Source organism: Chiloscyllium plagiosum, unplaced genomic scaffold, assembly GCF_037043375.1.
Source record: "Chiloscyllium plagiosum isolate Xiang-an unplaced genomic scaffold, Cpla_swu_hap1 HiC_scaffold_15, whole genome shotgun sequence".
Lineage (NCBI taxonomy): Eukaryota > Metazoa > Chordata > Chondrichthyes > Orectolobiformes > Hemiscylliidae > Chiloscyllium > Chiloscyllium plagiosum.
In genome coordinates, this window is record NW_028270153.1 from 73,013,350 (window position 1) to 73,085,438 (window position 72,089).

At 44.6% G+C, this 72,089-nt stretch overlaps 2 pseudogenes; both read right to left on the reverse strand.

The window, feature by feature from the left end:
* Positions 1–1,468: 1,468 nt before the first annotated feature.
* LOC148147688 (NACHT, LRR and PYD domains-containing protein 3-like) lies at positions 1,469–30,098 on the reverse strand (annotated as a pseudogene).
* Positions 30,099–49,804: 19,706 nt separating this feature from the next.
* On the reverse strand, positions 49,805–60,481 carry LOC148147689 (NACHT, LRR and PYD domains-containing protein 12-like; annotated as a pseudogene).
* Between the last annotated feature and the right edge of the window lie 11,608 nt (positions 60,482–72,089).

The following is a 72,089-nucleotide window of genomic DNA, read 5'->3' on the forward strand; positions in this document are numbered from 1 at the left end:
AAGCCCTCCAGTACAGGCAGCATCCTGGGTAAACCTCCTCTGAACCCTCTCCAAAGCATCCATATCTTTCCTATATTAGGGCGACCAGAACTGGACGCAGTATTCCAAGTGCGGTCTAACCAAAGTTTTATAGAGCTGCAACAAGATCTGATTAGATTAGATTATATTAGATTAGATTAGATTACTTACAGTGTAGAAACAGGCCCTTCGACCCAACAAGTCCACACCGACCCGCCGAAGCAAAACCCACCCATACCCCTACATTTACCCCTTACCTAACACTACGGGCAATTTAGCATGGCCAATTCACCTGACCTGCACATCTTTGGACTGTGGGAGGAAACCGGAGCACCCAGAGGAAACCCACGCAGACACGGGGAGAACGTGCAAACTCCACACAGTCAGTCGCCTGAGTCGGGAATTGAACCCAGGTCTCTAGCGCTGTGAGGCACTGTGCCACCGTGCCGCCCACAAACTCACAACTCTTAAACTCAATATCCCTGTTAATGAAAGCCAAGACACCATATTCTTAACAACCCACACTTGAGTGGCCATTTTAAGGGATCTGTTACCTGCACCCCAAGATCCCTCTGTTCCTCCACACTGCCAAGAATCCTATCCTTAATCCTATACTCAGCTTTCAAATTCGACTTTACAAAATGCATCACCTCGCATTTAGCCAGGTTGAACTCCATCTGCATCTCTCAGCCCATCTCTGCATCCTGTCAATGTCCCGCTGCAGCCTACAACAGCCCTCTATACTGTCAACGACACCTCCAAACTTTTTGTCATCTGCAAACTTGCTGACCCATCCTTCAATCCCCTCATCCAAGTCATTAATAAAAATTACAAACAATAGAAACCCAAGGACAGAGCCCTGTGGAACACCACTCACCACAGACTTCCAGGCAGAATATTTTCCTTCTACTACCACTCGCTGTCTTCTGTAGGCCAGCCAATTCTGTATCCAGACAGCTATGTTCCCCTGAATCCCATTCCTCCTGACCTTCTGAATGAGCGTACCATGGGGAACCTTATCAAATGCCTTGCTGAAGTCCATATACACCACATCCACAACTCGACCCTCATCAACTTTTCTAGTCACATCCTCAAAGAACTCAATAAGGTTTGTGAGGCATGACCTGCCCCTCACAAAGCCGTGTTGACTGCATTTAATCAAGCCATGCTCTTCCAGATGGTCATAAATCCTATCCCTCAGAATCATTTCTAACACCTTGCAGACGACAGACGTGAGACTTATGGTCTGTAATTGCCGGGGATATCCCTATTTCCTTTCTTGAAGAGAGGAATTACATTTGCCTCATTCCAGTACTCAGGTACGACTCCAGTGGAGAGTGAGGTTGAAAAGATCTTCGCAAGTGGCGAAGCAATTACATTTCTCATTTCCCAAAACAGTCGAGGACAAATCTGGACCGGGCCTGGCGACTTGTCAATCTTAGCTCACTTATCATTGCACAGTCCTCAATCCATTAAGCTTAAAGACTTTTAGAAATCTCAATGTGGACCCAGTTAGTGCTTTGATCTGAGGCTCAAACAGATTTTGCCATGTTCTCGGGAGATTATCAATTTCACTTGCTGTATTTCTAATTTGTTCTTTAACCTTCTCCTTCACCCAATCACTTTGCAGGCTGTTTGATGAAGAAATTGACTCTGAAACTCCTCCAAGGGCTGAGTTGTCAGTGTGGAGGAGACACAAGCAACAAAATGGAGAAATCTCTCAAACTGCCCATCTTCCTTGCGATGGGCTTCACTGAGGAGCCTTGGGTTGTCCCTGGGTTCTGGGGTCAGGAACTGTACCAGAGCAGCTACAAACACTTGGATGGTGAGATGTGGGAATGTGGAAACTGCACTGCAGACAGAATCATCTCCCTCCAAAACTTCCATCATGAATCCAGACAGGAACTGGGAGGGTTGTTGGATGTACTGGATCAAATCTCCATTCCTAAACACAATCTTCTTCTCAGAGGCTCCTGTGAAGGCCATCTCACCAAGCTTCAGTCACACATCACGGGGATCTTCAATCTCTCGGCTATGGTTTTGCAGATGTTATAAATATAGTAGGAGTAGAGCTGGGTGATGTTCCTGGGAACTTGCTGTTGTTTCCTGTCTTTTTCTGTGAAAAATTGACCCAGTGACAGACCGAGGATCCAGCAGTACGAAGGGTTGTAGCACATGGTGTACAGGATCTCGTTCTCCTCCATGTGCCTGAAAACAGCTGCTGCCACCGTCTGTTCCTCAAAAAACCTGTTAAAATATTCCTTCCGCTCATCCCCAACAAATCCCAGGATTTCATCCCAGACACTGATCCCAGCCTTTTCCAACAAATGGGATGCAGTCGGACAGCTGGTCACTAACACTGAACATCCTGGGAGCAGCTTGTGCTGGATTAAACTGTACACAACTGTACACACGTCACACCAGCTTTCAGGGTCTGTGCACATGAACTGAGGTTCTGTATTTCTCTGACTGTCAGAAAAATCGATGCTGTCTTTGAACTAATTCAAACCATCGAATGTAAACAGCAAACCCTCTGGGTTCTTCCAGAGCTCTCCCAAAACATTCCCAAATTAAGGATACTGATCCAGTATCAGGTTCCTCAGGTTTATACGACAGTTAATCGTGTTCAAATCCCAAAATTTAAAACTGAAAACAAATGTAAATTCTGGCTATATTTTCCCAGTTGCTCAGTCGTAAACAACCTTTTGTACCATTATTGTCTTTCCAATCCCTGGGTCACAATCACTGTTACCATACTTGCATTGACCTAAGTAGGAAAGATGTATTGGGTAGGCTAGAGGTTATTAAGGTAGACAAATCCCTAGGACTGGATGAGATCTATCCCAGGTTGCTGAGGGAGGTGAGAGAGGAAATAGCTGGGGCCCTGACATATATCTTTAGAGCATCCTTAAACAAAGGTGAAGTGCCGGACGACTGGAGATTTGCAAACGTTATTCCCCTTGATCAAGAAGGGTAGTAGGGATATTCCATACCAGTGAGCCTGGCCTCAGTGGTGGGAAAGTTGCTGGAGAAGGTACTGAAGAATAAAATCGATTTATTTTTGGAAAAGAATGGGCTTATCAGTGATAAGCAACATGGTTTTGTGCGGGGGAAATTGTGCCTTCTTAACGTAATGGAGTTCTTTGAGGAAGTGACCAAGTTGGTAGATGAGGAAAGGGCTGTGGATGTTACATACATGGACTTTAGAAAGGAATTTGATAAAGTTCCCCATGGTAAACTCATGGAGAAAGTGAAGTCACATTGTGTGCAGAGTGTTCTAGCTAGGTGGATAAAGAACTGGTTGAGCAACGGGGACAGAGAGTAGTAGTTGAAGGGAATTTCTTGAAATGGAGAAAGGTGACCAGTGGTGTCGCACAGGGATCATTGCTGGAGCCACTGTTGTTTGTGATATACATAAATGGTCTGGAAGAGGGCACTGTTGGTATGATCAGCAAGTTTGCAGATGACACGAAGATTGGTGAGTAGCAGAAAGCATAGGGGACTGCCAAAGAATACAGGAGAATATAGATAGACTGGAGAGTTGGGCGGAGAAGTGGCAGATGGAGTTCAATCCAGACAATTGCGAGCTGATGTATTTTGGAAAGCCTACAGTGAACTATACTGTAAACAGAAGAGCCTTGGGAAAATTTGATAAGCAGAGAGATCTGGGAGTTCAGGTCCATTGTACCCTGAAGGTTGCTGCACAGGTGGATAGAGTGGTCAAGAAGGCATATAGTATGCTTGCCTTCATCAGAAGGGGTATTGAGTATAAGAGCTGCAAGGTGACATTAAAATTGTACAAGACTTTGGTTCGGCCGCATTTAGAATACTGTGTACAGTTCTGGTCGCCACATTACCAAAAGGATGTGGACGCTTTGGAGAGGGTACATAGAAGGTTTACGAGGATGTTGCCTCATATGAAAGGGGCTAGCTATGAAGAGAGGTTGAGTAGGTTAGGATTGTTTTCATTAGAAATAAGGAGATTGAGGTCTACAAAATCATGAAGGTTATAGACAAGGTGGATAGAGATAAGATTTTTCCCAGGGTGAAGGATTCAGTAATGAGAAGTCATGCTTTCAAGGTGAGAGGTGAAAAGTTTAAGGGGAATACACTTGGCAAGTACTTTACACAGAGGGTAGTAGGTGCCTGGAATTTGTTGCCAGCAGAGGTAGTAGAGGCAGACATGGGGTAGATTCATTTAAGATGTGTCTCAACATGAGTAGGTGGGGAGAAGAGGGATACAGATGCTTAGGAATTGGGCAGTAGGTTGAGAGAGTGGATATGGATTGGCTCATGCTTGGAGGGCCAAAGGGCCTGTTTCTCAGGTGTAGATTTTCTTTGTTCTTTGTTCTTTGTAGTCCCAGGTATGTAATTTATCTGGGGGATAAAAACTGCTCTGGAACAACTGATGAGATTGTATTTTTTCCATGTCTCTCCAGAGATGTTTGTCTCTCTACACCTCATGATCTTGGCCTCTTATCAGCAGCTCATCTTCCATTAATGTCCGATCTCGTATGTTAGCGATCAGCAGTAACTCAGTGTATTAATCCACCAGCTCGAAACTGTTCATCTCCTCATTTACTGGGACAGTGTTCACTCAGATTTTTAGTTTGTATCTGGAGCATCACCTCGTGTTTCGACTGAACACCTTCAATCTGGAACAGAAAGAAAGTGGTTCACAATGTTAGCTGTACTGTCATTACAACAATTTCTCAATACCATTTCATGATGTAATATCTACTATTGAATAAATTGCTGTCGATTTTATTTACAGCTTCAATCAACCTATGTGCAGCAATCGAACCAGTTTTTGGAAAACCCTTGAAATTGGGCAATGGTCCAGAAATGTTTCAATCATCAACTGATTTTAATCTGTACTCAACATGAAGATTTCCCTCAGATCATTAATATAACCACCCATCCAGTACTCCAGGCATTTCATTGCAAATCAACACATGGTTCTGGGAATGCCCAGTATAAACGGACAAGGAGTTATTTGGTCCCTCAAGCTGTTTCGTAAGGTCATGTCCTAGTCAAGTTAGGTTGTCAAGCTGTTACCAGAAGGATTAGTGCTTGGGCCCCTGCAGTTCACAATGATTTGAATGGGGGGGCCATTTATAATATTTTCAAATTTGCAAATGACAAAAACGCTTATTGGGATTGCATTGAGTGGGGCACACACACACTCAGACCCTCTCTCATGCACTCACACATATACCCCCACACACGCCCTCTCACAGAATTAAACCCATTTACACTCACACTCAACACATACACACACCCTCTCACAGACACTCAAAGTCCCACCCGCCCCCTCCCTCCCCCACCCACACACACACACCCACATATACACATATACATATAAGTTTGTGGGGTGAATTTGTACTTGCAGAATTACATTTTACTTTGTTCAAATACTGCATGACTCCCTTGTGAGATTTTGTAAATCCATTTTTTAGATTAGAATCAGTCTGCCCATTGTGGCACAGACAGTCTCACACAGGGCAGCTCACACCTTCAATACACTACCTGGGTACAGATAGCCTTTACACGGAGCTAACACCTACAACACCTTATCTGGGTTGACATGACACCAATTGTTAAAGTGCACTTGAGAATGTAACTTTTAAAAAAGGGTTTGTGATTTACATATGAAGGAACTGAAACCAACATGGTCATTCTAAAAGATGAGAGATTTAACAAACTATCCAGGTCTTTTTCAATATATAATGTCAGTTACATCACACTGTAAACTTTTGCTATAAATTCTGTATCTTAAAATGTTTTTCTCCACAATCATCTGATGAAAGAGCAGCGTTCCAAAAGCTAATGCTTCCAAATAAACCTGTTGGACTATAACCTGTTGTTCTGTGACTTTTAACTTTATACAGCCCAGTCCAACAACGGCATCTCCTAATCTTAAAAGAGATAGACAGAGTAGATGCAAGGCACAAGTCAGGAATGTGATGACATAATCTCCAATTTGCCTGAATGAGCAACACTTGAAAAGCTTGACATGGTGGGTGGAGAGAGTCAGCAGGAGAGTCAGTGACTCACTGACAGCCACAAGGTGTGTGGCTTCTTCAGCGCACTCAAAGCCATCTCCAGCCCGAGTACCCAAGGAGTGACCCCACTAAGAGCCAATCACAGAGAGTCCCTCATCAAAGACCGAGAGGCAGTCAGCACTCACTGGAGAGAGCATTTTGAGGGCCACCTCCACCAATACACAGCCTTCAGCACAAGTATTCCTGACACCATTCTACAACACACTACACACACCATCTCAGCAACCCTCCAACTCACCCTGAGGGCAAAAACACCTCCAACAACAGAACAACAACAAGCACAGATGGAATCCCCAGTGAAGGACTAAAATATGGTGGAGAATCATTCTTGACATGAATCCACCTCACCATCCTTATCTGAAATGAAGAGAGCATGCTAGGAGATTTCAGAGACACTTTTATTGTGACCAACTTCAAGAAAGAAGACAGGTCCGACCATACAGAGAGATTTCCCACTGTCTGTCATGGGTAAGGTCATCATGAGAATCCTCCTCCTCAGTAGTGTCCTCCAAGGGGCTGAAGAGCTCTTCCCGAGTCTCAATGTAGCTTCAGCTCATCAAGAGGCTGAATGGCCAGGATTGTCAGTGTGTGATAAATCTAAGCAGAGTGCAGGGAATAGCAGCAACCTCTGTACATGGCCTTCTTCAATCTTCGAGATTTTGACTCTGTGGATCGTGAGGGATTATGGGATACCTTCCTCAAATGTGGGTGCCCACAGAATTCTATCACCATTCTCCGCCTGCTTCACAATGACTTCCAAGCTGTGTTCTTCACCAACACATTCACCACATGCATGAGCAGGATGTGACAGACAGAACTAAGGAATTCTGCAATCAACATATTAGATCTAAGCCCTGCAGTCCTGTCACTTCCCATCATGAATGATAGTGAACAAATGAATGACTCATTGCAGGAGAACGAGGATCCACATATATCTGCAATAATCAACAATGGGTGAGCCCAGTCAATCAATGCAAAGATAAGGCTAAACCCATTCACTATGCTGATGGGTATGCCAACTTGGCCTACACTAGTGGGTAAAGGCTGGGGCCTTGACAACATCCCAGCAATGGGACAGATGACATGTGCTCCAGAACATGCTGTACCCCTGGGCAAGCAGTTCCTGCTCAGCTACAGCACTGACATCTACCTGAGAGAGTGGAAATGTGCTCAAGTATGTGCTGTGCATAAATAACTGGACAATGCCAAACTGGCAAACTGGCAGCACCACCTGCTGACTGAGTTGGGACATTCCAAAGGCATTGTCACCAAACTGCCTGCCACACATTTTATCGATACTGCATCATGTGGTGTGGCACTATCTCGATGTGAAATGGAGTTCAATGAGCTATCTGCAGCATCAGAATTATACCTTGCATTGATAATCTGAATGGAGGGTTTGAGTTATAGGGAGAAGTTGGATAGCCTGGGACATTTTTTACTCTGGGGCATCAGAGGCTGAAACATGAATTTATAGAGATTCATAAAATCATGAGGGGCATGGAGAGGGTAAATGGCCAAGGTCTTCCCCAGGGTACCAGAGTCCAAAACTAGAAGGCAGAGGTTTAAAGTGAGAGGGCAAAGATTTCAAAGCGACCTGAGAGGCAAGTCCTTCATGCAGAGGGTGATGGATGTATGGATGGATGCATGAATAGGAAGGGTTTGGAGGGATATTGGTCAGTAGCAGGAGGGTGGAACTAGTTTAGTTTGGGGATTATGTTCAGCTTGGACTGTTTGCATCGAAGGGTCTCTTTCCATGCTGCATGACCCTGTGGCTCTATGGTGGAAGCTGGTACAATTGCAACATTGAAAAGACATCTGGGTGAGTATATGAGTAGGAAGTCTTCAGACTGGTTCCATGAAGAGTACAACAGGACATACAAACAGCAGCGCTGAAAACCAATATATGAGGTTCCAACCTGATGAAACTACACAACTACACAACAAGTAACGGACAGAGCTAAGTGATCACACAACCAATGAGACTCTGCTTTCTCCCCACTGATGCTGCCAGACCTGCTGGATTCCACCAGTAATTTTTGGTTTTGCATCACATCTAAGTTCTGCTGATCCACAAGATGTTGGACAATTAAACCACTGGGTGAGAAGGCTGCTCTCCAACAACTAAACCCTCAGTTAGGGGGGAGTCCAGGATATCAGTGCAAAAGATAAAGCTGAAGCATTTGCAACAATCTTCAAGCAAAAATACCAAGACGTTGATCCATTTCAGCCTCCACCTGAGGTCCCCATGTTCACAAATCCCAGTCTGCAGCCAATTCAACTCATTCTCCCTGATGTTCTGTGTCTAACTTCATTTAATAGCTGAACAGTTCCACAAAAAGGCCTGTACTGCGCTGTAATGTTCTATGTTGCATTAGTCTAATGTCCGTTATTAGCCGAGCGGTTCCATTAAGGGCCAGTACTATGCTGCAATTTTCTGTGTTGTCGAGGTCTAACTTCCTTTATTAGCGATTCCATAAAGCAACTGTGTTGCACTGTAATGTAATGTTTCCCATGAGTCTAACATTCGTTATTAGCCGAGCAGTTCTATAAAGGGCCTGTACTGCGCTGTCATGGTCTATATTGCATTAGTCTAACTTTCTTTATTAGACAAGCGGTTCCATAAAGGGCTTGTCTTTCGCTACAGTTTTCTATGTTGTGTTAGACTAATGCCCTTTATTAGCCGAGCGGTTCCATAAAAGGACTGTGTGGTGCTATAATGTTCTATGGTCTATGAGTCTAACATTCTGTATTCACCAACCAGTTCATTCAACCACATCGCCCAGTGGCTCAACATTTCAACTCCCCCTCCCACTCTGCCGAGGATATGGAGGTGCTGGGCCTCCTCCACCGCCGCTCCCTCACCACCAGACGCCTGGAGGAAGAACGCCTCATCTTCCGCCTCGGAACACTTCAACCCCAGGGCATCAATGTGGATTTCAACAGTTTCCTCATTTCCCCTTCCCCCACCTCATCCTAGCTTCTAACCTCCAGAAACTCGATCCCCTGACCTGTCCGGACTTGTCCGACCTGCCCAGCTCCTTTTCCACCTATCCACTCCACCCTCTCCTCCGTGACCTATCACCTTCATCTCCTTCCCCACTGACCTATTGTACTCTATGCCACTCTCTCCCCACCCCCACCCTCCTCTAGCTTATCTCTCCACGCTTCAGGCTCTCTGCCTTTATTCCTGATGAAGGGCTTTTGCCAGAAACGTCGATTTTGCCTGTCCTCGGATGCTGCCTGAATTGCTGTGCTCTTCCAGCACCACTGATCCAGAATCATTAAAGGCCTGTACTGCACTGTCATGGTCTATGTTGCATTAGTCTAACTTCCTTTATTAGACGAGTGTTTCCATAAAGGGCCTTTTCTGTGCTGTAATGTTCTATGCTCTATGAGTCTAACATTCTTTAGTAGATGAGCGGTTCCATAAAGGGCCTGTGCTGCACTGTCATGTTCTCTGTTTTGAGTGTAAATTTCTTTATTAGCCGAGCGGTTCCATAAAGGGCCTGTACTGTGCTGTCATGTTCTATGTTGTATTAGTCCAACTTCCTTTATTTGCCGAGTGGTTCCATAAAGGGGCTGTACTGCGCTGTAATGTTCTATGCTGTATTTGTCTAACTTCCTGAATCAGACGAGTGGTTCCACGCAGCGCCTGTACTGCCCTGCAATGCACTGTGTGCTATGAGTCAATCTTCCTTTATTCACCGAGCGGTTCCATAAAGGGCCTGTACTGTGCTGTAATGTTTTATGTTGTATTAGTCTAACTTCCTTTATTAGCCGAGTGGTTCCAGAAAGGGCCTGTACTGCGCTGTCATGTTCTATGTTGTAGTGGTCTAACTGGTTTATTAGCCGAGCAGTTCCATAAAGGAACTGTGTTGCACTCTAATGTAATGGTTCCCATGAGTCTAACATTCTTTTTTAGCCAAGCAGTTCTATAGAGGGCCTGCACTGCGCTGTCATGGTCGATGTTGCATTAGTCTAGCTTTCTTTATTAGATGAGCGGTTCCATAAAGGGCTTGTACTGCGCTACAATTTTCTATGCTGTGTTCGACGAATGCCCTTTGTTAGCCGAACAGTTCCATAAAAGGCCTGTACTGTGTTGTAATTTTTTTAGATTACTTACAGTGTGGAAACAGGCCCTTCGGCCCAACAAGTCCACACCGCCCCGCCGAAGCGCAACCCACCCATACCCCTACATTTACCCCTTACCTAACACTACGGGCAACTTTAGCATGGCCAATTCACCTGACCTGCACATCTTTGGTCTGTGGGGGGAAACCGGAGCACCCGGAGGAAACCCACGCAGACACGGGGAGAACGTGCAAACTCCACACAGTCAGTCGCCTGAGGCGGGAATTGAACCCGGGTCGCTGGCGCTGTGAGGCAGCAGTGCTAACCACTGTGCCACCGTGCCGCCCATGTTCTATGTTGCATTAGTCTAACTTCCTTTATTTGACGAGTGGTTCCATAAAGGGCCTGTATTGCGCTGTAACGTTTTATGTTCTATGTGTGGACCTCTCATTATTAGCTGAGCGGTTCTATATAGGGCGTGTACTGTGCTGTAATAGTCTACTTTGTATTAGTCTAATGTCCTTTATGAGCCTAGCAGTTCCATAAAGGGCCTGCACTGCGCTACAATGTGCAACGTTGTATTAGTCTAACTTTTATTGTTAGTGGAGCGGTTCCATAAAGGGCCTGTACTGCACTGTCATGTGATATGTTGTAGTGGTCTAACTTTGTTTATTAGCCGAGCAGTTCCATAAAGGGACTGTGTTGCACTATAATGTAATGTTTCCTACGAGTCTAACATTCTTTATCAGCCGAGCAGTTCTATAAAGGGCCTGTACTGCGCTGCCATGGTCTATGTTCTATGAGTCTAAATTCTTTTATTAGCTGAGCTGTTTCATAAAGCTCTGTACTGCGCTGGATTGTTCTATGATGTATTATTCTAATGTCCACTATTAGCCGAGTGGTTCCATAAAGGGCCGATACTGCGCAGTAATGCTGTTTGTATGATGAGTCTAACTCCGCTATTAGCTGAGCGATTCCATAAAGATTAAATTACTTACATTGTGGAAACAGGCCCTTCAGCCCAACAAGTCCACACCAACCTGCCAAAGCGCAATCCACCCAGACCCATTCCCCTAACACTACAGGCAATTTAGCATGGCCAATTCACCTAGCCTGCACATTTTTGGACTGTGGGAGGAAACCGGAGCACCCAGAGGAAATCCACGCAGACACGGGGAGAATGAGCAAACTCCACACAGTCAGTCACCTGAGGCAGGAATTGAACCCGGGTCTCTGGAGCTGTGAGTCAGCAGTGCTAACCACTGTGCCACTGTACTGCGCTGTAATGTGCTGTGTTCTATGAGTCAAACTTCATTTATTAGTCAAACAATTCCATGAAGTGATGTTACGTTATATGTTGTATTAGTCTAACTTCATTTATTAGCTGAGGAGTTCCATAAAGGGCCTGTACTGCGCTGTAAGGCTCTACATTCTTTGAGTCTGACTTCCGTTATTAGCCAAGTGGTTGTATAAAGGGCCTGTACTGCGCTGTGATGTTCTATGTTCTATTACTCTAACTTCCTTTGTTAGCCGAGCGGTTCCATAAAGGGCTTGTACTGCACTGTCATGTTCTATGTTGTATTAGAGCTGAAAATGTGTTGCTGGAAAAGCGCAGCAGGTCAGGCAGCATCCAAGGAACAGGAGAATCGACGTTTCGGGCATAAGCCCTTCTTCAGGAATGAGATTTCTGAAGAAGAGCTTATGCCCGAAACATCGATTCTCCTGTTCCTTGGATGCTGCCTGACCTGCTGCGCTTTTCCAGCAACACATTTTCTGCTCTGATATCCAGCATCTGCAATCCTCAGTTTCTCCTCTATGTTGTATTGGTCTAACTTCTTTAATTAGCTGAACAGTTCCATAAAGGGCCTATACTGTGCTGTAATATTCTACATTCTATGAGACTAACTTCCTTTATTAGGTAAAAACAATAACTGCAGATCCTGGAAACCGGATTCGGGATTAATGGTGCTGGAAGAGCACAGTAGTTCAGGCAGCATCCCAGGCGCAGTAAAATCGACGTTTCGGGCAAAAACCCTTCATCAGGAATACAGGCAGAGAGCCTGAAGGGTGGAGAGATAAGTAATGGGAGGGTGGGGGTGGGGAGAAAGTAGCATAGAGTACAATAGGTGAGTGGGGGAGGGGATGAAGGTGATAGGTCGGGGTCGGGGGGTTGGTGGAGTGGATAGGTGGAAAAGAAGATAGGCAGGTAGGACAAGTCATGGGGACAGTGCTGAGCTGGAAGTTTGAAACTAGGGTGATGTGGGGGAAGGGGAAATGAAGAAACTGTTGAAGTCCACATTGATGCCCAGGGCTTGAAGTGTTCCAAGGCGGAAGATGAGGCGTTCTTCCTCCAGGCATCTGGTGGTGAGGGAGCGGTGGTGAAGGAGGCCCAGGATCTCCATGTCCTTGGCAGAGTGGGAGAGGGAGTTGAAATGTTGGGCCACGGGGCAGTGTGGTTGATTGGTGCGGGTGTTCCGGAGATGTTCCCTAAAGCGCTCTGCTAGGAGGCGTCCACTCTCCCCAATGTAGAGGAGACCGCATCGGGAGCAATGGATACAATAAATGATATTAGTGGATGTGCAGGTAAAACTTTGATGGATGTGGAAGGCTCCTTTAGGGCCTTGGATGGAGGTGAGGGAGGAGGTGTGGGCGCAGGTTTTGCAATTTCTGCAGTGGCAGGGGAAGGTGCCAGGATGGGAGGCTGGGTTGAAGGAGGGCGTGGATCTGACCAGGTAGTCACAGAGGGAACGGTCTTTGCGGAAGGTGGAAAGGGGTGGGGAGGGAAATATATCCCTGGTGGTGGGGTCTGTTTGGAGGTGGCGGAAATGTCGGTGGATGATTTGGTTTATGTGAAGGTTGGTAGGGGTGGAAGGTGAGCACCAGGGGCGTTCTGTCCTTGTTACGTTTGGAGGGGTGGGGTCTGAGGGCGGAGGTACGGGATGTGGACGAGATGCGTTGGAGTGCATCTTTAACCACGTGGGAAGGGAAATTGCGGTCTCTAAAGAAGGAGGCCATCTGGTGTGTTCTGTGGTGGAACTGGTCCTCCTGGGAGCAGATACGGCGGAGGCTGAGGAATTGGGAATACGGGATGGCATTTTTGCAGGAGGTAGGGTGGGAAGAGGTGTAATCCAGGTAGCTGTGGGAGTCGGTGGGTTTGTAAAAAATGTCGGTATCAAGTCGGTCTAGGAAGGGGAGGGAGGTGTCAGAGATGGTCCAGGTAAATTTAAGGTCAGGGTGGAATGTGTCGGTGAAGTTGATGAATTGCTCAACCTCCTCGCGAGAGCACAAGGTGGCGCCAATGCAGTCATCAATGTAGCGGAGGAAGAGGTGGGGAGTGATGTCGGTGTAATTACGGAAGATCGACTCTTCTACGTAGCCAACAAAGAGACAGGCATAGCTGGGGCCCATACGTGTGCCCATGGCTACCCCTTTGGTCAGGTGGAAGTGGGAGGATTCGAAGGAGAAACTGTTATGGGTGAGGACCAGTTTGGCCAAACGAATGAGAGTGTCGGTGGAAGGGTACTGTTTGGACGTTAGGAGAGGAAGAAATGGAGGGCTTGGAGGCCCTGGTCATGGTGGATGGAGGTGTAGAGGGATTGGATATCCATGGGGTAAGTTGAAGCGTTGGGGGCCGGAGAAACGGGAATCTTGGAGGAGGTGGAGGGCGTGGCTGGTGTCTTGAACGTATGTGGGGAGTTCCTGGACTAGGGGGGATAGGACAGTGTCGAGGTAGGTAGAAATGAGTTCAGTGGGGCAGGAGCATGCTGAGACAATGGGTCGGCCAGGGTGGTCAGGCTTGTGGAGCTTGGGAAGTAGGTAGAACCGGACAGTGCGGGGTTCCCGGGCTATGAGATTGGAAGCTGTGGGTGGAAGATCTCCTGAGGTGATGAGGTGTGTATGGTCTGGGAGATGATGGTTTGGTGATGGGGGGGTGGGGTCATGGTCGAGGGTCTGGTCGGAAGAGGTGTCCTCGAGTTGGCGTTTGGCTTCAGCAGATTAGAGGCCAGTGCACCAGATTACCACTGCGCCCCCTTTTTCTGCTGGCTTGATGGTGAGGTCGGGATTGGAGCAGAGGGATTGGAGGGCTGCGTGTTGTGAGGGTGAGAGGTTGGAGTGGTTGGGGGGGTAGACAGGTTGAGGTGGTTAATATCCTGACGGCAGTTGGAAATGAGGAGGTCAAGAGCGGGTAATAGGCCAGCGCGGGGTGTCCAGGTGGATGCAATGTGTTGGAGGCGGGCGAAGGGGTCCTCGGAAGGTGGGTGGGTGTCCTGATTGTGAAAGTAAGCTCGGAGGCGGAGGCAGTGGAAGAAGTGTTCGACGTCATGGCATGTATTAAATTCATTGATGCGTGGACGGAGGGGGATGAAGGTGAGTCCTTTGCTGAGAACTGATTGTTCATCTGGAGGGATGGTGAAAACTCGGCAGGGCTGGGAGCTAGGATGTGGTGTGGGTGTGGAGCTGGGAGTGGGGGTGGAGCCTGTAACTGGAGTGGGTCTGGTGGTGGGGGAATGGGGGTGGAGTCATGAGCAGGGGTGGTGTTCCCCTCAAGGTTCTGGGGGGATGGGGATGATGACAGTGGGGTCTGTGGGAGGCGTGTCAGCAGAATGCAGGTGAGTGACATTGGTGGGGGCAGAAGTGGTGGCAAACACAGCAGTGGGGGGCGGATGTCACTGAGCGTGTGACATCAGCGATGATGTGAGGGGCGGAAGTGATGTCACGTGTGGTGCATGAGGAATTGTGAGGGGTGAAAGTGGCCATGATGGGGGCGGAAGTGACATCATCAATCAGCATGGGGGTGGCAGCTGCACCAACCACATGGCTAATGGCATCCGAGCAGTTCCAGGGGCCAGGGGAATCTACTGGAATGTTTGAGGAGTGCTGGTTATGGAGGTGGGTAGATAAAAGTTTGTTGTACTTACAGTTTTTGATGTTTGAGATGGAGTTGAAATACTGTTTGTTGAGAATATGAATTCTCCTGAGGATGTAGTACAGAAGGGGTCCTCTGCAGTTCTGAGAGAGTGTGACCCTCAGCTGAGGCAGGGCTGACTGTAGAGAGGTTAGGTGCTGACGCATTGCTGCGAGTGTGGAGCGGAGGATCTGGAAGGAGAACTGTTGCTCGTGTTTTTGAATCTGTAGTCTGTACAGTTCGGGTCCGAACTCTGCTGGTTTAAAGGTGGTCCGGAGTCCGTGTGGGATGAGTTGGTTACGGAGGTAGGCACTAAGGAAGCAAATGTGGCTGTGGTAGCGAGTTTTATTAGCCAATTGGCCTGTAATGGCCTGTATTGCACTGCCAAGTTCTATGTTGTATTAGTCAAACTTACTTTATGAGCTGAGCAGTTCCAGCAGTTCCGTACTGATCTGTAATGTTCCATGTCCTGAATCTAACTTCCTTTATTTAGTTGAGCAGTTCCCCAAAATTGTCTGTACTGCGCTGTAATGTTCTGGGTTGCATTAGTCTCACCTCCGTTATTAGCCAAGCGGTTCCATTAAGGGCCTGTCCTGCGCTGTATTAGTCCAACTTTCTTTATTAGCCGAAAGATTCCATAAAGGGTTGTACTGCGCTGTAATGTGCTAAGTTCTATGAGTCAAACTTCCTTTATTAGCCTAGAGGTTCCATAACGGGCCTATATCGCGCTGTAACATTATATGTTGCATTTGTCTGACATCCTTTACTGGCCGAGGGATTCCATAAAATGCCTGTACTGTTCTGTAAAGTCTATGTTCTGTAACTCTCATTATTAGACGAGTGGTTTCATGAAGGGCCCCTTTAAGGAAACACTCTTCTAATAAAGTAAGTTAGACTCAGAGAACATAGGGCCTGTACTGCGCTGTAATGTTCTTTATGAAACCCCTCAGTTAATAAAGGAAGCTAGACAAATACAGTATAGAATATGACAGCACAGTACAGGCCCTTTATGGAACCGGTCGGCTAATACAGGAAGCTTGACTCATAGAACATAGAACATGACAGCACAATACAGGCCCTTTACGGAGCCACTCAACTAATCAAGGAAGTTAGACTCCTAGAACATGGTTCATTACAGCGCAGTACAGGCCGCTTATAGAACCGCTTGGCAAATAAAGGAAGTTAGACTAACACAACATAGCACATTACAGAGCAGTACAGCACTTTATGGAACCAGTAGGCTAATAAAGGAAGTTAGACTCATCGAGCATAGATCATTACAGTGCATTACAGGCCCTATATGGAACTGCTCAGCTAATAAAGGAGGGTGAACTCACAGCACAAAGAACATCACAATGCTGCACAGGCCCTTTATGAAACTGCTCAACTAATAAAGAAAGTTAGACTCTGAGAACATAGAACATTACAGCGCAGAACAGGCCCTTTATGGAACCGCTGGGCTCATAAAGGTCATTACACTAATACAAACTAGACTGTGACAGTGCAGTACAGGCCCTTTATGGAACTGCTCAGCTAATAATGAGTTCCACTTATCGAACAGAGAACATTACAGCGCAGTACAGGCCCTTTTTGGAACCACTCGGCTAATAGAGGAAGTTAGACTAAAACAAAACCTAATGTGACAGTGCAGAACAGGTCCTTTATGGAACCAGTCAGCTACTAACGAAGTTAGACTCATAGAACATAGAACATAGTACAGTGCTTGAAGGAACTGCTCAGCTGATAAAGGAAGTTAACTCATAGAACATAGAATATGACAGCGCTGTAAAGGACCTTTATGGAACCGCTCAGCTAATAATGAGTTCTAATCATAGAACATAAAACATTACAACGCAGTACAGGCTCTTTATGGAACCGCTCGGCTAATAAAGGAAGGTAAACACATACAACATAATACATTACACCCCAGGAAAGATCATTTGTGGAACTGCTCAGCTAATAAAGGAAATAAGACTCTGAGAACACAAAACATTACAACGCAGTACAGGCCCTTGACAGAACCACTCAGCTAATTATGACCGTAATATTCATAGGAAATAGAGCACTACAGCGCAGTATAGGCCTTTTTTGGAATCGCTTAGTGAATAAAGCAAGTGAGACTCATCGAACACAGAGCATTGCAGTACTGTACAGGCCCTTTATGGAACCACTCGACTAAGTAAGGAAGTTAGACTCAAAGAACATGGAACATGACAGCGCAGTACAAGCGCTTTATGGAACCGCTCAGCTGACAAAGGAAGTTAGACTAATACAACATAGAACATTTATTAATGACTTGGATGAGGGAGTCGAAGGTTGGGTCAGTGAATTTGCAGATGATACGAAGATTGGCGGAGATGTGGATAGTGAGGAGGGCTGTTGTCGGCTGCAAAGAGACTTAGATATGATGCAGAGCTGGGCTGAGGAGTGGCAGATGGAGTTCAACCCTGCCAAGTGTGAGGTTGTCCATTTTGGGAAGACAAATAAGAATGCGGAATACAGGGTTAACGGTAGGGTTCTTAGTGAGGTGGAGGAACAGAGGGATCTTGGGGTCTATGTTCATAGATCTTTGAAAGTTGCCACTCAGGTGGATAGAGCTTGTAAGAAGGCTTAGGGTTCATTAGCAGAGGGATTGAATTCAAGAGTCGTGAAGTGATGTTGCAACTGTACAGGACTTTGGTTAGGCCACATTTGGAGTACTGTGTGCAGTTCTGGTCGCCTCACTTTAGGAAAGATGTGGAAGCTTTGGAGAGGGTGCAGAGATGATTTACCAGGATGTTGCCTGGAATGGAGAATAGGTCATACGAGGATAGGTTGAGAGTGCTAGGCCTTTTCTTGTTGGAACGGCGAAGGATGAGGGGTGACTTGATAGAGGTTTATAAGATGATCAGAGGAATAGATAGAGTAGACAGTCAGAAACTTTTTCCCCGGGTGCAACAGAGTGTTACAAGGGGACATAAATTTAAGGTGAAGGGTGGAAGGTATAGGGGAGATGTCAGGGGTGGGTTCTTTACCCAGAGAGTGGTGGGGGCATGGAATGCGCTGCCTGTGGGAGTGGTAGTCAGAATCTTTGGTGACCTTTAAGCGGCAATTGGATAGGTACATGGATGGGTGCTTAAGCGAGGACAATGTTCGGCACAACATCGTGGGCCGAAGGGCCTGTTCTGTGCTGTATTGTTCCATGTTCTATGTTCCATGTTCTATGTTCTAACATTACAGGGCAGTACAGGCCGCTTATGGAACCGCTCGGCAAATAAAGGAAGTTAGACAAATTCTCCTTCAAACATGACAACACAGTACAGGTCCTTTATGGAACCGCTCGGCTAATAATGCAAGTTAGACTCATCGAACACACAACATTACAGCGCAGTACAGACCCTTCATGAAACTGTTCGGCTAATAAAGGAAATTAGACTCATCAAACATCGAACATTACAACACAGTACAGGTTCTTTAGGGAACCGCTCAGCTAATTATGACCGTTATATTAATAGGAAATAGAGCATTGCAGCACAGTACAGGCCTTTTATGAAATCGCTCAGCGAATAAAGGAAGTTAGACTCATCAAACAAAGAGCATTACAGCGCAGTATGGGACCTTTATGGAACCGCTCGGCTGATAAAGGAAGTTAGACTCAGAACATGGAACATTACAGCGCAGTTCAGGAGCTTCATGGAACCGCTCGGCTAATACAGGAAGTTTGACTCATCGAACATATAACATGACAGTGCAGTACAGGCCCTTTAAGGAACTGCTTGGCTAATAATGAGTTCTACTCATAGAACATAAAACATTACAGTACAGTACAGGCCTTTTAAGGAACCCCACCTCTAATAAAGTAAGTTAGATGCATAGAACATAGGGCCTGTACTGCGCTATAAAGTTCTTTATGAAACCACTCGGCAAATAAAGGAAGTTAGACTAATGCAACGTAGCACATTACAACGCAGTACAGGCCCTTTATGGAACTGCTCGGCTACTAATTCATAGAACATAGAACATTACAGCGCAGTGCAAGCACTTTATTGAACCACTCGTCTGATAAAGGAAGTTAGATTAATGCAACACAGAACCGTACAGCACAGAACAGGCGCTTTTTGGATCTGCTCGGCTCATACAGGAAGATAGACTAATACAACATAGCATATTACAGCGCAGTACAGGCCCTTTATGGATCTGCTCAGCTATAAAGGAAATTAGACTCATAGAACATAGAGCAACACAGTGCAGTATGGGCCCTTTATGGAACCACTTGGCTAATTATGACGATTATATTCATAGGAAATAGAGCATTACAGCGCAGTATAGGCTTTTTATGGAATGGCTCAGCGAATAAAGGAAGTTAGACACATAGAACATAGAACATTACAGCACAGTACAGGCCCTTTAAGGTACCACTCTTCTAATAAAGTAAGTCAGACACATAGAACATAGGGCCTGTACTGCACTGTAATGTTCTTTATGAAACCGCTCGGTTAATAAAGGAAGTTAGACTAATACAGCATCGAACATGACAGCGCATTACAGGCCCTTTATGGAACCATTGGGCTAATGAAGGAAGTTAGACTCATAGAACATACAGCATTATAGTGCAGTACAGGCCCTTTACGGAACCCCTCGGCCAATACAAGAAGTTAGACTAATACAAAGTAGCACTTTACAGCACATTACAGGCCCTTTAAGGAATTGCTCAGCTAATAACGTAGGTTAGACTCATCGAACACAGAAAATTACAATGCAGTACAGTCCCTTTATGGAACCGCTAGACTCATAAAAGTCATTAGACTAACATAAACTAGAATATGACAGCGCAATACAGGACCTTTATGGAACTGTTCAGTTAATAATGAGAGTTCCACTCATAGAACATAGAACATTGCAGAGCAGTACAGACCCTTTATGGAATCGCTCGGCTATTAGAGTAAGATAGACTAATACAACACAGAATATGACAGTACAGGTCCTTAGAAAATAGAACATAGAACAATACAGCGCAGAACAGGCCCCTTCAGCCCTCAATGTTGTGCCGACCTGTGAACTATTCTCAGCTAGTCCTCCTACACAATTCCATCATCATCCATGTACTTACCTAAGGATTGTTTAAATCTCCCTAATGTGGCTGACTTGACTACATTAGCAGGTAGTGCATTCCACGCCCTTACCACTCTCTGTGTAAAGAACCTGCCTCTGACAGCTGTCTTCAGTCTATCACCCCTCAATTTATAGGTATGCTCCCTCGTACACGCTGACATCATCATCCGAGGAAAAATACTTTCACTGTCTATCCTATCTAATCCTCTGATCATCTTGCATGTCTTTATCAAATCCCCTCTTAGCCTTCTTCTTGTCAATGAGAACAGCCTTTCCTCATAAGACCTCCCATCCAGACCAGGCAACATCCTGGTAAATCTCCTTTGCACCTTTTCCAATGTGCCCATATCCTTCCCGAAATATGGGGACCAGAACTGTACACAATATTCCAAGTGTGGCCGCACCAGCGTTTTGTATAGTTGCATCATGATATTGCAGCTCTGGAACTCAATCCCTTTACCAATAAAACCTAACACGCCGTATGCCTTCTTAACAGCACTATCCACCTGGGTGGCAACTTTCAGGGATCTATGTACATGGACTCCAAGATCCCTCTGCACATCCACACTACCAAGAATCTTTCCATTCACCCAGTACTCTGTCTTCCTGTTATTCTTCCCAAAGTGCATCACCTCACATTTAGCTGCATTGAACTCCATTTGCCACCTCTCAGCCCAATTCTGCAGTTTATCCAAGTCCCCCTGCAACCTATAACATTCTTCCACACTGTCCACTACTCCATTGACTTTAGTGTCGTCTCCAAATTTACTAATCCATCCATGTGCCTGCATCTGAGTCATTTATAAAAATGACAAACAGCAGTGGTCCCAAAACAGATCCTTGTGGCACACCACTAGTAACTGGACTCCAGGCTGAATATTTTCCATCAACTACCACTCGCTGCCTTCTTTCAGAAAGCCAGTTTCTAATCCAAACTGCTAAATCACCCTCAATCCCATGCCTCTGCATGTTCTCCAACAGCCTATCATGTGGAACCTTATCAAAGGCTTTGCTGAAGTCCATGTATACCATGTCAACTGCCCTAACCTCTTCTACATGCTTGGTCACCTTCTCAAAACACTCAATGAGGTTTGTGACACATGACCTGCCCTTGACGAAACCATGTTGACTATTTGAAATCAAATTGTTGCTTGCTAGATGATTATTAATATTATCTCTTATAATCCTTTATAAAACCTTTCCTACAACAGAAATAAGGCTCACTGGTCTATAATTACCTGGGTCATCTCTACTGCCCTTCTTGAATAAGGGCGCAACATTTGCAATCCTCCAGTCTTCTGATACCAAACCTATAGACAATGACAACTCAAATATCAAAGCCTGTTATCTCCTCCCAGGCTTCCGAGAGAATTCTTGGATAAATCCCATCTGGCCCAGGCGACTTGTCTACTTTCACTTCTTCTAGAATTGATAAGACCTGTTCATACCCAATCTCAATCCTTTCTAGTCTAATATCTCATACCTCATTCTTCTCCTCTACAATATTCTCCTTTTCCTGAGTGAAAACCAATGAGAAATGTTCATTTAGCACATCTCCAATTTCCACAGCGTTCACATTCAACTTCCCACTTCTGTCTTTAACTGGCCCTATTCCTACCCTAATCATCCTTTTATTCCTCACATACCTATATAAAGCTTCAGGGTTCTCCTTTATTCTTTTTTCTAAAAACTGCTTGTGTCCTCTCTTTGCTCTTCTTAACTCTCTCTTTAAATCCTTCCTAGCTTGTAACTCTCCATCGCCTCATCTGAACCATCTTGCCTCATCAACACATAAGCCTCCTCCTTCCATAGAGGTATAGAGATGTATAGCATTGAAACCTTCGGTCCAACCAGTCCATGCCAACCACATATCCCAACCCAATCTAGTCCCTACTGCCAGCACCCGGTCCACATCACTCCAAACCCTTCCTATTCATATACCCATCCCAAATGCCTCTTAAGTGTTGCAATTGTACCAGCCTCCACCACTTGCTCTGGCAGTTCATTCCATACCCGTACCACCCTCTGTGTGAAAAGGTTGCCCCTTGGGTCTCTTTTATATCTTTCTCCTCTCACCCTAAACCTATGCCCTCTAGTTCTGGACTCCCTGACTCCAGGGAAAAGACTTTGCCTATTTACCCTATCCATGCCCCTCATAATTTTGTAAACCTCTGACGCTCCAGGGAAAACAGCCACAGGCTATTCAGCTTCTCCCTATAGCTCAAATCCTCCAACCCTGGCAACATCTTTGTAAATCCTTTCTGAACCCTTTCAAGTTTTACAACATCTTTCCAATATGATGGAGACCAGAATTGCATGCAATATTCCAACGGTGTCCTAACCAATGTCCTGTACAGCCGCAACATGACCTCTCAATTCCTGTACTCAATACTCTGACCAATTAAAGAAAGCATTCCAAACGCCTTCTTCACTATCCTATCTACCTATGACTCCACTTTCAAGGAGCTACGAACCTGAACTCCGAGGTCTCTTTGTTCAGCAACACTCCCCAGAACCTTACCATTAAATGTATAAGGAGAAAGTGAGGACTGCAGATGCTGGAGATCAGAGCTGAAAATGTGTTGCTGGAAAAGCGCAGCAGGTCAGGCAGCATCCTGAAGAAGGGCTCATGCCGGGAAAGTCGATTCTCCTGCTCCTTGGATGCTGCCTGACCTGCTGCGCTTTTCCAGCAATACATTTTAAGCATTAAGTGTATAAGTCCTGCTAAGATTTGCTTTCCAAAAATGCAGCACCTCCCATTTATCTGAATTAAACTCCATCTGCCACTTCTCAGCCCATTGGCCCAGCTAGTCCAGATCCTGTTGTAATCTGAGGTAACCCTCTTCGCTACCCACCACACCTCCAAAGTTGGTGTCGTCTGCAAACTTACTAATTATACCTCTTATGCACCCATCAAAATCTTTTATGTAAATGACAAAAAATAGAGGACCCAGCACCGATCCTTGTGGCATTCCACTGGTCACAGGCCTCCAGTCTGAAAAACAACCCTCTGTCACCACCCTCTGTCTTCTACCTTTGAGTCAGTTCTGTATCCAAATGGCTAGTTCTCCCTGTATTCCATGAGATCTAACCTTGCTAATCAGTCCCCCATGGGGAACCTTGTCGAATGCCTTAATGAAGTCCATAGAGATCACATCTACCGCTCTGCGCGCATCAATCTTCTTTGTTACTTAGAGTCATAGAGATGTACAGCATGGAAACAGATCCTTCGGTCCACCCTGTCCATGCCGACAAGATATCCCAACACAATCTAGTCCCACCTGCCAGCACCTGGCCCATATCCCTCCAAACCCATCCTATTCATATACTCATCCAAATGCCTCTTAAATGTTGCAATTGTACCAGCCTCCACCACATCTTCAAGCAGCTCATTTCATACACGTACCACCCTCTGCATGAAAAAGTTGCCCCTTAGGTCTCTTTTATATCTTTCCCCTCTCACCCTCAACCTATGCCCTCTAGCTCTGGACTCCCCGACTCCAGGGAAAAGACTTTGTCTATTTATCCTATCCATGCCCCTCATAATTATGTAATCCTCAACAAGGTCACCCCTCAGCCTCTGACACTCCAGGGAAAATGGCCCAGCCTGTTCAGCTTCTCCCTATAGCTCAAATCCTCCAACCTGGCAACATCCTTGCAAATCTTTCTGAACCCTTTCAGGTTTCACAACATCTTTCCGATAGGAAGGAGACCAGAATTGCACACAATATTCCAACAGTGGCCTAACCAATGTCCTGTACAGCCACAACATGACCTCCCAACTGCTGTACTCAATACTCTACCAATAACAGAAAGCATACCAAAGGCCTTTTATACTATCCTATCTACCTGCGACTCCACTTTCAAGTGCTATGAACCTGCACTCCAAGCTCTCTTTGTTTAGCAACACTCCCTAGGACCTGACCATGAAGTATATAAGTCCTGCTAAGATTTGCTTTCCAAAAATGCAGCACCTCCTATTTATCTGAATTAAACTCCATCTGCCACTTCTCAGCCCATTGGCCCATCTCGTCCAGATCCTGTTGTAATCTGAGGTAACCCTCTTCACTGTCCACTTCACCTCCAATTTTGGTGTCATCTGCAAACTTACTAACTGTACCCCTATACTTGCATCCAAATCATTTATGTAAATGACAAAAAGTAAAGGACCCAGCACCGATCCTTGTGGCACTCCACTGGTCACAGGCCTCCAGTCTGAAAAACAACCCTCTGTCACCACCCTCTGTCTTCTACCTTTGAGTCTGTTCTGTATCCAAATGGCTAGTTCTCCCTGTATTCCATGAGATCTAACCTTGCTAATCAGTCTCCCATGGGGAACCTTGTCGAATGCCTTACTGAAGTCCATATAGATCACATCGACTTGTCTGCCCTCATCAATCTTCTTTGTTATTTTTTCAAAATCTCAATTAAGATTGTGAGTCATGATTTCTCACACACAAAGCCATGTTGACTATCTTTCACCAGTCCTTTCCAAATACAAGTACATACTGTCCCTCAGGATTCCCTCCAACAACTTGCCCACCACGACGTCAGGCTCACTGGTCTATATTTCCCTGGCTTTTCCTTACCACCCTTCTTAAACAGTGGCACCACATTAGCCAACCTCCGATCTTCCAGCACCTCACCTGTGACTATCGATGATACAAATATCTCAGCAAGAGGCCCACGGTCCCTACCTTCCCACTGAGTTCTCAGGTACACCTGATCAGGTTCTGCTTCACAAGAGATACAATTTCTTTGGTAAACTATGGTTCCCTTACCTTATCACTTTCTCCCTGCCTGACAGGGACATACCTATCAAGGACACGCAATATCTGTTCCTTAAACCAGCTCCACATTTCCATTGTCTGCATCCCCTGCATTTTGCTTCCCCATTCTATGCATCCTTTTTCTTGCCTAATCGCATTATAATTGCGCTTGCCTCAACGATAACTCTTGACCTGTGGCATGTACCTATCCCTTTCTATCACTAAACTGAACATAACTGAATTATGTCACTCTTTCCAAAGTGTTCACCTACAACTAAATCAAACACCTGGCCTGGTTCATTACCAAGTACTAGATCCAGTGTGGCCTCCCCTCTTGTTGGCCCTTCGACATACTGTGACAGGAAAGCCTCCTGTACACATTGGACAAAAACTGATCCATCTATTTTACTCGAGTTATAGCATTTCCAGTCAATGTTGGGGAAGTTAAAGACCCCATAATGACTACCCTGTTCCTTTCACTCCTACCCAGAATAATTTTGCCAATCCTCTCTTCCACCTCCCTGGAACTCTGTGGAGGCCTATAAAAATCTTTAAGCAGTGTGACCTCTCCTCTCCTGTTTCTAACCTCAGCTCACACTACCTCTGTAGATGAGTCATTGTCAAAAGTTCTTTCAGCCACCCTTATACTATCCTTGACTAACAAGGCCACACCTCTTTTACCGCTTTGCCTGTTCTTAATAAAAGATCTAAACCCTGGAACCTGTAACATCCATTCATCACCCTGCTCTATCCATGTCTCTGAAATGGCCACACATCAAGGTCACAGATACCTATCTATGCTGCAAACTCTACGTTATTTCGGATACTTCTGGCATTGAAGTAGACATACTTCAAACCAGTTTGCTGTCTGCCAGCACATTCCTGTGACCCTGAAATCCTGTCACTGACCTACCTACTTTCAACCCCCTGTGCACTGCAACTACACCTCAGGTTCCCATCCCCCTGCTGAGCTAGTTTAAACCCACCCGAATAGCACTCGCAAATTTCCCATCCAGGATATTACCCCTCTGGTTCAAGTGAAGACTGTCCTGTTTGTACAGGTCCCACCTTCTCCAGAATTATCCAAGAATCTGAAACCCTCCCTCCTGCACCATGCTTGCAGCCACGTGTTCAGCTGATATCTCTCCCTATTCATTGCCTCGCTATCACGTGGCATGGGTAACAAACCAAAAATAACAACTTTGTTTGTTCTAGCTCTCAGCTTCCACCCTAGCTCCCTGAAATTCTGCCCTACATCCCTATCCCTCTTTCTACCTATGTCGTTGGTACCTACTTGGACCACGACTTGAGGCTGGTCACCCTCTCCCTTCAGGACCCCAAAGATACGATCCGAGACATCACAGACCCTGGCACCTGTTTATTTATGGCACATAATTATGGCTCATATAATTAATGTTAAGGCCTTGGGTAGTGATGTAGAACAGAGGTACCTGGAGGGGTTAAGGACACATTTATTATATAATTGATGTTAGGGCCTTGGGTGGTGTTATACAACACAGGGATTTCAGGGTTGTAGGACATAATTCTTATGAACTTAATGGTAGGGCCTTGGATGATGTTGTAGAACGGGGGACCAAGGGGGTGTCGGACATTATTTGTGTGTAATTAATGGTACGACCTAGGATAGTTTTGTAGAACAGAAGGATGTGGAGGTGCCGGACATAATTCTATTATAATTAATGGTAGGGCTTGGGAAGTGTTGTAGAACAGAGGGACCTTGGGGGTGTAGAACATAATTCTGAGATAATCAATGTTAGGGCCTTGGGTAGTGTTGCAGAACGCAGGGTCCGAGGGTTTGTAGGACATAATTCTTGTGTAATTACTGGTAGGGCCTTGGGTAGTTTGTAAAACACAGACTAAGGGGAGTAGAATGTAATTTTTACACAATTAATGATAGGTAGTGTTGGAGAACAGGGGGACCTAGGTGTTGTAGGACATAAATTCACATAATTAATGGTAGGTTCTTGGGTAGTGTTGTTGGACAAGAGGACCTAGTGTGTGTCGGACACAATTCTTATTTAATTACTGGTGGGGCCTTGGGTAGCGTTGTAGAACATAGTGACCTTGGGCGTGTAGGACATAATTCTTATTAAATTCATAGAAGGGCCTTGGGGTAGTGTAGTAGAACAGGGGGACCTAGGAGGTTTAGGACATATTTATTATATAATTAATGTTAGGGCCTTGGGTAATGTTGTTGAACACAGGGTTTTCGGGGTTGTAGGACATAACTCTTATAAAATTAATGGAAGGGCCTTGTAGTGTTGTAGAACAGGGATCTGGGGGTGTATGTCATAAATGTTATATAACGAATGGGAGGGCCTTGGGTAGTGTTGTAGAACAGAGAAACTAGGGGATGTAGGACATAATTCATACATAATTAATGGTAGGCCCTTGAGTAGTGTTTCATAACAGGAGATGTAGGATATAAACTCAAATAATTAATGGTGGGGTCTTGGGTAGTGTTGCACAACACGGGGACCGAGGGAATGTAGTGCATAATACTTATATAACGAAAAGTAGGACATAATTCTTTGTAATTAATGATCGGGCCTTGGGTAGTGTTGTCGAACAGGGGGACCTCGTAGGTGTAGGACGTACTTCTTATATAATTACTGCTAGGGCCTTGGGTAGTGTTATATAACAAGGGGACCGGGCTGATGCAGGATATAATTCGTTCATAATTAATGTTAGGTGTAGTGTTGTATACATTGGGAGGAATGACATCGTCAGGGCAAGGGTTGGGGCTCTGCAGGGTGAGTATAAGAGCTTGGATAGAAGGTTAAAGAAACAGAACATCACAAGCAGTAATCTCTGGTTTACTTCCGGTCCCAATTTCAAATGAGGGAAGAACAGGGCAGATAAATCAATGCCTGAAGGGGTGGTGCAACATGCAGGGATTCTGTTTTGTGGATCATTGGGATCTCTTCTGGGACAGAAAAAGCCTGTTCGAAAAGGGAGGGTTTCACCTGAACTGGGGAGAGTTGGACTTTGGCTCAATCTACTAACTTACTTTCTTCTATGTGTGAGCCAAGTCCTGCGTGTTCTTTAAATGAAGCAATAGGAGAAGATATTCGATCTCACACTTTAAGTTTATTTTAGCAGTAAGTGGATAAAGCATACAGAGCTCTGGGTCTCGACCTTTCTGTCCCTGACAAACTATACAGTGTGTCAGTTCAGAAAAATACACACCCTTGTCCCTGACCCAGTCTTTTTATATAATAAAAAACATCATGCAATCACTGAGGTGGGATTATCTTCTGATTGGTTGTTGATCTGACTCCATTCTCTGCCTCCTTGCGTTCCCAGATGTTTGACCCCACGTGACCTTGTTTTGCAACGGAGGACCACGTGACCTTGTTCTGCGCGCGCGCATAACGGAGCATCCCCAAAGGCTTCCGAATGCCGAGTATATTTACAGTGGCAGCCAGCCATATATTTACAAGTAAGCCATATATTTACAAGTCCCCCTTTTGGTCTCATGAAAATGAGACCAACAAACCAATTTGATACATCATTTTCGCTTTCCGATGCATAGTCGTCCTTTCTTGCCAGAGCCATGGTTTCTATCTCCATCTGTGCCATCTGGTAGGGCAGAGGAGCCTTCCCTTCAATTGCTGTAATGATTACTCGGTTCAACAAAGATCTAATGCAGGGGATACAACAACATCCACACAACACTAAGACAATGATCATACCCATGAGGGACAGAAACACAGATACAATTAATCCTTTCCATTTCCCAAACCATGAGCCGAACAGTTCTTCTAGAGGGTTGTGAATACCCGAATGTTCATGCATTTCTTCAGACAAGATTCTTACTCCTTCCAGGGCTCTGGTTACCGAACCATCAGGTGCCGTATTGTTGGGGATGAACGTACAACATTGATCTCCAAACATAGAGCACACTCCCCCCTGTTCTGCTAGCAACATATCTAAGGCCATTCTATTTTGTACCGTCATCAATGAGGTCGCTGCCAATTGTTCAGAGAGTCCCGCCACCGCATCTCTAGTTCTATTGGCTAGCCTGAGTACATTGTAATGTCAACGTTTTTATTTGGCATGACTGGGAATAGAGCACTAATAAGTGGAAGATTCTCAAATCTTGCTGCTATCTGGTCTACCAATTTATATTCATCAGGTACGCCGCGGGGAACACCTATTGCATCTATGTAAGTGGTTAATCCAGAAATGACATCAAACAAATCCCTACGTGTTCGTACATCTGGATTTATTCCCTTTTGTCGTTCTCCTAAGAGGAATAAGGGTACCCCTTGTCGGACCATTGCACAAGTTCCAGACCAATCTGGAGGTAGACTAACATGTAATGTTCTATCTCCACAGTACCAAAAAAGATCAGCTCTGGCCCAAACCATTGTGCTAGCATTCTGCCAGCCAGTTACATCAATCGTGTCCTGACACCAGTCAGCGGGGATGTCTCCCAAGATTGTATTAGAACTCCGAGTGAAACAAGTGTAATCGTTGACCCTTGGGGTAAACATTGGAGGTAACGTGGAATTCTTTACAGGCAGGAAAATAACACTTAAGGTGGTACAATTCGGAGGGTCCGCCTGCATGGTGAGGGCCATCATGCAGTGAAATCCTGCTGGGTCTACATTAGGGAACAATGGGGCTGGGTAGTAAATAGGGTTGGCCTGGCCGAGGAACACGCGACGCAATTACTCGTATTCATTGAGGTTGCGGTCGCTGTCATCCAGTCCAGCCACGTGTTCCTATCACTATCCGGTAGCTAGTCTCATAATGTCCTCTCTCGTAATGTTATTGGAATCTATCACCACAACTCCTGAACTTTGTTCTAACTGCACGCTTGTTGTGTTTCCGATTTTTGGCTGGTGGGTATGAGGATCTACCAAGGTTACCTTCACTAGTCCCATGGTATCCTTTCCTGATTGATCTACGCCTATTACAAAGTAAAAGCTGTTATCATGGATTTCGCACTGATTCCGTACTTCTTCGGGACCAGGGCTAATGGTGAATCCTGTCAGGGTTAACAAAAGTGGATTTTTCATCTCTGAAGAATGATCAAGTTGCCCCCTAGTGAGGCTCACATGGTCTCGAGCCTTCCATCTATTATCTGAGGATGGGGACTTCTTGGGCGTCCATCTTACCCCAGTCCATGTTAATACATGATGCCATGTCGGGCACCATCTATAGTAATTGGTATGCACGCAAAGGTATACATCATACCCTCTCCAGCTTCCTGGATTGTGACCACAGTCAATCACTTCGCATAAGTCAAACTGGTATGTTATACCACGGCTTTTATCATGTCTGATGTGTACCTGGCTCCCCGCCTCCCTTAAACATTTGTCCACCCCTTGGCCTATTGCTCTTTTGTGCCTGGGACTGTCTCCCTCGTCTGTGTGTTTGTCCCTCATGGTTAATACCCCTATTAACAGCGACATAACACTTATACATAAAAGAATAGCAAAAACTTCCAAACCCCACAGGTGAGGGTAATGTGGGCTTCTTACAAAGATAAACATTATATCCGTTACACAACCTGCCTATATATTTTAAACAAATTCTTTTTGTGTTCCGATCCCGTGTTCACTTCTGCTCTCCAGAAAAGCCCTTCCTTTGAGAATCTCCCCCTTTTTTCAGAATCCTCTTCCTGCAAGAGGCAAAAGTGTAAAATCCTTTTACACTTTTTCTGTTCTTATTTGTTCTAGAGTTCTCGTTGGCGGTTCTGTGGCTGCACACTGGCTCCAGTGGTACCAGCTTTCTTCTTTCCCCTGTAGTCTGACCGCATGAGATGTCCTCTCCACAACCTTATAAGGTCCTGTCCACCTCGGCTCCGACCATTTCCGTTTGATCACTTTCAACAGGACCCAATCCGTGGTAGATGGCGGCTGGTTCTGTAGGGCCCCCTTTTCTGATCCAACCTGTTTGGAGAAAGCTGACACCAAAGCTGTTAGTTGGTCATAGTAAGGTTTGTAACTTAGGGAGGCTTCTCCTCCCTCTAAGATCTGTAGTCCGGCTCCCGGTCCCGGGAACTGCTGCCCTGTTGTAAGCTCGTACGGGGTAAATCCTGTGGTGGAGTTTACTGAACTTCTAACGGACACTAAAGCTAAGGGAAGGGCCTCCACCCAACTTAACTTTGTTTGGGCACATACTTTTCCTATTTTCCCTTTTATAGGCTGATTCATTCTTTCAACTTTTCCCTGTGACTGAGGATGATACACTGTTCCAAACGCATGTTTCAGTCCTAAAGCTGCTTCAACTTCTTGCAGGTCTTTGTTCTTGAAATGTGTGCCATTATCTGACCTGACTATCTTTGGAAACCCATGCATTGGAATGTATTGGTTTATCAAAAATTTGATCACTGTTTTCACGTCTTCCTTTTTCGTAGGTATTGCTTCTGGCCAACCAGTGTATGCATCCACTGCTACCAAAAGGTACCAGTATCCGTTTACTCTCTCTATCATGTCAGTGTAGTTGATCACTATTTCCTGACCTGGCATTCTTGGGAGAGGGCATTTTCCCTCGTGTGGTTTCACTGTTATCTCGCCTTGTATTCTGTACACGTTTTCAATCATTGCTGGCAAGAATGGATGCCACCAATGTGTCAGATACCTCTGCATCTGTTTTTCCACAATGTGTCACATGAGCTTCCTGGAGCATGGAAGCTATCAAACCTGGGGGTAGGACTGGTCTACCGTCCGGTGACCTCCAAATCCCTTCTGACTCTGTGCCCCCTCTCTCTCTCCATACTGTCAGTTCATGAGGAGAGTCTTTCTGCTGCTCTTTGATTAACACATTTGCATCACAGGCAGGCAGCAGGTCTTACACTGTTCTCTCTGTTTGCATCATTATATACTGTGCTGTATACCCTGCTGCTGAGTCTGCTTCCTGATTGCCCTTCGCTACTACTGTATCTGCTTTATCATGTCCTCTACACTTGACCACCGCCACTTCTGCACGTTTCATTATGGCCTCCGCTTATCTTTTCATATCTTTTTCATGTTTAATTGGGATTTTCACTGCTGTTAAGAATCCTGCTCTAATCCATTGACTGAGTTCTACCTGTATAGCCCCTACCACATATGCAGAGTCGGTGTAGATATTTACTTGTTTTCCCTCTGACCATTCTAACGCAGTAATCATTGCCTGTAGTTCAGCCAACTGGGTTGATTCCTTGCCTGTCACTTTTCCTGTCAACACTTCCTCAAATCCCTCAGTTGTCCATGGCATCACTGCATAGGCTGCTTTAAGTCCTTCAGTTGGATGTCTGTAACAGCCATCTGTGAACAGCACTTCTTCTGGGTCTACTAGTGGAATTGCCTGTAAGTCTGCCCTAACTTTGACGTCTCTCTGTATCCTTTCCTCAAACATGTGTGGCTCTCCTTCTCGGAGAAGCATGTCCTGAAGAAGGGCTTATGCCTGAAACGTCGATTCTCCTGTTGCCTGGATGCTGCCTGACCTGCTGCGCTGTTCCAGCAACACATTTTCAGCTCTGGCTCTCCTTCTCCCATATTGTCAGCCATGTTAATTCCTTCGTGCGTAAAAGTTATATGTGGTGCATTTAGGATTTTTTCTAACCTGGTTTGCTGCAGTGACGTCATTGTAAAGGCTGTTGAGTTCACATAGGCCACTATACTATGTGTCGTCAGTACCGTTAGTGAATGGCCCATGACTATATGTGCTACCTTTTGGAGAATTTTTGCTACCCCTGCTGCATGTCTTGTACATGGCGGGTGTTTGTCCTCTATTGGGTCAAGGGTAACACTTACATACATCAGCACTTGCCTGCCTCCCCCTTTTTTCTGAAAAAGAACACCATTTACTGTGTGTAATCTTTCAGAAATATCGAGGAAAAATGGCTCTTTGTAATCCGGGACCGCTAAATCAGCAGCCCGCGTTAGGGCCTGTTTAAGAGAGATGAAACTTTCGTCTGCCTCCGTGGTCCACTGCAAATGGGCCGACAAATTTCTCATGCCTTGTTCATTAACCATGGCTCTGAGAGGGAAAGTGAGCTCCCCATATGATGCAACGAATTGTCTGCTATATCCTGCCAACCCAAGAAATGAGAGCATGTTCTTTACAGTGATCGGTTTGGCATGATGCAGAATGGAAGATCTATGGGACAGAGAGAGACCTGTTCCCTTAGCAGAAATCACTCTACCCAAAAAAGACACCGTTTGTCTGCAGCATTGTAATTTAGCCCGTGAGACTTTGAAACCAACTTCATACAGGCGAAGCAGCAATATCTTTGTGGCTGCCAGACAAGAAACATGGTCGTGTGCCGCCAAAAGAATGTCATCCACATACTGGATCAATGTCACCCCGTTTGGGAGTGACATGTCCTGCAGCTGCTGTTTCAGTATCTGATTAAACAACCCCGGCGACAAAATGAACCCTTGAGGGACCCTTGTATAACGTAGTTGTTGGCCTTTATAGGAGAACGAAAAAATGTCCCTCAAATGATCAGCTAGGGGCAAACAGAAGAACGCGTTGGCCAGATCAATGCACGAGAACCACTTATGGTCAGGGGTCAGCACAGAAATCACAGTGTAGGGGTTTGGAACTGGAACTGTTGGAGTAGAAACGACACTATTAATCCGTCTAAGATCATGCGCCATCCGATATTTACCTGTATTCTGCATCTCTACAGGTAAGATAGGAGTGTTCCAGGCTGACTGGGAGGGTTCTCGCACCCCTGATGCTAACAGTCCTTCAATTGTGTCGGAAATGCCGGCTTCAGCCTCTGGTTTGTGTGAGTGTTGTCTCTGCCAAATCGGAGTGTGGTCTATTAAATCGAATGTGATTGGTGTGACGTGTTTGCAGTGACCAATGTCAGTTGAACCTGCTGCCCACAAGGTATCTGGTAGAGTATCAAGCATCGCTGCAGCCTGTTTTCTCTCTACCATGAAACCTTTCAATCTGCCTATGTCCAGCAGTACCTTGTCAGTTGTCCTATACATAATTCTGTAGGCTTCCTCTGATGGTGAGTATTGTAAACCGGGTAACTGAGTCCAAACCCAATCAGTTAGCGCCATTAAACGTTTGGACATAGGTCCCAGATCCTTGGCCTGATATTTAGCATGCACGGCCAATGTGAGATGAGGTATAGCTTCTTCAGATATCTCATACCATTCCAACTGTTCTGCAGTAAGTTCAACAACACCCGCCACACCTTCTTTCCCTACCAGAATACAACTAGAGGAAATATCCCATTGAGTCCCTTCTAAATGCTGATAGAATGCATGCTGATAGATGTCATTATCATCTCGATCATAATACAGGGTAACGTGAAGGGGATCTGCAGGAGGAGCATAGGGATGCAATATCTGAACCCAGGGTCGCCATTGGCTGTATAAAGACTGTATACCATTGTTCTGCCTGTTTTCAGGTTCGAGGAGTCCCCAGTATATATCTGCCCACTGCCCTTCTGCCATTGGAGACGTGTCCGGTGATAGCATCATTTGGGATCCAGAGTGAATCATTGTCATAGAACAGTTGACAGAATAGCCATTTGGAAAGGTCACTACCAGCCCGCACAGGACCGAGACCCCACATCTCACCAGCAAGTCACGACCCATTAGATTCATAGGGCATGAAGGTGATGAAATATACCGGTGATGAAAGGTCTGTCCGGCCACTGATGTGATCAGTGGCGATGTCAAAGGCAGGTTTTCTGGTTTGCCTGAGAACCCTACTAACTGGACGCTAGAGGATGACATATTTGACCGAGGTATATCACAAGTGATGGTAGAAAATGTTGCATCCGTGTCAACCAACAAAGACAGATTCTTGTCCATTACCCTCATTTGCATATAGGGGTCTGCCAACCCCACATGCCCCTGGATACTCGGGCCCCGTCAATATTCGTACACCTGCCCTTCCAGTATAGTCTGGGGTACTGTCCTTGCACCAGGGCTGCAGCTACATTTGGGGCTTGGTAAGGCTGAGCAGCCTGTTGAAAAGAAGGCTGACTTGAGCGGACATACTGTCCTCAGATCAATCCCTGCCCTCCCTGGGGCCCCCACAGCATGGGACAATTCCGTCTCCAATGCCCGGACTGACTGCATTCAAAACAGGTGTTGGGTGGCTGACCTCTTGGTGCTCCGCGGCCCCTCCCTCTACCACGCATTCCTCCTGAAGCACCTATAGGCTTGCCCCCATATTGGGAGTAGGGAGGCATCCCATCAGGTGTTGGGTCCAGACTGGGCAGGATGTTTTGTGGCGATGGTCGCTGAACCATCTGATTAGTCGTCTTTTGGGAGGCCTTCTTTGTATCATTAGCCTTCCTTCTAGCCTCATCGAGCTGTAACTTTAGCAACTGCACTTGAGCTGACTCGTTACTCTGTTTATCTTCATCCTGTTTTGTCCTGTTACCCTTCATGTGGTGCATCAAGTGTTTCTCCCACTGTTCTGTAGAACAACCTGGGATATCAGGATCACTCTCCATTGCCTCTTTTACTTCCTTCGGCATCCCTGCCATAATGGACACCTAGCCAAAAAGGCAGGCATAACCTCACCCTCCTTCATTGTGAAGGTGAGTGAGTGCATCGCTCCCGGTGGAATCGGAAATCTATCCCTCATTGCCCTACCCACACAGGTTCTGAATAAGGTAGTAAAGTGGTCCCCGCAGACGCTTCTATCTGCTGTATTTCCCACATATTCAATTGCTTGCCCAACAAAGCTCTCCAATCGCCCATAGCTAACTTGTATCCAGGATGCAGTTCATATCAGTAAATGTGAAGGGCTGATAAACATCCCCAAATAAGAGCCTCTGTAAATTAATGGCATTTGGTGGTGCTGATACTGTACGGGCTGTCGTAATGTGTCTCTGGGATGCAGGCTGTAACTTGGTTCAGATAGGGGTTGCATTGGAGGGCCATGTTCAGCATGCATTGTGAGTGAGCCTTTCAAAGTGATGGGGTAGGTGTGTGGGTCATCCTCTGTCAGGGATTCTGCATCCTCAATATCTGTACTATTTTCAGATTCCCCCCCATCCAATTTGTCTCTATGTCGTTGTTCCCTCAAATCTCTCCTTCTTCTGTCTGAGAACCCGTCATCTAATAACTGACCTGAATTATGTAATCTTCCCTTCCTTTCACCCTCAACACTATACGGTGTCGAGTGAGCATCTGGCTCTTCCACTAATGAATGCCTCCCTTGTTTCAGCTGTTCTTTGTTTCTGCTGTGCGTGATTATCACCCTGCTTGTCTCCTCCGCTTCTTTAACTCTCTGTGCAGCTTCTAGTGTTAGTTTTTCTACCTTTCTAATGCTTTCTTCTACTGCTTCTGCAAGTCTCTCTTTTATTGCTTCGTACTCTCTTGTTCCTACTTCTTGCACATCAAACACCCCTTCTTGAACATACATGAGTGGCATTTGTGTTACAGGATATGGGGGCAGTGGTTGTACCCCAGGCAATTTAGGATATAATGACGCGGATGGTCGTGGCTTTTCTATCTCCTTCACCAGATTTGGTTCAGAGGTACCACCCACCCTCTTTTGTAATGTTTCTACCGCCATACAGGCTAACGTCATGTTGTGCAGATGAATCCTCCTCTCTTCTTTCTCCCCGCCTTCTTTTGTCCACTTTATTCTAACTAATATTGACCCTTTCTTTCCCTTCATGTGCTCTACAACTTCTAATTTAGCTTGCTCTTCTGCTTTTCCTGAAAACGGTGACAATTTCTCCCTCTCCTCATCTTTAGGGACTTTGCCCTGTTGTTGTAATTCGTCCCAAATCTTATCATATTTCTCCATCATTGTTTTTGTTTATCCTTCGCAACCCCACTAACTAACTGAATTCTAGCTTTAGCCCACTGCTGTTTTACGGGCAACATTAAGTCAAAAGAACATCCTCCGTATTCCTCACACTCTTTATCAAATTCCCCTTTCATCTTACGTGTTTTTATTTTAATCCTCCCGTCTAGCAGTCAATTGGTTTGGATGTAATATAACTGCACAACTAACCCAATCAGAGACAAATCCGGTGGCCAGTCAGTTTGTATAGAGTACACCCGAGCAACTGACCCTTTCAGCGAGATTTATCAGCAGTGTCGCTGTTGCTACCGTTAGATTCCACTGCCAACTCTCTCTCTCTCGCTGAGACACCACCGTCCCTTACTTCAAAACACTACTGGCTTTTCTGCCACCCTCCGTACATTTCCCAATATAAGTTTTAAAACATACAACACATCAATCATACACCACAATTTGTGAGCGTTGCTTTTATGAGATCCTGCTCAATGGACTTTAAACCTCCTCACACTTACGTACCTTGTTGCTTTTATGGGGACTCTAGCCCCAAGGGACTTTAAACCTGTACATACTGCAATCAATACTTTATCCACTTACTATCACTAGGACACTTGCAGTATAATGACAACAATCAATTTAGTATTTCCAATTGCAGAACTTCGATATAAACAGGCGTCTGCTCACCTTTTTTTTTATATGCGGCGCCACTTGTTGTTGTCATCAAAAGTCAGTTGTCCGTTGTTTCTATTTTCTCTCTTTACCATCACTTCTCCGTCTTCATCACGTCAGGCTCACCAATTGTCGGACTTTGGCTCAATCTACTAACTTACAATCTATGTGTGAGCCAAGTCCTGCGTGTTCTTTAAATGAAGCAATAGGAGAAGATATTCGATCTCACACTTTAAGTTTATTTTAGCAGTAAGTGGATAAAGCATACAGAGCTCTGGGTCTAGACCTTCCTATCCCTGACAGACTATACAGTGTGTCAGTTCAGAAAAATACACACCCTTGTCCCTGACCCAGTCTTTTTATATAATAAAAAACATCATGCAATCACTGAGGTGGGATTATCTTCTGATTGGTTGTTGATCTGACTCCATTCTCTGCCGCCTTGCGTTCCCGGATGTTTGACCCCACGTGACCTTGTTTTGCAACGGAGGACCACGTGACCTTGTTCTGCGCGTGCGCATAACGGAGCATCCCCAAAGGCTTCCGAATGCTGAGTATATTTACAGTGACAGCCAGCCATATATTTACAAGGAAGCCATATATTTACAGGAGGGACCTATATCCTGGTGGGTTCTATGTCGAGAGGCTGTGAACCCTTTGTTTTAGGGAGGGAGGGTGGGGGGGCTCCCTCCCTCCCTATGTAACAGTGAAAATAGACAGAAAGATGAGGATGGTTCTGAATCAGAAAAGAGCAAGTTAGAAAAGATAAACAAAAACAATTCAGAACCCGAAGTAACTCTGAAGAATTAAACTGCATTTATTTCGATACAGATAAGGCTAATGAACTCCGGGTATGGATGACAACATAGAACTTGCCTGTTAGAGCGATTACAGGAACGTGGCTGAGGCAAGGACAAGACAGGCTGCTCAATGTTCTGGGTTTTAGATGTTATAGGAAGGAGAGAAAGAGAGGCAAGAGAGGAGGGGTATAGCATTTTTGATTAAGAAAATCATTACTCTGTACTTTACTACTGTCCTTAGTCTAGCTATTACTGTAGGACTATTTCGTGAAAACATATGGTCTGAAATGAGAAATAAGAAAGGGATGATAATCTTGATAAGGTTGGACTACAGGCCCCCAGTCATCAGTGGGAAATCGAGAAGAAAATAGGTTGAGATCTCAGATGTATGTAAGAATAATAATGTTGTAATAGCAGAGGAACTTAATTTTCCTAATCCAGCGCTATTTAGAAACGTGTGGTAAGGAGAGTTCAGAGCATGTTGCTCCTGTTCGAGTGAAAGGCAAGGCTGGTAAGATTAGGGAACAATGGATGAATAAAAGTATTGAAGTTCTTGTCAAAAATAAAAAAGAATCATATAGTGGCTACAGACAATGGGGATTAACTGAATCTCTTGAAAACTACAAAGAGTATTGGAGTATTCTTATGAAATAAATCAGGGAGGCAAAGAGTGATATGAGATAGCCCTGGCAGATAAGGTTCAGGAAAATCGAAAAAGATTCTAAAAGACATTTACAGCAAGACAGCAACTCCAGAGAGAGTAAGACCCCTTAAAGATTAACAATAGTATATTTGTGTTGAACCGCAGGAGATGAATATTTTGCATCAGTTTTTACTGTTGAGAAAGAAATGGAGGCGAGAGAACTTGGGGAAATAAATATTGATGTTTTGAAAATGGATGACATTACAGAAGAGAAAGTGCAGGAGGTCTTCGAAAACATAAAGGTAGATAAATCTCTAGGACCTGAGCAAGTGTATCCCAGGGCATGGTGGGGCATTAGGGTCAGAATTGTGGGGACCCCAGCAGAAATATTTGCATCATCTTTAAACATGAGTGAAATACCAGAGGACTGGAGGGTGGGTCATGTTGTACCATTGTTTAAGAAAGGATGTAAGGAGAAGCCAGGGAATTATTAACCTGAGAGTCTGACTTTGATGATGGAGAAGTTGTTGGAGGTGATTCTGAAAGATCAGATTTATATGTATTTTGTGGGGAAAGGATTGCATGGGGATAGTCAGCATGGATTTGTGTGATGAAATTCATGTCTCACAAATTTGATTGAGTATTTTTTAAGAAGTGACTGAAAAGATTTCGGGCAAAAGCCCTTCATCATGAATGCAGGGAGTGGCAGGGGGGTGGGTGGGGGAGGCTGCTAATCTAATCTAAATTCAGAGCAGCAGACGTTGTTTACTTGGACTTCAGCAAAGCCTTTGACAAGGCTCTGCATGGGATTCAAATGAATAAAATTAGATCACATGGGATTCAGGGTGAGCTTGCTAATTGGATACAAATTTGGCTTCATGTTAAGAAACAGACAGTGATGGTTGAGGTATATGTTTTGGACTGGAGGCCTGTGACCAGCAGTGTTCCACAGGGATTGGTACTGGGGATCCAGTTTTGTTTGTCATTTATATAAATGATTTTAATGAGAATATAGAAGGCACGGTTAGTAAGTTTGTGGATGACACCAAAATTGGTGGTGAAGTGGTCGGTGAAGAATGTTAGCTAAGATTACAAAGAGATCTTGATCAATTGAGTCAATGGACTGAGGAGTGGCAGATGGAAATTAATTTGGAAACGTGTGAGGGATTGCATTTGGTAAAACAAACAAAGATAAGAGTTAATGGTTGGGCCCTGGGTCGTGTTGTAGAACAGAGAGGCCTCGGGATTCAGGTACATCATTCTTTGAAATGTGTGTTCGAGGTCGACAGGGTGGTTAAGAAGGCTTGCCTTCATTGCTCAGACCATTGAATGTTGGGATGTTATACTGAGGATAACATCCCCAAATACAGAGTGTTGGGGAGGCCTATTCTGGATTAATGTGTGCAATTCTGATTGCCCTGTTACAGGAAGGATTACCTACCTTTTATCTTAGCCTGCTGGACCTCCTCCCTACCTTTTATCCTGCTGGATGAACTCGGATTTCACCAGTTTCCTCATTTCCCCTCCCCCCACCCTGTCTCAGTCAAATCCATCGAATTCAGCACCGCCTTCCTAACCTGCATCGTCTTCCCGACCTCTCCGCCCCACCCCAGTCTGACCTATCACCCTCACCTTGACCTCTTTCCACCTATCACATTTCCAACGCCCCTCCCCCAAGTTCCTCCTCCCTACCTTTTATCTTAGCCTGCTGGACAAGCTTTCCTCATTCCTGAAGAAGGGCTTATGCCCGAAACGTCGATTCTCCTGTTCCCTGGATGCTGCCTGACCTGCTGCGCTTTTCCAGCAACACATTTTCAGTACAGGAAGGATTAAACTGGAGAGAGTTCAGGAAAGATTTACCAAGATTTACCAGGAATGGAGGGTTTGAGATGTAAATATAGACTGGAAAGGCTAGGACTTCTCTCACTGGTACATTGGGGGTGGAGGTTTATACAACCATGAGGTGCATAGAGAATATCAAAACAAGGGCTCATGTTTAAAGGTGGGAGGAGAAAGATTTAAAAAGGGGCCACTTTTTTACACAGAAAGTGGTTTGCGTGTTGGAATGAACTGCCAGAGAAAGTGACGAATGCACCTACAGTTACAATGTTTAAAAGGCATAGAGGCATAGAGACGTACAGCACAAAAACAGACCCTTCGGTCCAACCCGTCCATGCCAATCATATACCCCAAATAAATTATGCCCCATTTGCCAGTATTTCGCCCATATTCCTCTAAACTCTTCCTATTCATATACACATGCAGATGCCTTTTAAATGTTGTAATTGTACCTGCCTCCACAATTTCTTCAGGCATATCATTCCATACATGCACCACCCTCTGTGTGAAAAAGTTGCCCTTTAGGTCTCCTTTAAATCTTTCCCTTCTCACCTTCAGCTAATGTCCTCTTGTTTTAACCTGCCCATGCCCCTCATGATTTTATTTACCCCTACAAGGTCACCCCTCAGCCTCCAACATTCCAGGAAAAACAGCCCCAGTCTATTCAGCCTCTCCCTATAGCTAAAACTCATCAACCCTGGCAACATCCTTGTAAATCTTTTCTGAACCCTTTCAAGTTTCACAACATCCTTCCTAAAGGAGGGAGACCAAAACTGAATGCAGTATTCCAAAAGTGGCCTAATCAATGTACAGCTGCAACATGACAGCCCAATTCCTCTCCTCGATGCTCTGAACAATAAAGGAAAGCATTCCAACTGCCTTCTTCACTATCCTATCTACCTGCAACTCCACTTTCAAGGAACAGTGAACCTGAACTCCAAGGTTTCTTTGTTCAGCAACACCCCCTTGGACCTTACCACTAACTGTATAAGTCCTGCCCTGATTTGCCTTTCCAAGGTGCACATTTGGATAAGTTCATGAACAGGAAAGATTTGGAAGGATATGGACCAAGCACAGGCAGGTGGGACGTTTTAGTTTTGGAATGTGGTTAGTGTGGACAGGTTGGCCCGAAGGATCTGTTTCTGTGCTGTATGACTCTATGACTCTCTGACATTGCAGCAGGCAGTCAAAAGGCAGGTTTGTCTCTGCACATGCTCCCTTTGTCATCCACCCCAAGGGCTGGGACATGGCAGGGGGAGCATTGTGGATGGATAGAGGCACAGAGGGTCTCTTATACACAGTGGGTGTGTAATGGAGGAACTGCAGAATGGGTAGTTCAGGGGAGATGAAGACACAAGGGAAGGGCCATGGTTTGTGAGACTGCAAAATTTGCGAGAGAGCGGTGTGTAAAATTGGGGTGGGAGGGCTGCAGTTTCAGGATTGAAAGACAGAAATAGGGAAGGAAGAAAGCAAGAGAGTGGGGAAAAATATCCACAAAGTTGAAAGAAGAAGGAGAGAAAAAGACAAAAAGAAACTGTCAGTAAGAAGAGAGAGAGAGAGAGAGAGAGAAGAGAGAAGCTCAGAGAGAGAGAAACAGGAGTTAAGGAAAGACATGACGAGATTAAAGTGGTGATACACTCCATTCAGGTTGGTCTCAGCTCTCTCGATGGTCTCTCACACTCCCTCTTTACCATTGGGGACAGACCCTGCTCCAGGGGCTTGTTTTAGGTGGCGCTGGTTCAGGGAGGGAATAGGGGGGTATTAAAAGATCAATCTGGGATTGAGATTCAAACACTCTCTCCCTGTGGCAAACCTGCTCCAGAGATGGAGCACAACCAGAGTCATTTTTGTGGTTTTGAGGGAGGGAGGAGAGAAAGTAGCAGGTAAATAGTTTAGGCCAGACTGTCTCTGTCTGCTCCTGCTTAGCATTTTACTGTCTTGGAATTGAAGCTGTATATATTCTCATCCTGATCAAATTCCTTTTGTCTTTGAGCTTTCCCATTGACCAATGTCAAAATCATAATTTGCGATTGCCGGGAATCAAACCCAGGTCACCCGTTTGGAAGGCAGCCAAACTCACCACGATAGCACCGTCACTGTCCGCTTTAACTCAACAAATCCCCAAACACATTTTAAAAAGAACTTTATCACAACAAATTAAACAGAGCTGGTGTTGACCCACCGAAGGTGATATTAGGTGACAGTAACTGATATAAAGAGGCAGATTTGAAGGAGCATCTTCAATCGGAGGGGGAGCTGGGTCATTGGAAGGTGCAGAGAGAGAGAGTCCAGGAATCTCTCTGGTTGGGCTTGGATTCCCCACAAACCCATCAGCTGCTTCATGGAAAGGAAGGAATAAAGAAACAGAATGATACCAGGGTCTGAATGGAAATGAAGTAAATTATTGTTGAAAATAAACTTGCAATCAGAAGACACAGAATTATTTACAGGACATGATGTACTCTTTATAACACTTTTTTCCCTTTTGTCGAAATGTGTGGATCAGTGAATTCAGTGAGGAAGAGTGGAGAGGACTCTGTCGCTGCGTTTCCCTCTCTGGGCCTGAAGTGAACAATGATCCTATCCTCCAGCTCATTTATTTATGTATCTGTGTCACCCACTGAGAGCTGATTGCTTGGGATGAACGTATCTTTCATGCATGTCTAACTCCTCTTTCGCTTACGCTTTTGTTATTCTTGTTGCTCCTTGCTGACAGCACTTTACACTGGCTTTAATGTTGCAGTGTCTTTCATTTTGTTCCTCAGATGGAGTCATTCTTTGTCCATTTGAAAAGAAATGTTGTCACGTTGGTATTCCTCCTTCGCCTTCTGACCATGCCTCACGTCGACTCCTCGTTCCACTATCTGCTGCAGCTAATGTTGGCTCTCAGTTACTTGGATTTGTTCATCAATTGAATTATTTTTATAACTTGATATTTCACTGCATACTTTAACTGGCCTCTGAATTTTTTCTGTGTCACCATATAAATAATTGCATTTGTGCAGCAACTGAGGTTCCGCAGCATATATGCGACAACTTCAAATGTACAAAAATCATAGAAATCCAAGGAATAACCAGCTTCAAAGAACAGTAAAATGTACGTCAGCCACAACAGCATGACGCTGGTGGTACTGGCAAAGAGTAAGATCACAGAATTCTTTCTGCTCTCTATCTCTCGGTCATTCTCTATTTTTCCCTGGGCCCTCAGTCCCTTACGCATCCTTACGGCCTCGAAGATGTGTCTGGCAGTCAGAATGTTGAGAAAGAGAATAAAAGTAAATGGTAACATTGGTGTTAAAAAATGTTGAAAGAATTTAAAACTTTCCCACCGAGCACGATAATAACTGGACCTCGTTTTACAGTACCATGGAACATTGTTGATCATCTTTCTAGGTTCATATCGAAAGTAGTTGGGAATGTTCTTCAAAGAAAAGAAAATGCAGATTGTTGCTACAACCCTCTTTGCAGTTTTCTCTGTGCAATACTTAGTTTTCATCTGATGAATACAAATGGCAACAAATCAATCAAAAGAAAAAGCAACAGTGAAGCAGACAGAGCAATCCATGGTTAAGAGGATCAGGGCATAGATAACACTACAAACAGGAGTGATGTGCAGGAAACACGGTGGATAATAATAGAAAGAGAATCGGCGAAGGATGAAATAAACAATGGTGAACAGTAGGTCAGACGCTGCCATGGCCATCAGATAGCGAGTGGTGCATGTAGAAAGGCCACACTTCTGCCGAGTTAAGATTACAATCACCACTAGACTAACTGTAAGAGAGAGAGAAAGGAATAAACAGACACTAAGTTGCTGATCAAATATTCTCCATGCCTGAGCCCAGACTTAAAATAATGGCACAAAGATAATTGTTGCTCCATGTCATATGAAGCTTAAAGAATCTGAACCACAGCAGCAACCTCACTCTAACTGAATCATTTGCACTTTTAAAAAACTTGGGGAAGAACATAAAAGATGGGGTCCTGGGCTAATGGTCGGATACTTGGATGAGCAGAGTGTGGATGAGCAGAGGGATCTTGGTGTCCATGTACACAGATCTCTGAAAGTTTCCACCCAGGTAAATAGTGCGGTGAAGAAGGCATATGGCGTACTGGCTTTTATTGGTAGAGGAATTGAGTTCTGGAGTCCTGAGGTCATGTTGCAGTTGTATAAGACTCTGGTGCGGCCGCACCTGGAGTATTGTGTGCAGTTTCGGTCACCGTACTATAGGAAGGATGTGGAGGCACTGGAACGGGTGCAGAGGAGGTTTACCAGGATGTTTCCTGGAATGGTAGGAAGATCGTATGAGGAAAGGCTGAGGCACTTGGGGCTGTTTTCATTGGAGAAAAAAAGGTTTAGGGGTGACTTGATAGAGGTGTACAAGATGATTAGGGGTTTAGATAGGGTTGACCATGAGAACCTTTTTCCACGTATGGAGTCAGCTATTACGAGGGGGCATAGCTTTAAATTAAGGGGTGGTAGGTATAGGACAGATGTTAGGGGTAGATTCTTTACTCAGAGAGTCGTGAGTTCATGGAATGCCCTGCCAGTAGCAGTGGTGGACTCTCCCTCTTTATGGGCATTTAAACGGGCATTGGATAGGCAAATGGAGGATAGTGGGCTAGTGTAGGTTAGGTGGGCTTGGATCGGCGCAACATCGAGGGCCAAAGGGCCTGTACTGCGCTGTATTTTTCTATGTTCTAAAACTTGAAGGTGAAGACCAGTTCCACCAATTGAATGAGTGTGTCTGGGAGAGGTACATGTTGGGTCAGGAGGAGAGGAGGACACAAAGAGCTTGAAGACCTTCACCATGGTGGGATGGACATGTACAGGGACTGGATGTCCATGGTGAGGATGAGGCAATGGGGGCGCTGGGGAACCAAAAGTCATGAAACAGGTGAAGGGAGTGGGAGTATCCCAAATGTTTGTGGGGAGCTCTTGGACCAAGGAGGACAGGGTGGTGTCAAGATGTGAGGAGATAAGTCTGGTGGGTCAGGAGCAAGTGGAGATGATGGGTTGACTGGGGCAGTTTGGGTAAGCAGATAGTCAGTTCAAGGGTAGTCAAGTCTGGTGAAGGAGCTCAGTCAGAATGAGGATTATTTTCATTGGTTTGGGTGTACTGTAGTCCCCATCATCTAGAAGTTCATTCAAAATTTGGCCATTGTTAACTGAGCTTTACACCAGTTAGAGGAAGATCAAGCTAAATAAAATAATCAGTGCTTGGGATCTCCACTGAGAGGACCCATCACTCCCTATCCATGCCAGCTTCCTCCAGCCATTTCCTGTTGATCGCAGAGTCCCAGCTGAACTTGATTTATTTCAGCTCATTGACACAGTCCTGCTGGGATTCCTCTGTTAAACATCAGCTCTGGTCCAGGAGTGAATAGCATAATTCTTCATGCGGCGAGCCCATGTGCTGTTGGAAGGACTGTTTGTGTGGGGGCTGGGTATACACACTGATGCATCCACATTTAAACTGCGGTGTTGGTGTAGGAACCTCTCGGTGTAGGTGATGCTCCTTTGTTTTTGTTCCAGTCTTATTCAGCTGCCTTGCTATAGCCAGTACTGTGATGACTATCTTTGCGCCATTCATTTGATCAGCTCAATGTGGAGTAACTTTATCAACTTATTTAAAATTTCCACAAATTCCCGGTACTCAACAGACCTTCTTTGGCATTTTTCTCCCGTCTTCAATTCCTCCAATTCCGTTTCAGGCAATTGTCTCTCTGTTACTATCATGCATAAGCTCAGAGACTCCCATTTCTATCATGGTCCCACCCATCTCCACTCCTTTGGCCTGTTGCCCCTTATATCTATCTCGTTGTTGGTATTGTCGACAGCGAAGGTTATCTAAGATTACTAAGGGACTTGGTCAAGTGAGACAACAGGCTGATTGGTGGCAGATAGAGTTCATTGCAGTTTAGTAAAATAAACAAGGTCAGGACTTGTACAGTTAATGGTAGGGCCCCAGGTAGCTTTGTCGAATGGAGACACCGAGGGATTCAGGCACATTGTTCCGTTAAAGTTGTGTCACAGGTAGGCAGGGTGGTTAAGATGATGGGTTAACATGCTTGCTTTCAAGTGATGAGGCCACTTTTGGAATACTGTGTATAGTTTGAGTCACCCTGCTCTATGAAGGATGGTACTAAATTGGAGAGGGTTCAGTAAAGATTTACCAGGATGTGTGAGAGGTGGAGGGTTTGAGTTATAAGAACAGGCAGGATAGGCTGGGAATGTTTTGACTGAGCGTAGGAGTTTGAGGGGTGACCGTTTGGAGATTTATAAAATCGTGAGGGGCATAGATAAGATGAATAGCAAAGGTATTTTCCTTAGGGTGGTGGAGTTCAAAACTATGCACCATATTTTTAAGATGAAGAAGGTTTAAAAAGGACATATTAAGCAATTTATTTCTGAATGCAGAGAGCGGCTCATGTGCGGAATGACCTTGATTAGATTAGATTAGATTCCCCACGGTACAGAAACAGGCCAACAAGGTCACACCATCCTCAGAAGAGGAACCCACCCAGACCCATTCCCCTACATTTACCCCTGACTAATGTACCTAACACGATGGGCAATTTACCATGCCCAATTCACCTGACCTGCACACCTTTGGATTGTGGGAGGAAACTCGAGCACCCAGAGGAAACCCACGCAGACACAGGGACAATGTGCAACCTCCACACAGACAGTCACCCAAGGTGGGAATCGAATCCGGGTCCCTGGTGCTATGAGGCAGCAGTGCTAACCACTGAGCCACCATACCACCCCAACTCCCCTGCTTCACCCCACCCCTCCCCCAACCAAAGAAAGTGGTGGATATGGGCATAACTACAATGTTTAAAAGATATTTGGATAAGTAGATGAATTGGAAAGGTTTGGAGGGTTTTGGGCCAAATGCAGGCAAGTAGGACTAGTTTAGTTTGGGAACATGGTCAGAGTGGATGAGTTAGACATAAGGGTTTATTTGCGTGCTGCATGAGAAACAATAAACCAACATTCTTTATTCTGTCCAATATATTACTCAGTTAAATATTCGAGTGTAAGCCACACTGTGAACTCGTGTTAGCTGTTATTTTACATGTTACCCAGGAGTTTTCAATAACAGGAGTTTATTCTGATAGTTTATTAAATTTAAATATCCTGTTATATAATGAATGATCTCCTCAAGCTTTAGTCACTATCAAAGTGCCTGCATTAATTTCAAGTCAAATTATAGCTCTTTTTTTGGGATAATTTCTGAAAGTTCCATGATTCCATAGATCCTCAGACATAGAGACCAAATAACCAGTCAATGACTATAATGGGGGTCTTTACCACCCAGTGTTTGCGGAAACCAGTACACGTACAGACTTGTGGAAATCTCCCTAGTTATTCCATACAGATCAACTAAATAAGATGTAACTCTAATAGGTCTGCGAGGAGTCTTTAAGTTGTTTAGAATTCAATCTGTAAATCTTTAGATTTCATTATCCAATTATAATTGAGAACAATTCTATTAAACAATTCTTTGAAAAATCCTTCCTCTGATTTTCTAAGTCAAAGTCTGTTTGACTATATAGGTTATATAGCACTTAATTTCTCTCATGTACAGTTTATAGAAGCCGTAATATGAGAAACATTGCCATTTTATTTTAGCTGCATTTTTGGTTGAAATTCCTAACACGTCCATGCATTGTAAATCATGTAAATAAAATATTTAGATCATAGAACATAGAACAGTACAGCACAGAACAGGCCCTTCAGCCCACGATGTTGTGCCGACCACTGATCCTCATGTATGCACCCTCAAAGTTCTGTGACCATATGCATGTCCAGGAGTCTCTTAAATGTACCCAATGACCCTGCCTCCACAGCTGCTGCTGGCAACGCATTCCATGCTCTCACAACTCTCTGTGTAAAGAACTCGCCTCTGACATCCCCTCTATACATTCCTCCAACCAGCTTAAAACTATGACCCCTTGTGTTAGTCATTTCTGCCCTCTGAAATAGTCTCTGGCTATCGACTCTATCTATGCCTCTCATTATATTGTGTACCTCAATTAGGTCCACTCTTCTCCTCCTTTTCTCCAATGAAAATATTCCGAGCTCAGTCAACCTCTCCTCATAAGATAAGCCCTCCAGTCCAGGCAGCATCCTGGTAAACCTCCTCTGAACACTCTCCAAAGCATTCACATCTTTCCTATAATAGGGCGACCAGAACTGGACGCAGTATTCCAAGTGCGGTCTAACCAAAGTTTTATAGAGCTGCGACAAGATCTCACGACTCTTAAACTCAATACCCCTGTTAATGAAAGCCAAGACACCATATGCTTTCTTAACAACCCTGTCCACTTGGGTGGCCATTTTAAGGGATCTATGTACCTGCACCCCAAGATCCCTCTGTTCCTCCACACTGCCAAGAATCCTATCCTTAATCCTGTACTCAGCTTTCAAGTTCGACCTTCCAAAATGCATCACCTCGCATTTATCCAGGTTGAACTCCATCTGCCATCTCTCAGCCCTTCTCTGCATCCTGTCCATGTCCCGCTGCAGCCTACAACAGCCCTCTGTACTGTCAACGACACTCCAACCTTTGTGTCATCTGCAAACCTGCTGACCCATCCTTTAATCCCCTCATCCAAGTCATTAATAAAAATTACAAACAATAGAGGCCCAAGGACAGAGCCCTGTGGAACACCACTCACCACAGACTTCCAGGCAGAATATTTTCCTTCTACTACCACTCGCTGTCTTCTGTTGGCCAAGCCAATTCTGTATCCAGACAGCTATGTTCTCCTGAATCCCATTCGTCCTGATCTTCTGAATGAGCCTACCATGGGGAACCTTATCAAATGCCTTGCTGGAGTCCATATACACCACATCCACAGCTCGACCCTCATCAACTTTTCTAGTCACATCCTCAAAGAACTCGATAAGGTTTGTGAGGCATGACCTGCCCCTCACAAAGCCGTGTTGACTGCATTTAATCAAGCCATGCTCTTCCAGATGGTCATAAATCCTATCCCTCAGAATCATTTCTAACACCTTGCAGACGACAGATGTGAGACTTACTGGTCTGTAATTGCCAGGGATTTCCCTATTTCCTTTCTTGAAGAGAGGAATTACATTTGCCTCTCTCCAGTGGAGAGCGAGGATGAAAAGATCTTCGCAAGTGGCGAAACAATTGCATTTCTCATTTCCCAAAGCAGTCGAGGACGAATCTGGTCCAGGTCTGGCGACTTGTCAATCTTAGCTCACTGATATGATATGATTGCACAGTCCTCAATCCATTAAGCTTAAAGACTTTTAGAAATCTCAATGTGGACCCAGTTAGTGCTTTGATCTGAGGCTCAAACAGATTTTGCCATATTCTCGGGAGATTATCAATTTCACTTGCTGTATTTCTAATTTGTTCTTTAACCTTCTCCTTCACCCAATCACTTTGCAGGCTGTTTGATGAAGAAATTGACTCTGAAACTCCTCCAAGGGCTGAGTTGTCAGTGTGGAGGAGACACAAGCAACAAAATGGAGAAATCTCTCAAACTGCCCATCTTCCTTGCGATGGGCTTCACTGAGGAGCCTTGGGTTGTCCCTGGGTTCTGGGGTCAGGAACTGTACCAGAGCAGCTACAAACACTTGGATGGTGAGATGTGGGAATGTGTAAAACTGCACTGTAGACAGAATCATCTCCCGCCAAAAATTCCATCATGAATCCAGACAGGAACTGGGAGGGTTGCTGGATGTACTGGATCAAATCTCCATTCCTAAACACAATCTTCTTCTCAGAGGCTCCTGTAAAGGCCATCTCACCAAGCTTCAGTCACACATCACGGGGATCTTCAATCTCTCGGCTATGGTTTTGCAGATGTTATAAATATAGTAGGAGTAGAGCTGGGTGATGTTCCTGGGAACTTGCTGTTGTTTCCTGTCTTTTTCTGTGAAAAATTGACCCAGTGACAGACCGAGGATCCAGCAGTACGAAGGGTTGTAGCACATGGTGTACAGGATCTCGTTCTCCTCCATGTGCCTGAAAACAGCTGCTGCCACCGTCTGTTCCTCAAAAAACCTGTTAAAATATTCCTTCCGCTCATTCCCAACAAATCCCAGGATTTCAGCCCGGACACTGATCCCAGCCTTTTCTAACAAATGGGATGCAGTCGGACAGCTGGTCACTAACACTGAACATCCTGGGAGCAGCTTGTGCTGGATTAAACTGTACACAATGTCAGACACTTCACACCAGCTTTCAGGGTCTGTGCACATGAACTGAGGTTCTGTATTTCTCCGACTGTCAGAAAAATCGATACTGTCTTTGAATTCATTCAAACCATCGAATGTAAACAGCAAACCCTCTGGGTTCTTCCAGAGCTCTCCCAAAACATTCCCAAATTAAGGATACTGATCCAGTATCAGGTTCCTCAGGTTTATACGACAGTTAATAGTGTTCAAATCCCAAAATTTAAAACTGAAAACAAATGTAAATTCTGGCTATATTTTCCCAGTTGCTCAGTCATAAACAACCTTTTGTACCATTATTGTCTTTCCAATCCCTGGGTCACAATCACTGTTACCATACTTGCATTGACCTAAGTAGGAAAGATGTATTGGGTAGGCTAGAGGTTATTAAGGTAGACAAATCCCCAGGACTGGATGAGATCTATCCCAGGTTGCTGAGGGAGGTGAGAGAGGAAATAGCTGGGGCCCTGACATATATCTTTAGAGCATCCTTAAACAAAGGTGAAGTGCCAGACGACTGGAGATTTGCAAACGTTATTCCCCTTGTTCAAGAAGGGTAGTAGGGATATTCCATACCAGTGAGCCTGACCTCAGTGTGGGAAAGTTGCTGGAGAAGATTCTGAAGAATAAAATCTATTTATTTTTGGAAAAGAATGGGCTTATCAGTGATAAGCAACATGGTTTTGTGCGGGGGAGATTGACCCTTCTTAACTCAATGGAGTTCTTTGAGGAAGTGACCAAGTTGGTAGATGAAGAAAGGGCTGTGGATGTTATATACATGGACTTTAGAAAGGAATTTGATAAGGTTCCCCATGGTAAACTCATGGAGAAAGTGAAGTCACATTGTGTGCAGAGTGTTCTAGCTCGGTGGATAAAGAACTGGTTGAGCAACGGGGAAAGAGAGTAGTAGTTGAAGGGAATTTCTTGAAATGGAGAAAGGTGACCAGTGGTGTCGCACAGGGATCATTGCTGGAGCCACTGTTGTTTGTAATATACATAAATGATCTGGAAGAGGGCACTGTTGGTATGATCAGCAAGTTTGCAGATGATTGGTGGAGTAGCAGAAAGCATAGGGGACCGCCAAAGAATACAGGAGAATAGAGATAGACGTGAGAGTTGGGCGGAGAAGTGGCAGATGGAGTTCAATCCAGACAAATGTGAGCTGATGTATTTTGCAAAAGCCTACAGTGAACTATACCGTAAACAGAAGAGCCTTGGGAAAAGTTGATAAGCAGAGAGATCTGGGAGGTCAGGTCCATTGTACCCTGAAGGTTGCTGCACAGGTGGATAGAGTGGTCAAGAAGGCATATAGTATGCTTGCCTTCATCAGAAGGGGTATTGAGTATAAGAGCTGCAAGGTCATGTTAAACTTTTACAAGACTTTGGTTCGGCCGCGTTTAGAATACTGTGTACAGTTCTGGTCGCCCCATTACCAAAAGGATGTGGACGCTTTGGAGAGGATACATAGAAGGTTTATGAGGATGTTGCCTTATATGAAAGGGGCTATCTATGAAGAGAGGTTGAGTAGGTTAGGATTGTTTTCATTAGAAATAAGGAGATTGAGGGAGGACCTGATTGAGGTCTACAAAATCATGAAGGTTTTGGACAAGGTGGATAGAGATAATATTTTTCCCAGAGTGAAGGATTCAGTAATGAGAAGTCATGCTTTCAAGGTGAGAGGTGAAAAGTTTAAGGGGAATACACTTGGCAAGTACTTTACCAGAGGGTAGTAGGTGCCTGGAATTTGTTGCCAGCAGAGGTAGTAGAGGCAGACATGGGGTAGATTCATTTAAGATGTGTCTCAACATGAGTAGGTAGGGAGAAGAGGGATACAGCTGCTTAGGAATTGGGCAGGAGGTTGAGAGAGTGGATATGGATTGGCTCATACTTGGAGGGCCAAAGGATCTGTTTCTCGGTTGTAGATTTTTACTTTGTTCTTTGTTCTTTGTAGTCCCAGGTATGTAATTTATCTGGGGGATAAAAACTGCTCTGGAACAACTGATGAGATTATATTTTTTCCAGGTCTCTCCAGAGATGTTTGTCTCTCTACACCTCATGATCTTGGCCTCTTACCAGCAGCTCATCTTCCATTAATGTCCGATCTCGTATGTTAGCGATCAGCAGTAACTCAGTGTATTAATCCACCAGCTCGAAACTGTTCATCTCCTCATTTACTGGGACAGTGTTCACTCAGATTTTTAGTTTGTACCTGGAGCATCAACTCGTGTTTCTACTGAACACCTCCAATCTGGAACAGAAAGAAAGTGGTTCACAATGTTAGCTGTACTGTCATTACAACAATTTCTCAACACCATTTCATGATGTAATATCTACTATTGAATAAATTGCTGTCGATTTTATTTACAGCTTCAATCAACCTATGTGCAGCAATCGAACCAGTTTTTGGAAAACCCTTGAAATTGGGCAATGGTCCAGAAATGTTTCAATCATCAACTGATTTTAATCTGTACTCACCATGAAGATTTCCCTCAGATCATTAATATAACACCCATCCAGTACTCCAGGCATTTCATTGCAAATCAACACATGGTTCTGGGAATGCCCAGTAAAAACGGACAAGGAGTTATTTGGTCCCTCAAGCTGTTTCGTAAGGTCATGTCCTAGTCAAGTTAGGTTGTCAAGCTGTTACCAGAAGGATTAGTGCTTGGGCCCCTGCAGTTCACAATGATTTGGATGTGGGGGCCATTTATAATATTTTCAAATTTGCAAATGACAAAAATGCTTAGTGGGATTGCATTGAGTGGGGCACACACACACTCAGACCCTCTCTCATGCACTCACACATATACTCCCACACACGCCCTCTCACAGAATTAAACCCCTTTACACTCACACTCACACACATACACACACCCTCTCACAGACACTCATAATCCCCCCCCCCTCCCCCCCCCCCCCACACACACACACCCACATATACACATATACATATAAGTTTGTGGGGTGAATTTGTACTTGCAGAATTACATTTTACTTTGTTCAAATACTGCATGACTCCCTTGTGAGATTTTGTAAATTCATTTTTTAGATTAGAATCAGTCTGTCCATTGTGGCACAGACAGTCTCACACAGGGCAGCTCACACCTTCAATACACTACCTGGGTACAGATAGCCTTTACACGGAGCTAACACCTACAACACCTTATCTGGGTTGACATGACACAATTGTTAAAGTGCACTTGAGAATGTAACTTTTAAAAAAGGGTTTGTGATTTACATATGAAGGAACTGAAACCAACATGGTCATTATAAAAGATGAGAGACTTAACAAACGATCCAGGTCTTTTTCAATATATAACTTCAGTTACATCACACTGTAAACTTTTGCTATAAATTCTGTATCTTAAAATGTTTTTCTCCACAATCACCTGATGAAAGAGCAGCGTTCCAAAAGCTAATGCTTCCAAATAAACCTGTTGGACTATAACCTGTTGTTCTGTGACTTTTAACTTTATGCAGCCCAGTCCAACAACGGCATCTCCTAATCTTAAAAGAGACAGACAGAGTAGATGCAAGGCACAAGTCAGGAATGTGATGACATAATCTCCAATTTGCCTGAATGAGCAACACTTGAAAAGCTTGACATGGTGGGTGGAGAGAGTCAGCAGGAGAGTCAGTGACTCACTGACAGCCACAAGGTGTGTGGCTTCTTCAGCGCAATCAAAGCCATTTTCAGCCCGAGTACCCAAGGAGTGACCCCACTAAGAGCCAAACACAGAGTCCCTCATCAAAGACCGAGAGGCAGTCAGCACTCACTGGAGAGAGCATTTTGAGGGCCACCTCCACCAATTCACAGTCTTCAGCACAAGTATTCCTGACACCATTCTACAACACACTACACACACCATCTCAGCAACCCTCCAACTCACCCTGAGGGCAAAAACACCTCCAACAACAGAACAACAACAAGCACAGATGGAATCCCCAGTGAAGGACTAAAATATGGTGGAGAGTCATTCTTGACATGAATCCACCTCACCATCCTTATCTGAAATGAAGAGAGCATGCTAGGAGATTTCAGAGACACTTTTATTGTGACCAACTTCAAGAAAGAAGACAGGTCCTACCATACAGAGAGATTTCCCACTGTCTGTCATGGGTAAGGTCATCATGAGAATCCTCCTCCTCAATAGTGTCCTCCAAGGGGTTGAAGAGCTCTTCCTGAGTCTCAGTGTAGCTTCAGCCCATCAAGAGGCTGAATGGCCAGGATTGTCAGTGTGTGACAAATCCAAGCAGAGTGCAGGGAATAGCAGCAACCTCTGTACATGGCCTTCTTCAATCTTCGAGACTTTGACTCTGTGGATCGTGAGGGATACCTTCCTCAAATGTGGATGCCCACAGAATTCTGTCACCATTCTCCGCCTGCTTCACAATGACTTCCAAGCTGTGGTCTTCACCAACACATTCACCACATGCATGAGCAGGATGTGACAGACAGAACTAAGGAATTCTACAATCAACATATTAGATCTAAGCCCTGCAGTCCTGTCACTTCCCATCATGAATGATAGTGAACAAATGAACGACTCATTGCAGGAGAAGGAGGCTCCACATATATCTGCAATAATCAACAGTGGGTGAGCCCAGTAAATCAATGCAAAGATAAGGCTAAACCCATTCACTATGCTGATGGGTATGCCAACTTGGCCTACACTAATGGGTAAAGGCTGGGGCCTTGACAACATCCCAGCAATGGGACAGATGACATGTGCTCCAGAACATGCTGTACCCCTGGGCAAGCAGTTCCTGCTCAGCTATAGCACTGACATCTACCTGAGAGAGTGGAAATGTGCTCAAGTATGTGCTGTGCATAAATAACTGGACAATGTCAACCCGGCGAATTCCCACTCCATCAATATGATATCGATCATGAAAATGTGAATGAAACCTTCATCAACAGTGCTATGAAGCAGCACCTACATACCAACAATCTGCACAGTGACACCACTCAGCTCCTGACCTCACTCCAGCCTTCGTCCAAACATGGACAGAAAGAGCTGAATTCCAGAGGTGGGGTGAGTCTGACTGTACTTAACATCAAGACTGTGTTTGGCCTGGTGTGGCTTCAAGGAGCCTGAGCAAAACTGGAGGCAATGAAAATCAGGGAAAATCTCCCCTGGGTGGAGTCATCCCTGGCAGAAAAGAAGAAAGTTGTGGTTCTTTGAGGTCAGTTGTCACAACTGCGGGACATCTCTGCAGGAGTTCCTCAAAGGAGTGTCTTAGGCCTTACCATCTTCAGTAATTTCATTAATGGGACTTCCCTCCATCATCGGGTCAGGCATGGGGATATTAGCTAATGATTACACTGCATTTGCGATGACTCCGGTACTGAAGTACTCCTTATCCAAATACAGTGAGACCTGGGCAATATGCAGGCTTGGAATGAAAAGTGGAAAAAAGCATTCATGGCACAGAAATGCCAGACAATGATTAACTCTAACAACAGTGAATCAAACAATTGTCCTTTGATATTGAATGGGGTTACCGTTACTGATTCCTTAATAATCACCATCATGAGATTACTGAACAGGACTATCCACTTAAATACATTGGTGACAAGGCAGGGCAGATGCTAAGAATACTGCAGGGAATAACTCACTGCCTGACTTCCATCTGTCCACAAGTCAGGAGTGTGGTGGAACATTCTCCATTTGCTGAGATGAGTGAGGCTGCAACAACACTCAAGAAGCTTGACACTATCTGGGATAAAACAGTTCACTTGATGGCCACCACAACCATCTTATTTCCACCACTGACTCTCAGTAGTAGCAATATGTACCAATTATTAGATGCATTGCAGAAATTCTCTAAAGTTCCTCAAGCAAAATTGCAAATCCACAATCATTCGAAGGACATGAGCAGCAGATACATGGGATCACCATGCACTATAAATGCTATTCCAAGTCAATCATCATCCTGATTTGGAAATATATCACCATTCTGTAAGTATCTCTGCTTCACAGTCCTGCATTAGAGACAAAAAAAAGTTGACATCTCCACCTGCTGATAGTCCAGTCCTGAAGAAGAGTTACACACGAAACATCAATTTCTCCCCCTCTTGATGCTGCCTGGCTTGTTGTGTTCTTCCAGCCTCCGTCCTGTCTATTTCACAGCTCTTCATAACGGTATTATAAGTCTATGTCCTACACATGGACACTGAGATTCATATGTGAGTTTAGTCACATGTGAGATAGATAAAAGCAACTTGATATGCCCTCGTATCTGGAATATTTGGAAACATAGTTACATTATTGTCATGAAAACAATTAGTTGTGGAATTTCAAGGGAAAGATAATTGGATATTTTCAAAGTGCTTGGGCTAAATAATAATTTGATCCTGGGTGCGATAACCACACTCTTCATTTGGGCACTATGTCTTCATTAGATTTCAGTCTTAAAATTGAACTAAAGAAATGGGTGGATTTGTTTACTGGACAATCAAGTGGCTATGATCAAAGGATTTATGATCTTCAATAATGACACTTTGCTGTTAATGATCAATACAATATTGAAAAGATCTGCAAAAAATTTCAAGTTTGAGTCACACACAATAATGTTAGTTGGGATCATGCTGGCCATCATTATAGATGCACAATTCTGTTTGGACACTGGGATTGTGGAGCTGACATGCACTGGATATTGTTGATGCGGGATACAACGCAAGATGCCATGTAATCCATCATTTTTCTAATACCTTCAATAAGGATCTGCTGCAAAGAATTATGAAGCTTATGTGGCACACTAGATGTCATCAGCATGGACAAACTTATGAGACATGGTCATTTGCAGCTCATTTGTATAAATGGTGAAAATTGCACTGAGCCTTGTGCTAGACCATTGGCCAATCTGCTCCACGCACTTCATCCTTGTTCAAGGACCAGTCTAAATTGTCTGTTGTGAGGAAATGTTTGAATAACAGTCCAGATCCAGTTTGGGAGCTGTCTGGAGATATTTAAGAGCCAGTCACTCTTTACTGGAGGTGCCAGTGTGGTCCAGCAAGACTATATTTAGATTCTGGCCTTTTCAATCATATTTTTGACGTACATGGCAGTGCAAAGATCATGTATTTACTCATCTGAACATTACTGATCCTGAAAATGTGTTGCTGGAAAAGCGCAGCAGGTCAGGCAGCATCCAAGGAACAGGAGAATCGACGTTTCGGGCATAAGCCCTTCTTCAGGAATCCTCCTGTTCCTTGGATGCTGCCTGACCTGCTGCGCTTTTCCAGCAACACATTTTCAGCTCTGATCTCCAGCATCTGCAGTCCTCACTTTCTCCTCATCTGAACATTAATCAACTGTTTACTGCGATTATTGAACTCAGCATTAATCAGCTGGTTACTACAGTTACTAAATTTTGCAATAATTGGATGTGCATTCTGATTATTGAATAACAGTCCAGATCCAGTTTGGGAGCTGTCTGGAGATATTTAAGAGCCAGTCACTCTTTACTGGAGGTAAAATTCTGATTAGTTGAATAATCTTCAACTAAAAAAACATTTATTTTGATTTGATTTTAAGATTCAAAGAAATAAATTGGGGTTAACTCTTCATTGTATGAAACTTAAAATTGATTTGCAGTTTATTCCGCACAGACTAATCCAGCAACAATTGAAAATAGTCACACTCACAGAATCCCACTTTCCAGACAAAGTCCCAGACAACACTATGATCATTTCAGGGCAGGTCCTGTCCCACTGGCAAGACAGAGCCAGCAGAGGAAGCAACCCCATGGAATAGTTAAGGGTTGGGGGAGGGGGAGGTGTACCCTGGAAGTGCTCAGCATTGATGCCTGTCCCCATAAAGCCTCATGGCATTAGATTACGTACGGGCACGGAAACATTCTGCTGATTATCAACTACCACAGCCCATGAATTTCCCTGTTTGAACACAATTTGAAGGTGGAAAGGACAGACAATGGTCTCTGTGTGGGAGGCTTCAGTATCCTTCACTAAGACAGGCTCAGCAGCACCACCTGCTGACTGAGTTGGGACATTCCAAAGGCATTGTCATCAAACTGCCTGCCACACATTTTATAGATACTGCATCATGTGATGTGGCACTATCTCTATGTGAAATGGAGTTCAGTGAGCTATCTGCAGCATCAGAATTATACCTTGCATTGATAATCTGACTGGAGGATTTGAGTTATAGGGAGAAGTTGGATAGCCTGGGACATTATTTACTCTGGGGCATCAGAGGCTGAAATGAATTTATAGAGATTCATAAAATCATGAGGGGCATGGAGAGGCAAGTCCTTCATGCAGAGGGTGATGGATGTATGGATGGATGCATGAATAGGAAGGGTTTGGAGGGATATTGGTCAGTAGCAGGCGGGTGGAACTAGTTTAGTTTGGGGATTATGTTCAGCTTGGACTGTTTGCATCGAAGGGTCTCTTTCCATGCTGTATGACCCTGTGGCTCTATAGTGGAAGCTGGTACAATTACAACATTGAAAAGGCATCTGGGTGAGTATATGAGTAGGAAGTCTTCAGACTGGTTCCATGAAGAGTACAATAGGACATACAAACAGCAGCGCTGAAAACCAATATATGAGGTTCCAACCTGATGAAACTACACAACAGAAACTACACAACTACACAACAAGTAACGGACAGAGCTAAGTGATCACACAGCTAATGAGATTCTGCTTTCTCCCCACTGATGCTGCCAGACCTGCTGGATTACACCAGTAATTTTTGCATCACATCTAAGTTCTGCTGATCTATGTTCTGGCATATTTAGTCATAAAAAGATGGTGGACAATTAAACCACTGGGTGAGAAGGCTACTCTCCAACAACTAAACCCTCAGTTAGGGGGGGAGACCAGGATATCAGTGCAAAAGATAAAGCTGAAGCTTTTGCAACAATCTTCAAGCAAAAATACCAAGACGTTGATCCATTTCAGCCTCCACCTGAGGTCCCCATGTTCACAAATCCCAGTCTGCAGCCAATTCAACTCATTCTCCCTGATATTATGGAATTACAGGAGGCACTGGATACTTAAAAAGTTAAGGTCCTGACAACTTAAATATCGAAAAACCTGCCGAGCCAAAGTGTTCTGATGGAGCAACAGCACTGGCATGGACCGAGAACGTGAAAAATTACCCAGGCACGTCTTACACAGAAAAATGAGGGCAGCTCTGATGTTGTTAATTTACATCTTATCTGTCCATTCTCTAACATGGAAATGGGAAGGAAGGTGTCATTAGATTAGATTACATTACAGTGTGGAAACAGGCCCTTCGGCCCAACAAGTCCACACCGACCCGCCGAAGCGAAACCCACCCATACCCCTACATTTACCCCTTACCTAACACTACGGGCAATTTAGCATGGCCAATTCACCTGACCCTGCACATCTTTGGTCTGTGGGAGGAAACCGGAGCACCCGGAGGAAACCCACGCAGACACGGGGAGAACGTGCAAACTCCACACAGTCAGTCGCCTGAGGCGGGAATTGAACCCGGGTCTCAGGCGCTGTGAGGCAGCAGTGCTAACCACTGTGCCACCGTGCCGCCCACAAATTGATAGCCATTAACAGGGCTATCAATCAATACCTGGTCAGCAATAGCCTGCGTATTGATGGCCAGTTTAGGTGCCACTAGGGCCATTGATTACACCCTTGGTTCAATGAAGCGGAACTCCAGAGGAGAAGGGAGAGGAATTCCCCTTAACATCAAGGCACCATTTGACCTTGTGTGACACCAGGAGGCCAAGGAAAAACAACAGTCAAGGAGAATCCAGAGAAAACTCTCTACTGGTTGTAGCAATAAGTAGCAAGAAGAAAGACTGTTGTTATTGTTCATGCCAGCAATTCCACCTTCAGGACACCTTTGCAAGAACTCCTCAGGAAACATCCTAGGTCTAACCATCTTCACCTGCTACATCAATGAAAACCCAGAAGTCCATCAGTGAGCAATGTTAGTATAGTGCTTTGAGCACAGCTGCTTTCCAAGCAGTTAACCCAGATTCAATTCCTGGCCATTGCATGGTTCCAATTTTAAACTGACCACCAAGAGGATAGATGAGGGTAGGACAGCAGATGTTCTATATATGGACTTTAGCAAGGCCTTTGACAAGGTCCCGCATAGCAGGCGAGTTGTGAATGTTAAGTCACATGGCATACACAACTAGCACATGCTGACCATGTGCTAGTTCCAATTGCCCGCATTTGGTCCAGATCCTTCGAAACCCAGAGATAGCTAACTGGATTCAAAATTAACTCAACGGTAGCAAACAGAGGGTAATTGTTGAAGGTCATTTCTTGGACTGGTGTCCTGTGGCTAGTGGTGAGCCACAGGGGTTGGTGCTGGGACCTTCAGTATTTGTTACTTACATCAATGATCTGGATGTGAATGTACAAGGCATGATGGCTAAGTTTGCAGATGATACAAAATTCGGAGGTATCGTTGATAGCGAGGAAGGTTGTCAAAAATTGCAGGGAAGTGGCTGAGGATTGACTAATGCAATTCACTACAGTCACATGTGAGGTGTTACACTTTGGAAAGTCAAACCAAGGAAGGACTTAGACCGTAAATGCTAAGGTCCTGAGGAGTGCTGTGGAACAGAGGGACCCAGGAGTACAAGTACATAGTCCTTGGTATGTGGTGCCACAGGTAGACAGGATGGTGAAGAAGGCATTTAGCATGCTGGCATACATTGGTCAAAGTAACGAGTATAGGAGTTGGGACATGATGTTACAGCTGTATAAGTCATTGGTGAGGTCGCACTCGGCGTATTGTGTACAGTTTTGGTCACCCTGTTATAGGAGAGACATAGTTAATACTGGAAAGAGTACAATGAAGATTCACAAAGATGTTACCGGGATTAATCAACCTGAGTTATAGGGAGAGGTTGCCCAGTTTAGGACTTTATCCCTTGGAATGTTGGAGAATGAGGGCTGACCTTATTGTGTATAAAATCATGGGGTGGCGGGGGGCAGCAAAGATAGGATGAATGCTTATTGCCTTTCCCCAGAGATGGAGAATTGATAGCTAGAGGGCATAGGTTGAAGGTGAGAGGGTAAAGGTTTCAGAAGGACCTGAGGGGCAACTTCTTCATGCAGAGAGTGAATGGAATGAGTTGCCAGAGAAAGTGGTTGAGGGAGGTACATAGCAACATTTAAAATTCATTTGAAAAGATACAGGGATGGGATAGGTTTAGAAGGATCTGGACCAAATGCGGACAATTGGAGCTAGCACATGGTCACCATGGAACAGTTTGGGCTGAAGGGCCTGTTTCCATGCTGTATTAGTGTATGACCAGAAAAACCTCAAGCTGAAAGGATGTTCATGGATTGTTGAGTTGCCCTGTTAATACACAAGTATGTCATTCTGTGAAAAATACATCATTTAAATTAGAACTGTGGGTGCTTGAAATCAGAAACCAAAACAGAAGCTGAGGTGAATGTGATCAAGAGCATCAAATTCCTGGGAGTGACGATAACCAACAATCTGTCCTAGATCACCCATGGAGATGTGATGGTCAAAGAGGCACAATAATGCCCCTTCTTCCTCAGAATGGTTGGGAAATTCAGCATGTCCTTAAGGACTCTCACCAACCTTTCCACATGCACCATAGAACACATTCCATCTGGAAGCAACACGGCTTAGTCCAAAAACTTCTCTACACAGGACTGTACGAAAGTTGTGAACAAAGTCCAGATCATCACACAAGCCAACCTCCTATCCATTGACTGCATCTGCACTTCTCGTTCCTGGAAAGGCCGCCAATAACATCAAATATTGCTCCCATCCCTCTTCCACCAGGCAGAAGATGCAAAAGGTTAATTGCACATATCAACAGGTTCAAGACCTGACAAATTTTAAATCTAATGTTGATCTTGTTTTCGTATGTTCCTGTGTTAGCATAACTTTGTCTCCCTCCCTATGTTCAATCACCCTGTTACCTATATGCTCTTGTCTGTTACAATCTGCCTGTACTGATCACAAAACAAAACTTTTCATTGCACTTAGGTACATGTGCCAATAACAAATCAAATCAAATCAAATCAAATCACTAGAAATATTCATCAGGTCTGGCGCCATCTATGGAGAGAAATCAGAGTTAATATTTCTAATACAGTTCTGAGGATACTGAAGATGAAACATTAACTTGGATTTCCCTCATGCAACAGGTTTTCAATTTTTTCAAACTCAAACTCTTGTACAAGGAAAGGGAAATGGCCTGTTCTCCCAGCTCAGCTTCTCTCTGGTTTGGTTTGGGTTTTAGCAGTTGTGTTTTGAAGCTGCTGGACCCACAGAAGCAGGTCCAGGCTGGTCCTCTCTCTCTGACTTCTCTCCTGTGAGATCCTGGGTTTGATTTTCCCTTTTATGTGTTTATGGGGATTGTTGTAAGTATTGGAACACTGTCGTTACGTTGGAATGATCTGTTGGGTGTTCGAATATGTTAAATTATTCTGTGTTCTGTTCTCTTTTGTTGTGTTTCATTCAGTAATCTTGTAAATAAATTCTGTTTTGTTTAAAACAGGCCAGCTGCATCACTCCTGGAATTTCCACTCTACACCTGCTTAATACAACTAGCAAAGTGAGGGTCTGGGCTACCTTCTTGAAATGTTTGGAGGGTTCTGGCCTTGTCCATAACAGATTGGGGCTCGTCTAGGATTTGTTCTATGGCTGTGATTTAGGATGAGGGTTGTTGGTCTCGAAGGCAGTGAGTGGTAGGTGTTTGTATCTTTTTATTCTGGGTGTTGAACTCGGTTGGTTTAAACAGTGCTCAGAACAGCAATGACTCTTTCAGTTACCAAGAGTTTTCAGGAGGTGGAAGCAGTGACCTTGGAGATTTTGCAAAAAGTGATTAAGACCAATCTGCTGGAATTAGCAGACAGGCTGCCTCCTTGGAGCTTCCTCCTTCCATGAGGAGGAGAGATAATTACAGCAGTAGCTCAGCATTTATATTTGCTGGAAACACCATCAGAATATTTAGAGATGGCTAAAATTCAACTGAAAACTGTTTTAGCAGAGCAAAAAGAAAAGGCAGAGAAAGAGAGAGGCAAGAAAGAGAACAAGAGAGAGAAGAGCAAGTAAGAGAAAGGTGAGAGAGCGAAAAGGAGAGACAGGAAAGGAAGCAAGAGAGGGAGGTCAAACTTCAGAAATTGGCACTGAGACAGGAAAGTTGAAACTTTATTGCTGGAACAGCACAGCAGGTCAGGCAGCATCCAGGGAACAGGAGATTCGACGTTTCGGGCACAGGCCCTTCCTCAGGAATGACGGGCCCTTCCTCATTCCTGAGGAAGGGCCTGTGCCCGAAACGTCGAATCTCCTGTTCCCTGGATGCTGCCTGACCTGCTGTGCTGTTCCAGCAATAAAGTTTCAACTTTGATCTCCAGCATCTGCAGACCTCACTTTCTCCACTGAGACAGGAAAGTCAGCTTAAAAGGATGGAGATGACGGCTGAAGGTAAGCTTAGTGAAGATGAGGATTAGATTCCATACAGTGTGGAAACAGGCCCTTCGGCCCAACCAGTCCACACCATGGAAACCCATGGTAGCCAAAGGCCGGGTCAGAAACTGTTTAAATATATTCAGACATTGTCTAAAGTCGACATTTGAAAAGGTGGCTAAACAAATGCGGTGACCAGTGACCATGTGGGTTTTGTTGATCCAAACAAAATCTGTAGGTAGGGCTAGTGAGGTATTCGCATCACTATCAGAGGAGGAATCTGGGGCGGACAAGGAGTTGAATAAAGACATCTTAAGAGCATATGAGCTTGTATCAGGAGCCTACAGGCAACGTTTCAGGAATCTAATGAGGGAGCCTGGTCAAACCTACATTGAGTTTTGAAAGAACAAACAAAGTAATTTTGATAGGTGGATAAGGGCATTAAAAATAGAGCAAACCAACGACTCTCTGAGAGAGACAATTATATTTTTGGAGTTTAATAATTCACTTCCTGAAGTAGTGAGAACTCATGAGGAAGAGCAGAGAGTTAAAATGGTAAGATTAACTGCTGAGTATGAGTTAGTCCAAAAATCTATGTTAGGCTTCCAACAGTAGTTTTAATCGGTGAGCAATAGAAATTGGGAAAAAGAAATCCTGAAGTAGAAAGGAAAGGTAGATCTTGGTGAAGATCATAGGGATAACTTACCACAGAGTAAAAAGGAAATCATTGACAGGGACAGAGAAGCTAAAAAGGTCCAGTGTGTTCACTGCAATAAAGTAGGCCGCATGAAATCACAGTGTTATTGGGTTAGGAAAAGCACTGGGAAGACAGATGTAGAAAAACAGGATAAGCCAGTGAATTTTGTTGGAGAGGTAATGGAAAGCACAGTGGAGGTTAGAAAGCTGTATTAGAATGTACAAGCTGGTTGGAGCTTGGTTAAGAAGGAAGTGACAGATCTTCTTAAACCACATATAATGTGAAGGTAAAGTTTATTCACATAGACGAGGACCAGCAGGTAACAAGGCTACAATATTGAGAGATATAGGATCCTCTCAATCTGTGGTGTTGAAAGATGAGAAGACATGTCCTTCTGAAGGACTATTGCCAGAAAAGGTACTAGTAACGGGAATTCATGTTGAGACGAGAAGGGCTGAATTATGTAAAGTAAGGTTAGAGTGTCCAGAGAAGAGTGGAGAAGTCATGGTAGGAATACTAGTCAAACTCTCAGCTCAAAGAATACAATTTGTCCATGCTAATGAGATAACTGATTCACTAGTAGGAGTGCTGCCTACTGTGGTTGAAAAGCCAGTGGAACCTCAGGTAACTGAGTTATTGTAGGACACATTTCCCGGGATTTTTCCTCACTGTGTGGTAATGAGGTCACAAAGTTACCAGTTGAATCAGAAGAAATCTAAAAGTACCGATAAGAGAGTTGGCGTGGAATTTGCAGAGACCATATTTGATCAGATGGTTGAGACAAACCAGACAGATGACATAGCATCTCAGATAAATTAACTGATTTACAGCAAAAAGATGACAATTTAAGCCAATTGTATCAAAAGGCCTACACAGACAAATAATCCATTGTATCCCAAAGTGTTACTATTATAAAAAATGATGTCTTAGTGAGGAAATGGAGACCATCACATATTCCGGTGGATGAGAATTGAGCAGCAGTTCATCAAGTCGTATTGCCAGTGAGTTATAGAATGGAAGCATTGCAAGTGGCATTTGAGATACCGCTATGGGGGGGGAGGGGGGGGAGGGGGGGGAGGGGTTAGCATTTAGGAGTGAGAAAAACACAAGCTAAAGTACAAAAACATTTTGACTGAAAGAGAAAGAGAGACAGCAGAGAGAGAGGGAGGATAAGTGCATTAAAAATAAAACAAACATATAATGCCCTTAGAGAGACAACTATTTTGGAGGAGTTCAAAATTTCACTTCCTGAAGTACTGAGAACTCATTAGGAAGTGACAAGAGTTAAAATTGCAAGATTAGGGAGGGAGAGAAAGAGGAGAGTGAGAGAGTGGTTGAGAGAGAGCTGGAGAGAAAAACAGGGGGAGAGTGGGGGAGAAAAGGGGAGAGGGGGCAGAGAGAAAATGGGTCAGAGAGGAAGGGGCAGCGAGAAAGAGAAGAAGGGAAAAGAGTCAGGTCGGCTGAGAAAGAGAGAGCGAGGTGGAGAGAAAGAGAGCATGGGACTGAGTTAGGGAGAACAGAACAAGGACAGAGAGAGACAGGGTGAAACAGAGTGAGACGTTGAAGAGAGACAGTGAGAGAGCAGGGTGAGAGAGACATGGCAGGAGACAGGGACAGAGAGAAAAGAGAGACAGAAAGAGAGTCATGGGGAAGACATGGAAAGGGAGAGAGGTGGAGTGCAGAAGTTCAAGAAGGCAGCTCGCCACCACCTTCTCAAGGGAAACAAGGAATGGGCAATAAATGCTGTGGTGCTCACATCCCACAGATGGATATATAACAGAAGGGGGAAAGAGTGAGATCACAGACTACAGAGCTGTTGGTAGGACATCAACAGTGGGAAAGCTGATGGAATCCAAAACACGAGAGAAATTCAATGTGCATGTCGGGAAAAATAAGTTCATACTGGGCGGCCAAATGGGCAGAATGTTCTCCTCCTGTTCTTAGTGCTTATGTTCTCATGGTGATTTCACAGGAACATCAGTTAATTCTTCTTCCTCTCTCCACAGATGCTGCCAGACCTGCTGAGATTCTCCAACTATTTTTGTTGATGTTTGTGTATTAATTTGAGGTGTTACATTTGGTTGTGACATTGAAATAATTTGTCCGTTTCATTACTTTCAGATACTCACTGGGGGCTCACCGATCTACCAAAGTCCATTGTACAAAGGCAGAGCAATATAATTGGAAAGGCACGCCTTATGAGCATTGAACATAGAACATAGAATATAGAACATTACAGTGCAGTACAGGCCCTTCAGCCCTCGATGTTGCGCTGACCTGTGGAACTAATCTGAGGACATCTAACCAACACTATTCCATTGACATCCATACGCCTTTCCAATGACCTTTTAAATGCCGTTAAAGCTAGTGAGTCTATTACTGTTGCATGCAGTGCGTTCCACACCCTTACCACTCTCTGTGCAAACAAACTACCTCTGGCATCTATCCTATATCTATTACCCCTCAATTTAAAGCAATGGCCCCTCATGCTAGCCATCACCATCCAAGGAAAAAGGCTCTCACTATTCACCCTATCTAATCCTCTGATTATCTTATATGTCTCAATTAAGTTACCTCTCAACCTCCTTCTCCTCTAACGAAAACAGTCTCAAGTCCCTCCATACCAGGCAACATCCTGGTAAATCTCCTCTGAACTCTTCCGAAAACTTCTACATCCTTCCTATAATGCGGGGACCAGAACAGTACGCAATACTCCAAGTGCTGCTGCACCAGAGTTTTGTGCAGCTGCAGCATGATCTCATTGTTCTGAAACTCAATCCCATGACCAATAGAAGCTAACACACCATATGCCTTCTTAACAACCCCATCAACCTGGGTGGCAACTTTCAGGGATCTATGCATCTGGACACCAAGATCTCTCTGCTCATCAACATTACCATTAGCCCAGTACTCAGCATTCCTGTTACTCCTTCCAAAGTGAATCCCCTCACACTTTTCTGCATTAAACTATATTTGCCACCTCTCAGCCCAGATCTGCAGCTTATCTATGTCCCCTTGTAACTTATAACATCCTTCGTCACGATCCACAACTCCACCAACCTTAGTGTCATCCGCAAATTTACTAACCTATCCTTCTCTGTCCTCATCCAGATCATTTATAAAAATGACAAACAGCAGTGGGCCCAAAATAAACCCTTGCAGTATACCACTAATAACTGAACTCCAGGATGAACATTTCTCATCAACCATCACCCTCCATCTTCTTTCAGCTGGCAAATGTCTGATCCAAACCGTTAAATCACCCTCAATCCCATGCCTCTATATTTGCTGCAATAGCTCACAATGGGGAACCTTATCAAACGCTTTACTCAAATCCATATACACTACATCAACCACTTTACCCTCATCCACCTGTTATGATCACTTTCTCAAAGAACTCAGTAAAGTTTATGAGGCATGACCTATCTTTCACAAAACCGTGTTGACTACCCCTAATCAACTTATTCCTCTCTAGATGATTATAAGTCCCATCTCTTATAAGTGTTTCCAACACTTTACCCACAACCGAAATAAGGCTCACCTGGTGTATAATTTCCAGGGTTGTCTTGACTCCCCTTCTTGAACAAAGAAACAACATTTGCTATTCTCCAGTCTTCTGGCACTTTTCCTGTAGACAATGGTGACATAAAGATCAAAGCCAAGAGCTCAGCAAACTCCTCCCTGGCTTCCCAGAGGATCCAAGGATAAATCCCATCTGGCCCAGTGGACTTATCTATTTTACCACTTCAGAAATGCTCATACCTCGTCCTGAGGCACCTCAATCCCACCTAGTCCAGGACCCTGCATCTCAGTATTCTCCTCAACAACATTGCCTTTTTCCAGTGTGAATACTGAAGAAAAATATTCATTTAGTGCTTCTTCTATCTCCTCTGTGTCCACGCACAACTTCCCACTACTATGCTTGATTGGCTGTAATCGTCCTCTAGTCATTCTTTTATTCCTGATATACCTGTAGAAAGCCTTAGGGTCCTCTTTGATCCTATTCGCCAATTACTTCTCATGTCTACTCTTGGCTCTTCTTAGTTCTCTCTTCAGCTGTTTCCTGGCTAGATAGTAACACTCAAGTGTCCTAACTGGGCCTTCATGTCTCATCCTAACATATGCCTTTTTCTTCCTCTTGACAAGAGATTCAACTACCTGAGTAAACCATGGCTCCCGCGCTCGACAACGTCCTCCCTGCCTGTCCAGTACATACTTATCAAGGACACGCAGTTGCTGTTTCTTGAATAAGCTCCACATTTCAGTTGTGCCCATCCCCTGCAGTTTTCTTCCCCATCCTATGCATTCTAAAACTTGCCTAATCGCATCATAATTGCCTTTCCCCCAGCTATAACGCTTGCCCTGCGGTATATACCTATCCCTTTCCAACTCCAAAGTAAACGTAACCCCGGATTGTGATCACTATCACCAAAGTGCTCACCGACCTCCAAATCTCACACTGGTTGGTTCATTAACTGGTACCAAATCCAATGTAGCCTCGCCCCTTGTTGGCCTGCCTACATACTGTGTCAGGAAACCATCCTGCACACATTGGACAAAGATTGATCCATCTAAAGTACTTGAACTGTAGTATCCCCAGTCAATATATGGAAAGTTAAAGGCCTCATAACAACTACCCTGTCACTCTCGCTGCTATTGAGGATCATCTTTGCCATCCTATCCTCTACATCTCTGGAACTATTAGGAGGTCGATAGAAAACACCCAACAGGGTAACCTCCCTTTTTCTGTTTCTAACCTCAGCCGATACTATCTCAGTAGAGGAGTCCTCAAACATCCTTTCTGCAACTGTAATACTGTCCTTGACTAACAGTGCCACACCTCCCCCCCTTTCACCATCTTCTCTGTTCTTACTGATACATCTAAACCCCAGAACCTGCAACAACCATTCCTGTCCCTGCTCGACCCAGGTTTCCAAAATAGCCACAACATCACAATCCCAGGTACCAACCCATGTTGCAAGCTCCCCCACCTTATTCCAGATGCTCCACATTGAAGTAGACACACCACAAACCAACTTCTTGCCTGCCTGTGACTTCTTGCACTTTGAAATCTTAGTTGTGGCCTCACTACTTTCATCCTCCCCTAAACTCGATCTCAAATGTAGGTTCCCACCCCCCTGCTGAATTAGTTTAAACCCTCCCGAAAAGCTTTAGCAAAATTCCCCCCAATGTTATTGGTACCGCTCTGGTCCATCCTTTTTGCAGAGGTTCCTCCTACCCCAGAATGAGCAACAATTATCCAGGTATACAAAACCCGCCCTCCTGCACCATCCCTGCAGCCATGTGTTCAACTCCTGTCTCTCCCCATTCCTCGCCTCGCCAGCACGTGGCATGGGTAAGAAAGCAGAGATAACAACCCTGTTTGTTCCAGCTCTAAGATTTCACCCTAGCTCCATGAATTTCTGCCTTAAATCCCCATTTCTTTTCCTACATACCTCATTGGTGCATTTGTGGACCATGACTTGGGCGACTTCCCATCCCCCCAAGGATCCTGAAAACATGATCTGAGACATCACAAACCCTGGCACATGGTTTGTCTCTCTCGTTCCCACAGAACAAGTGCAGTAAAACATACTTTTTGCAGCAGAGAGCGGCGAGAGCTGGGCGGAAGTGAAGTCGGAGCGCAAAGCCGGTCGGGAAGGGAAGTGATTGTTATTTGAGTGGAGAAGGTTAGCTGTTTTTCAGGATGTCCAAGAATGTAGGGAGGCTGTGGAGAAGGTAGCACTGACAGGGAATACTTGCGGACACAGAGATGGGTTCAAGCGCGTATACTTCAATGCAAGGAATATCAGAAATAAGGTGGGTGAACTTAAGGCGTGGATCGGTACTTGGGACTACGATGTTGTGGCCATCACGGAAACGTGGATAGAAGAGGGACAGAATGGTTGTTGGAGGTTCCTGGTTACAGATGTTTCAGTAAGATTAGGGAGGGTGGTAAAAAAGGAGGGGGGGGGGGGTGTGGCGATGCTAATTAGAAATGGCTGCAGAAAGGCAGTTCGAGGGGGATCTGCTTTTGGAGGCAGTATGGGCTGAAGTCAGAAATAGGAAAGGAGCAGTCACCTTGTTGGGTGTTTACTATAGGCCCCCCAATAGCAGCAGAGATGTGGAGAAACAGATTGGGAAACAGATTTTGGAAAGGTGCAGAAGCCACAGGGTAGTAGTCATGGGCGATTTCAACTTCCCAAATATTGATTGGAAGCTCTTTAGATCAAGTAGATTGGACGGGGTGGTGTTTGTGCAGTGTGTCCAGGAAGCTTTTCTAACTCAGTATATAGATTGTCCAACCAGAGGGGAGGCCATATTGGATTTGGTACTCGGTAACAAAGCGGGACAAGTGATGGGCTTGTTAGTGGGTGAACATTTTGGTGATGGTGACCACAATTCTGTGACTTTACCTTGGTTATGGAGAGAGATAGGTGCGTGCAACAGGTAGGTTTTACAATTGGGGGATGGGTAAATACGATGCTGCAAGACAGGATCTGAGGAGCAGAAGTTGGGAGCATAGGCTGTCAGGGAAGGATGTCATTGAAATGTGGAACTTTTTCAAGGAACAGATACGATGTGTCCTTGATATGTATGTACCTGTCAGGCAGGAAAGAGATGGTCGTGTGAGGGAACCTTGGTTGACGAGGGAGGTTGAATATCTAGTAAAGAGGAAGAAGGAGGCTTACATAAGGTTGAGGAAACAAGGTACAGACAGAGGTTTGGAGGGATATAGGATAGCCAGGAGGGAGCTGAAGAAAGGGATTAGGAGAGCTAACAGAGGGCATGAAAAATCTTTGGCGGGTAGGATCAAGGATAACCCCAAGGCCTTTTATGCGTATGTGAGAATCATGAGAATGACGAGAACGAGGGTAGGTCCGATCAAGGACAGTAGTGGGAGACTGTGTATTGAGTCGGGAGAGATAGGAGATGTCTTGAATGAGTACTTTTCTTCAGTATTTACAAATGAGAGGGACCGTATTTTTGAAGAGGAGAGTATGACACGGACTGGTAAGCTAGAGGAGATACTTGTTAGGAAGGAAGATGTGTTGGGCATTTTAAAAACTTGAGGATAGACAAGTCCCCCGGGCCTGATGGGATATATCCTAGGATTATGTG